The sequence below is a fragment of the Elaeis guineensis genome, chromosome 14 (genome assembly GCF_000442705.2).
Source record: "Elaeis guineensis isolate ETL-2024a chromosome 14, EG11, whole genome shotgun sequence".
NCBI classification, from domain to species: Eukaryota; Viridiplantae; Streptophyta; class Magnoliopsida; order Arecales; family Arecaceae; genus Elaeis; species Elaeis guineensis.
The window spans coordinates 48,640,758-48,708,339 of record NC_026006.2 but is presented as its reverse complement, the minus strand read 5'-3'; the positions used below and the strand labels follow the sequence as shown (position 1 = coordinate 48,708,339).

The 67,582-nt window shown below is 36.5% G+C and overlaps 1 protein-coding gene across 5 annotated transcripts; it reads left to right on the top strand.

The window, feature by feature from the left end:
• The first annotated feature begins 17,864 nt into the window (after window positions 1-17,864).
• LOC105057796 (sodium/hydrogen exchanger 1) lies at window positions 17,865-61,977 on the top strand. 5 transcript variants are annotated; one of them, XR_003802575.2, is made up of 15 exons: window positions 17,898-18,870; window positions 18,940-19,058; window positions 23,620-23,717; window positions 33,476-33,535; window positions 33,630-33,676; window positions 33,769-33,963; window positions 34,394-34,440; window positions 35,638-35,704; window positions 37,100-37,200; window positions 40,608-40,709; window positions 47,268-47,406; window positions 47,530-47,592; window positions 47,671-47,748; window positions 59,015-59,244; window positions 61,631-61,767. XR_003802575.2 is itself a non-coding variant. In XM_010940495.4 (14 exons), the coding sequence occupies exons 1-14, from the start codon at window positions 18,700-18,702 to the stop codon at window positions 61,940-61,942; spliced, it is 1,599 nt and encodes a 532-aa protein (XP_010938797.1). In that variant the 5' UTR covers window positions 17,928-18,699; the 3' UTR covers window positions 61,943-61,977. The 5 variants fall into 5 exon arrangements, 3 of the variants coding, with proteins under 3 accessions (XP_073104574.1, XP_010938797.1, XP_073104575.1); XM_010940495.4 differs by lacking the exon at window positions 59,015-59,244 and having other exon boundaries at window positions 17,928-18,870; window positions 61,631-61,977; XR_012136746.1 differs by lacking the exons at window positions 59,015-59,244; window positions 61,631-61,767 and having other exon boundaries at window positions 17,865-18,870; window positions 47,525-47,592; window positions 47,671-47,750.
• Window positions 61,978-67,582: the final 5,605 nt, after the last annotated feature.

Sequence of the window (67,582 nt, the reverse complement as noted above, 5' to 3'; positions counted from 1 at the left end):
AAGATGTTACTTCACTACTATATAGATGTTGCAGTCATTCTTGTGGAGTCCACATATGAGGAATAAAAGGAAAGGATGATTGGTGCTCCATTTGATTATATACTGCGGCTTCTTTATGTTAAGCAAAGTAAGCCTATGCTAGATGCACTACTCTCCTTCTGGGATGATAAGGAGGACCTTTGGTGCAAAAAATTAATGGTGCCTTTTATGGGCACCAATTTTATCCTCATCTTTGGTTTGAGGGCCATGGGTGATGTGTAATAGCCCGTCCAAAAAAAAAAATTTTTTTATGTGCTGGGCACATGAGGCAAAGAGGTAAACTCCCGACTGCTTCCTTCTCCATTTTCCACCTAGAAAAGGAGTCCAAGGCTCATCGGACCCTGACAAAATTCCATGAACTTGGCCTATAAAAGGCCCTCGAATTCCTCTCCTATGCATCACCTTCCACCCCTCGATCAATTGCTGGTGCAATCCATGGGATTTCTTTGAATTTTCGTCATGTATCTTCGAGAGCTATCATGAGTTTTCATCGAGAAAGAGGACCAAAGACCTCACCGGAGATAAGGTATGGCCTCTAGACCTCTTCCCTTTTCTTCTTCCTAATTTCTTTGATGACCTCGCCGGCTATGATTGTCAGATTTGTTTTGAAATGGATCTTCCCTTGTTTCTTTTTTTTTCCTCTTATTGGGCTAGCCGCCATTGCTGATTGGGGCCTCATTTTGATTGCCGAGGACTGAGCCACCCTCATTAGAACCATCATGGTTGTGGTTGTCGAAGGCTTTGGCCATAAGAGTCGATAGGGACCTAAAACTTTCGTCCTCTATTTCCATGGAAAAACAAAAGAAAAGAAGAAAATGAGAAGAAAAGAAAGAACAAGAAGAAAAAAAAAGAAAAAAAGGAAAAGGAAAAAAAAAGGAAAAAGAAAAATAAAGAAAAATAAAGAAAAGAAAAAAAAAAGAAGAGTCTCTCTATGAGTTTCTCTCTCTAAAATTTTCTCTCTCTAGACTTCTCTCTTCATGAATTTTCTCTCTCTAAGAGTATTCTAGATCAGTGAAGAGTTCAGATACTTGAATAACCCAGATCAATTGGTTAACGCTAGGAGAGGCCCTAGACTTATGATGTTTAGATGTTTATCCATAATTTTTTTACATATAATTTTTATGTTTGACCCTAATCATATAGTGATGCAATTGTTTGTATAAGGAGGCATCAAGCAAAATACCTTGATTTTGAGTTCGTAGATTGAAGAGTTCATCAAGTTCTGTATTTAGATTAATTACTGGTAGAGTAAGAATCTCTGTATATAATCACCATGATATATGCTATTTTTATCATTAGAATTGTGTTGTTGGTTTTGTATCGTTGGATTTGTATTTATAGATTTATTATATTCGAGATACTATTATTTTTTATATAATTTTTTAGTATAAGTATATTATGTATCGACCATATATGTGTATCAATGATTGATGGTATGATTATATGGATATGATATACTTATCTTGATTACACTATAAGCTGAAATTAATTTAATAAAATTAATATGTAATAATTGGATGAAAAAGATATAGTTTGAACTAGCCTCATCATGTGGAACTGCCCCTAAGATTATGTGTAGAAATTCAATTTGATAAAGATCATAAAAATTTGATCTGAAAAAGATCATGAAAATTTGGTCCAAATAAAGATTGTCGCATTATCTTGATTAGTTCGAAGTTGAAAGTTAAGAAAACTGAATATATGATAAGAAAAATAGATGACAAAATATAAAATTAATGCTAAATAAAAGATTTCACTTGTTGACATATGGTGATACATCTTTTTTGATAAGACAAATATTTGACACATATTTATATAGATATTTGCATTATTATAGATATTTGATATGAGATTTCATGCTTTATACTTATTGCTATTTTTAAATTATATTATTATACTAGTGTGGATATGTAGAAATTCTTACTAGACTGTAAAGCTCACCATCTTTTATTTTTCTTTTCTTCTTAAAATTGCAGGATGCTCATGATTGGCTATGGTTTGGATTTACGGATGAGCGGATGAATAGATAGAATGTCATTAATATCGATCGGATGATTGAAAGAATTAAATTTATAATTATGTAAGTTTTACTAATTATTATTGAATTAGACATTATGGATGGAGGTTGTAATAAATTTTTTTAGGTCTTGCATATTCTTTGAGGCATACTTTAAAGAGTATACGGTCATCACGTATCCGAATCAAGTACTAAATTTGGAGCATGACAGAGTAGTATCAGAGCTTAGGTTTAAGATCACTAAGGACTGTGACATAAACGATATCAAAATCTTGAGTTATGATCAAAAGAATGTGACAATAATATCAGCACTTAAGGATATGATCTCTAGGGACATGATAGAATGAGTGAAAAGGATTTAAAGTTTGGATTTTAGATTAGGAGGTATTATGATGAAATTTATGCATCAGTGGCATACGATGTATATCACAGAACTGATGAGTTATATCTTGAATTTCTATAAGTAAAGTTTGACCTAAGTATGTGAGATATTGATTCTAGAATAAAGTGGGATATATTGATATGTAGTGTTGAATATACTTGTTCAATTGTTATTTAGATGATTTTGAAATTCTAAACTTGATATAGGTGAAGATCGTGATAATTTTTTCTAATTTTGATCTCAAACATTTGATTATTATAATTTTGGGCTTATCGAAAAAAAATTTATTTAAAATGTGGCCTAAAAAAGAATTACATCACATGAGGAATATTTTTATAGCATCGAACCTACAAGAGGATTATGTATGAAACTTGCATATAAATGAAAGGTTTATGTCATTCTATTGATGGATTGGATTTTAGAGTGAGAGCATGACATAAAAAATATTGAAACTTAGGGTTATGATCACTACGGAATGTGATAGAGGTGATTCATAGTGTTTGAATTTTGATGGACTGCTTAGTGTCTCACTCTACAATTTGAAGGATCGACAAATTTATGAAGTTATTCAACAAATCCAAGATATTCGATAGATTAAATCAGAGTATGCAGCAAAGTGTGATGGTGTAACGAATGTGTCATGGTAAAGAATTTTAAATTCTTCTCTAAATCAAGAAGGTTATTTAGGAGCTTTAGGATAAGATAAAAGTTTGTGCCCTTAAGGTTTCGAGTTTACAACATACTACTTTGAAGGACAAAATTATTTTAAGGAAGGAGAATATAATAGTCCATCCAAAAGAAATTTTTTTCTCACGCGCTAGGCATGTGAGGCAAGGAGGCAGACTCTCAACTGCTTCCTTCTCCATTTTCCACTCAAAAAAAGAGTCCAAGGCTCGTCAGACTCTGACAAAAACCCATGAACTAGTTGAAGAAAATTTTAGGAAGCATACATGCAAGATCAACAAAAATTTTATACAGCAAAAAAAAAATATCAGATCAAGCATGCAACATTGAGATCACATCTCAATAACCAGATCTATCACATCCTTAAGATCAAGATCAATAAAATAAAATATGATGATCCAATCATCACCTTAGCATGGGTAGAAATTCACCGCAGCCCGATGATCATGGATATCAGGCTCCTTGAATAGCCGCACATGTGGCTGACCTCTACAAGTATCCATGAAAAAGTTCTAGGATGCTCCTCTTGTTTTTCTTTCTCTCTTGGTGTGGAGGTGAGATGCCCAACCAGCCTTGGGCGTGGATAAGAAGGGGACGCCCAACACCTTAGGTGTGGAGATGGATAGGACACCCAACTTTTGGGCATGAAGGAGAGAGAGAGAAGAGGGGGCATAAGGCTAGGAAGAGGAGGAGAAGGTTTTCGGTTCTCCAAGGTTAGGGTTTTGAGATCTCATCTTCAAGGATTTATATAGAACCAAAAAGACTCCTAAAAGGTTTTAGACTATGACTTATTCAATACCTTAAACTAGAAGGACTCTTGGTTTTCTGCCAAACTTGGCACGCTCACCAATTTAAGCCACTTCTCCCTCTTTTCTCATGCACAAAATCAGATGAGGTCCATGCCCCATCTCTCCTCCTCCTCATCTTCTCGCACAAGATAGGGGGTGCTAACATTTGGCGCCCCTTGACCTAATCCAAATGGGCATGTTGGTGCCCCTTGGACCTAATCCAAATGGACATTGTTAGGGAGCGATGTGCAATGGATTACGGTAGTCCCAGGAGAAGGGAAGAAAAATCTAAAAAATATACAAACACAAAACAAAACACAAAAAATTTTACATGGTTCAGAGTCTCTTGCTCTTACATTCATAGCCACACAGAATAATATTTTCACTATAAATAACACAAGAAGTTTACAAGAGATGAGAACAAAGAAGAACCTCTCTTTTTTCTTCTCTTCTAAATGTAAAATAGCACCAACAGGAAGAAGAAATCCCTCCTAAAAATTCTCCTCACATCTGGAAGTATCTTAGAATAGCACACAAGAAAAATAGGAAGAAGAAATCCCTCCTAAAAATTCTCCTCACATCTGGAAGTATCTTAGAATAGCCCTCTCTCTCTTTTTCTCTTCCTCTCTTCCTCTTTTTTTCTTTTCTCTCTTGGAAAAGTCCAACTGCTGCTGTCTGCGTTCTACCGAACACTACTACCCACAGGCCTTCTTAAAGGCCCAAATCTGCTTCAAATCAGAGTTAAGACTCCAATTAAAACTCAAATCAAGCCATAGACCTTTGGATCTTCACTGCAAGTGCCACTGACCATTAGATCGCATGCATCTGCCTCATCCATGTGTCCAAACACTCCGATCAAACCTAGAATAGTCTCTGGACCATCCGATCAAGCCCCTGAATGATTTCAATCATTGGATCATGCTAAACCACATATGAAACGTAGGAAAATGGCTCATGATCCATAGTAGACTGTGAGAAACGGAGGGGAATCGGGCGCTGGTCCACGCAGCCTCCCATGAACCGTGCTCCTCTTCTTGGTGCGATAGACTGCGTGTACACCGCGCATTGCCTAGGTAGGCCCACGCACGCCTACGCACTGGGTTGTCTGCTCATTGGGCCATGCGCGTGCCTGGGCCATGCACTGTGGCCTGGTGTTGTTCCTGCAGGCTGGGCCGTGGCCTGTTGATGGCTAGGCCCTCCTGCAGGCCTGTTTTCTTCGTTTTTTTTCTCTTTTGGGCTTGTTTATATCCAGTAATTGGGTGGATTAGGCTCCACCATCCAATAACTCTCCCACTTGGAGACTAAGACATCCAAACGTACATCCACTTGAAATAAGAAAAATAAACTTTCAAAACATAAATTAGTATTCTATGCGATGCCTCCATTCAACTAGTCTGGGAGGCCAATTGAGGCCATACACAGTCCCAATTTCTCTGCAGTGACTACTTGGTTAGCATATCTGCTAAATTCTTTGAGCCCTGTATCTTCTCCAGTGACAAGCTTCCATCTTCAAGCAATATCCTGATGAAGTGATATCTCAGCTGTATATGTTTTGTTCTCGCATAGAACATAGAATTCTTCATAAGATGAATAGCACTCTGACTATCACTGAATAGTACACTACGACTCTGCTCTCTACTCGATCTTTTCAGTAAATTTTACAACTAAATCATCTCCTTGCTGGCTTCTGTGATAGTGACATACTCTGCCTCGGTGGTAGAAAGAGCCATGATCTTTTGCAACTGTGAAACCCAGCTCACTGCTGTCTCGCCAATGGTAAAAATATATCCAGTCATGCTACTCCTGGTATCGGCATTACCACCTAAGTCTGCATCCATGAATCTCTGTAGTGTTTGACTGCCTCTCCTATAGCATAAGTAGAAGTTGGGTGGATGTCTGGCCAGGACACCACCTCCCAAGATCCTTTCAATACCATGTGATGCAGCAGGAAGAAAGAAGAAACAAAACAAAAGAAAAAACAATCAAAATACGTGGATCAGCCACAAAAGGGCTCGCCTCCACGGGGCATGCAAACTTCACTATGAAAAAAAAAATTTACAAGAGGAGACCTCACCCTCAACCCTTGTACACCCAATTCTCTCTCACTAGAAGTTTTCCTCGCAAAAGCACTCTCTCTCTTGGAAGACCCCCTGAACCCCTGAAGTGCCTAGCGACCGCTGTCTAGAAGCCTTCTGCTCCTTCTCTCTCAGCACTTTCACCTCTCTCTCTCCTCTCGAGTTCGTACGGCTCTGTACGGCGAGAAAACCCGAACCACACCTTCCACAGGCCCTTTTAAAGGGTTAAAACCTAATTAGATTAGATTTAAGAGTCCTTAATCAATCCAAATCAGGTTCTGAACCGTCGGATCAAAAAACAGATCAACCCAAGCCCTCCGATCATGACCGATCCATGGAATAGTGCCGTGGACCGCATGAAATGCGTGGGAAACGCCCACGCGGTCCACAGGCCCAGTCGTGGACCACCCGGTCCACGGTGGACCACCCGATCCACGGTGGACCGGTGCAAAAGGCCAGGTAGGCCGCTTGGGCCTGGGCCAGCCCGCTCCTGCGCACGGGCCCGCACGCGCCTGGGCTGCGCACCCGACTGGGCCACACGCCCGCCTGGGTCGCGCGCCAGGCTGGGCTGCGCGCCTGCCTGGGCCGCCTACGGGCCTGGGTCACGCATCCCGCGTGCCTGGGTCACACGTCCCACACGCCGCTGCCGCCCACCGTCGGTCGTCGGTGGTCCTCCACTGCCTCAAATCTCGTGCCGACTTCAAAAGCTTGTATCTCCTCCATCCGAGCTCCATTTTGGATGATCTTGATCTCGTTGGACTCCATTTTTTGCCACGAACCTCACTGTCGGCTCAATGTGGACTGAATCTCAAAGTGTCAAATCCTAACAATCTTCATCTCGACTCGATATTCGACCTCCTCCAAACTCTGAGAGTTTCTGGATCTCCTCGCCCCCATGCCCTGGGGCAATCGCCTGCTGATCATGGATGGGCAAACATGGGAGTCGAGCTAGGCTGCTCGATCCCATCTCCATCGTATGCTGTGCTCCTCCTGACTTGAGACCTGCTCGGGGCATCGTCCTGCGGCAATAGGAATCTCACCTTGCGACGTCGCCTCTCGTCCTCCCGAGTCTCCTGTCTCGTGCCCAATCCGCCTCCTGGAGCTCCACCTCGCTCTGGGCTCCACCTGGCTCCCGAAGCTCCACCTCGCACTGGACTCCCCGCCAGGTCATAATGTCCTCTGCTCCCCTTCTTTCCCTCCAGTACAATCCTATCGCCGCGTAACACCCTCAGGATTTCTCCACCAGCTACCGTCCTGTAGCCTCTTGAATCCAGTCTGCTAAGTGAGATAAGATTCTGCCTGAAATTGGGTATGTATCGGACCTCCCCCAATCTCCTCACGCACCGTCATGTGACCTCCAGCTGACCGTCCCAATGCCTCTGATCGCACAGCTCGATCCATCCGGCAGATATACAGTGCCCTCACTATTCTCCAAGGAGTCAAGCTACTCCTCTCTGCAACATACATGATAGGGGCATGCAGAATCTAATATCCACTGCTGGAAAGAAGTAGATACTTCATCAGATATCTCAAAGACATCTCCATCTAAATCGCTGTCGGCCATCGCTACAGCAGCCACCATCCGATTTTTGAGTTGAGGGCAATCTCTAGCTAGATGCCCCAACTCCTCACACCGGTAACACCTGATTTTGCTTAAGTACCTCCTGAACTTAGACCGCCCTCGTTGCGATCTCCTGTCGCTCCGTCTACTGCCTCGTGCTCCTCCAGAAGCCACCAAAGCTGAGCTATCGCCACCTGAGCTCGAAGCTGGGTTCTCCCTCCTGAGAACCTCGTTCTGGAGTATCGCCGCGGTAATCTCGTCCATCTTGATAGTGCTCTTCCCCACTAGAAGAGCAGTCACCAAAGACTCATACGAAGGGGGAAGCGATGCCAGCAAAACCAGCGCCCTGGTCTTCTCCTCAACATTCTTGCCAACGCTGAGGAGGTCGGTGAGGATCTTCTGAAAGTGGCTGAGATGCTCCTGCATGCTCTGTTCCTCAGTCATCCGTAGTTGGTAGAACTGCCTCCAGAGGAAAAGTATGTTGGTGAGAGACTTCGCCATGTACAACTCCTCGAGCTTCGACCACAGCACCGTCGGAGAAGTCTCGCTCAGCACATGGATCACCACCTCATCTGTCAGGTACATGCGGATGGTACTCACCGCCTCCATTTGTAGCCGTTTCTAATCCTACACCTCTATGGTGGTCGGCTTCTCATCGCACAAGAGAGCATCGATCAACCCCTGTTGGATGAGCACGTCATTCACCCTTGCCTGCCACAAGGAGAAATTGCTCTTACCATCGAACTTGTTGATCTCCATCTTGATTGTTCCTGTCTTCTCCATCTTCAGTCTTGCTTACCACCACTGCAATCTGCATCCTTGTACCATCTTGCTCTGATACCACTTGTTGGGTGGATGTCTGACCAGGACACCACCTCCCAAGATCCTTTCAGTACCACGCGATGCAGCAGGAAGAAAGAAAAAATAAAATAAAAGAAAAGACAATCAAAATATGTGGATCAGCCACAAAAGGGTTCGCCTCCACGGGGCATGCAAACTTCACTATGAAAAAGAAATTTTACAAGAGGAGACCTCACCCTCAACCCTTGTACACCCAATTCTCTCTCACTAGAAGTTTCCCTCACAAAAGCTCTCTCTCTCTCTTGGAAGACCCCCTGAACCCCTGAAGTGCCTGACGATCGCTGTCCAGAAGCCTCCTGCTCCTTCTCTCTCAGTGCTTTCGCCTCTCTCTCTCCTCTCGGGTTCGTACGACTCTGTACGGCGAGAAAATCCAAACCACACCTTTTCTGTTCGTCCACAGGCACTTTTAAAGGGTTAAAACCTAATTAGATTAGGTTTAAGAGTCCTTAATCAACCCAAATCAGGTTCTGAACCATCGGATCAAAAAATAGATCAACCCAAGCCCACCGATCGCGATCAGTCCACGGAATAGTGCCGTGGACCGCGTGAAATGCGTGGGAAACGCCCACGCGGTCCACAGGCCCAGCCGTGGACCGATGCAAAAGGCCAGGTAGGCCGCTTGGGCCTGGGCCGGCCCGCTCCCGCGCGCGGGACCGTGCGCGCCTGGGCTGCGCGCCCGGCTGGGCCGCACGCCCGCCTGGGCCGCGCACCAGGCTGGGCCGCGCGCCAGCCTGGGCCACCCGCGGGCCTGGGTCGTACGTCCCTCATGCCTGGGTCGCATGTCCCGCACGCCGCCGCCTGCGACCGCGCCACTACCGCCCGCCACCGGTTACCGGTGGTCATCCGCTGCCTCGAATCTCGTGCCGACTTCAAAAGCTCGTATCTTCTCCATCTGAGCTCCGTTTCGGATGATCTTGATCTCATTGGACTTCGTTTTTCACCGCGAACCTCACTGTGGGCTCAATGTGGGCTGAATCTCGAGGCATCAAATCCTAACAGTAGACATCTTTGGTACCTTTCAAATATTTCAAGATCTACTTGACAGCTTCCCAATATTGCTCATCCGAATTAGCCATGTACCTGCTCACAGCTCCTATTGTATGTGCAATATCGGATCTCTTGCAAACCATTGTGTATATCAAGCTACCAACCACTAAAGCATAAGAAACCCTTGTCATTCTCTTTAGCTCACCATCATCCTTGGATGATTGCTTCTTTGAAAGCTTGAAATGACTGACCAAAGGTGTCTTCACAGGCTTTGCATCTGTCATATTGAACATGTCCAGCATTTTTTCGATGTAGCTTCCTTGAATCAGCTTCAGTGTGCCTACCACTCTGTCTCTTTTAATTCTCAGCCCAAGTATCTATTTTGCTGCACCTATATCCTTCATTGCAAACTCTCTTGACATCTTTTTTTTTTATCTTTCAATCTCTCGCATGTTCCGTCTGGCTATCAGTATGTCATCAACATACAAAATAAGATAATAAAACTGCCATCGAGTATCCTGTAATAACAGCAATGATCCTCCTGATATCTTGCAAAATCATTGTTAGTCATAAATCTATCAAATTTTTTATACCATAATTTAGGGGCCTGTTTCAAACCATACAAACTTTTTCTCAACTTACACACAAGGTCTTCCTTACCAGAGACTACAAAGCCAACAGGCTACTGTGTATATATGTCCTCATCTATCTCACCATACAGGAAAGCAGTAGTAATATCTAACTATTCTAAGTATAAATTTTCAGCTGCTAGTATACTTAGAATCACTTTAATAGCAGAGAGCTTAACAATAGAAGAAAAAATTTCAGTGTCATTGATACCCTATTTCTATTACAAGCCTTTAACAACTAATCTGGCCTTGTACCTCTTGCTACCATCATGCTCTTCTTGGATCTTGTAAACCCACTTATTCGTAGAGCCTTCTTTCCTTCCAGTAGTGTGCTGAGCTCCCAAGTTTGATTCTTCTTCAAGGACTGCATCTCATGATCCTTCATTGCTAGCTTCCACTTGATCGAATATTTGCTCTCCATAGCTTCTTCATAGCATTCGGGTTTACCATCATTTGTCAACAATAAATAATGAAAAGAAGGTGAGTACCTTTCTAATAGTCTTGAGATTCTTGTGGATCTCTTTAGCTGAGGTTTCTTTGGCTCTGTTTTAAGATCTTTATTGGCTCTCTTTGCATTATCATCCTCTGTGATACCTTCCAACTCGATCTATTCTTTCTCCTCAACTGACTGTCCTGCACTATCAGGAATATCTTTGTCCTTGTAGAGGCTTTTTTCATTGAAGATCATGGCCTTGCTTCTGATGAATTTCCTATCCTGCTCATTCCAGAACTTGTAGCCGAATTCATCAGTGCCATACTCAATGAAGAAGCACTTCTATGATTTCGCATCAAGCTTGTCTCTCCTTTCAGCATTGACGATCATATAAGAGACACAACCAAAGACCTTCAGGTGAGATAAATTTACCGACTTCCCTGTCCACTCTTCCTCTAGTAGCTTGTTATCAATAGGAACTGAGGGACCTATGTTTAACAAGTAAGTAGAAGTGCTAACTGCTTCAGCCCAGAACATCTTGGGCAAACCAGCATGAATCCTTATGCTCCTGGCTTTCTCATTCAAGGTTCTTTTCATACGCTCAACTATCCCATTCTGTTGTGGCATGCTCGGGATGGTCTTCTCCATCTTGATTTCACTTGCTATGCAGAACTCTTTGAACTCGGTGTTGTTATATTCACCTCTATTATCTGATCTCAGGTACTTGATTTTCTCACCAAACTCATTCTCCACCAGACTTCCAATTTCTGAAAGTAGAAAATACATCAGATTTATTCTTCAAAAAATAAACCCATACCTTTCTGGTGAAATTATCGATGAACGTCACATAATATCGTGAGCCTCCAAGGGATGTGACTAGAAAGGGACCCCACACATCTATATGTACAAGTTTCAACTTTCTTGCCTTTGGTGTTCTGTCAATCTTGAAGAAATTGATCTTCTTCTGCTTCTCAAGAATACAATCCTCACAGAGATTAACATCAAGAGACTTTAAACCTATCAGCTTGCCCTTCTTCAACAATACTTGCATTCCTTTCTCGCTCATGTGACCCAGTCTGCAATGCCACAACTCTGAGTCTGCTTGTGTCAATGCCACTAAATCCTTGACATTACTCATCATGTAGAGGGTATCCATCTTACTTCCTTGTGCTACCATCATAATACCTTTGGTGATCTTTCAAGAGCCACCAACAAAAGTCATAATGTACTCCTCAGTATCCAACTATCCAATTGAAATCAAATTTCTCTTCAAATTTGGGATATGTCTGACATTCTTGAGCTTCCATACTGACTGATTCGGCATCTTTATGTGCACATTACCTTTCCTCACAACATTCAATGGCTCATCATCAGCAAGATAGATCTTTCTGAAATCTTCGGTGGTGTAATTCAGCATACACTCCTTTTGTGAGGTAGAATAAAATGAAGCTTTGGAGTCTAGAATCCATGACTCTATTGGACTGTCTATGCTAAGGACCAGAGCATCAGTAGTTGCCTTTGTTGCTACATTGATGGATTTCTCGTTCTATCCTTTATCCTTTCTTGTCCAGTAGTTTTTTCTAGTGTGCCATTTTTTGCTGCAGTACCAACAGCCATCACCTTTCGGTCTTGATTGGCTCCTTTGTTTAGACTTGCATATCCCATTACCTTTATTGCACTGTGTAGTCCTTTCTCTGCCTTCTTGAGTGACTAAGGTAGAGCCAAAGTTTTCTTTAGATTCTTTCTTTCTAATATCTTCATTGAGAATCAGATTCTGGACCTCTTCAAATTTTAGCTTGCTTGAGCCACAAAAATTATTCACTGCTGTCACAGTAACACTCCAACTCTCAAGCAAAGAAGATAGTAAAATTAAAACATAAACTTTATCCTCAAAACTAATATCAATAGAGCTTAATTGACTAATAATCAAATTGAATTTATTGATGTGATCAGTAATAGACGCACCTTCGAGCATCTTCAAATTGAATAGACAATGTATAAGGTATACCTTGTTGGAGGCCGAAGGCTTCTCATACATGTTAGATAGAGCCTTCATCTAATCAGTCGTCGTCTTTTCCTCTAGGATATTGAATGCGACATTCCTGGCCAATGTCAAATGGATGCTTCCCAGAGCCTGACGGTCCAGTAAATCCAAATCTGCTTGTGACATGTCTTCAGATTTTTTTTCTCCAAGAGATAGATGAAGCCTCTTCTGATACAAATAATCCTCAATCTGTATCTTTCAAAAATCAAAGTCTTTTCCATTAAACTTGTCGATCTTGATCTTTCCTTCATCTTCTGCCATCACTCTCACTCTTCTCCTCAAGCTTTGTGCTCTAATACCAGTTGTTAGGGAGCGATGCACAATGGATTAAGGTAGTCCCAGGAGAAGGGAAGGAAAACCTAAAAAATATATAAACACAAAACAAAACACAAGAGATTTTATGTGGCTTGAAGTCTCTTGCTCCTACGTCCACGGTCGCACAGAATAATATTTTCACTATAAATAACACAAAAAATTTATAAGAGATGAGAATAAAGAAGAACCTCTAATTTTTTCTTTCTTTTGGATGCAAAACAACCCCAACAAGAAGAAGAAATCTCTCTTAGAAATTCTTTTCACACCTGAAAGTACCCTAGCATAGCACATAAGAAAAGGACCTAAGCCTTCTCTCTCCCCCTCTCTTTTTCTTTTCTCTCTTGGAAAAGCCCGACTACTGTTGTCTGCATTCTACCACACATTGCTGCCCACAGGCCTTCTTAAAGGTCCAAATCTGCTTCAAATCGGAGTTAAGACTCCGATTAAAACTCAAATCAAGCCCCAGACCATTGGATCTTTGCCGCAAGTGCCACTGGCCATTAGATCGCACACATCCATCTCATCCATGCACCCAAACACTCCTAATCAAATCTGGAATAGTCTCTCGACCGTCCGATCAAGCTCTTGAATGATTTCAACCATCGGATCATGCTAAACTGCACGTGAAACGTAGGGAAACAGCTCACAGTCCATGGTGGATTGTGAGAAACAGAGGAGAATCAGGTGCCTAGTCCATGCGGCCTCCCATGAATCGCGCTCCTCTTTCTGGTGTGGTAGACCACGCGTACACTGCACGTCGCCTGGGCCGGCCCGCGTGCGCCCGCACACTGGGCCATCTACTTGCTGGGTCGTATGCATGCCTGGGCCGCATGCTGTGGCCTGGTGTTACTCTTGTAGGCTGGGCCGTGGCCTGCTGATGGCCAGGCCCTCCTGCAGGCCTGTTTCCCTCCTTTTTTTTTCTTCTTTTGAGCTTGTTTATATCCAATAATTGGGTGGATTAGGCTCCACCATCCAATAGGCATGACCCTAATCTCCTCCTTACTTAATTCAAATGGGAACCCAACTCTTGGCACCCCATCATGAATGCCTTTGACTTGATCCAATCTCCATTCGATAGGGATTCCAAATTACAAGAGAATTTGGGTTTAACCATATGCTAGTATGGTATTCCTAAATTTAATAGGACTTCATAAACTTTAATCCAATCAGGACTACATAATCCCAATTGCATAATCCTAAACTAATTTTCTTTATGTGTGATCCCATAGATTTAATTCTATCTGATAGTAAGATCTATCATGATCTCTATCACCAATATCATCAAAACACCTTTTAATAGATTGAAATACTTTCAATTTAGTCAATTGAGAATTATTGATCATTGAAATAATTCTTATTAATTCTACAATCCATTAGTGATATTTAGCAGTATGTAGTGGCAATCCAGCATAACTGAGTAAATGAATCTCTAGTTATAGTTATCGTGTGATTCAGTTCTTCTATTGTGAGTTTCGACGAGATGTAAGTTATGGATAACTCATCAAATCTCATCTTTCTCATATGTTAGATTCAATTGATTTGAATTTTTTATGAAATCTTATGAAATTTTTTTTCCATCATTCACATTTCTATAGCCATAGACTTTAGAACTCAGTATCATGATTCACATAGGACTTCTTCTTATCTGTCAAAATTGATAGATCCCATCTAGACGTACACTCTATTCCTACAATGAATCTACTGCAATCAATATAGACCTTAAGATTTTGTATGGCTTGGAGATCGAGTTATAGTATAATCAAATTACAACAACCTCAATGTGAATAACCGAAGCATCACAAGTCAAAAAACTATTCACACTACTACATCATCGAGTATGTCACTGACCGAAAAGTAAATATCCAAATGACTACTCATGTTGGTCATGCTCGGTATTTTTATTCTCTACCAACCACCTGCACTCTCACTCCAGTATCTTCATACTATAGATTTAAAATTCATCTATCCAAAAAGAAAGTGATCTGTGCACCAATCTATTCGAAATAATCACCGTCCCCGTGATGATCCAACAATCGAAAGTAATTTATGAATTAATCATAATATCATAAATCTCATATTTTCAACTCTTGAGAATATGTGATATTACTCTTATTAATTCATTGGATGATTCATAGATACATTACACAATATGAATGAAAAAATCAATCCAATTTTATTTGATTCATAAGTCAAAATTATAAATTATGTCCTTAGAAAGATTATATGTATCGATCTAATTGACTTCTAGGACATACATCTAATAGAACTCGACCTATAAATGACCCTTGAATTTCTCTCCTATGCATCACCTTCCACCCCTCGATCAATCGTCGATGAAATCCATGGGATTTTTTTGGATTTCTACTGTGTCTCCGAGAGCCATCATGAGTTTTCATTAGGAAGGAGGACCAAAGACCTCATCGGAGATAAGATATGGCCTCTAGACCTCTTTTCTTTTCTTCTTCCTAATTTCTTTGATGACCTTGCTAGCTATGATCGTCGAATTTGCTTTGAAATAGATCTTCCCATATTTCTTCTTTTTTTCCTCTCATCGAGCTGGCCGCCATTGCTGATTGGGGCCTCATTTTGGCTACCAACGATCGAGCCGCCCTCATCAGAATCATCATGGTTGTGGCCGTCGAAAGCTTTGGCCATGAGAGCCGATAGGAACCTATGACCTTCGTCTCCTATTTCCATGGAAAAACAAAAAAAAAGAAGAAAATGAGAAGAAAAGAAAGAAAGAGTTGGAGAAAAAAAAAGGGAAAAGAAAAGAAAAGGAAAAAGAAAAAAAAAGGAGAGTCTCCCTCTTCCCTCTCTCCTTTCTTTACCTTATCTCTCCATATTTTCTCTATGATTTTCTCTCTAATTTCGTTCTCTAAAATTTTCTCTCTCTAAACTTCTCTCTTCATGAATTTTCTCTCTCTAGAAGTCTTCTAGATCAGTGGAGAATCCAAATACCTAGATAACCCAGACCAATTGGCTGATGCTAGGAGAGGTCCCAGACTTATGATGTTTAAATGTTTGTCCATAATTTTTATGTTTGACCTTAATGATGTAGAGTTGCAATTGTTTGTATAAGGAGGTATCGAGTGAAATACCTTGATTTCGAGTTTGTAGATTGAAGAGTTCATTAATTTCTATATTTGAATTAATTACCAGTAGAGTAAGAATTTCTGTACATAATCACCATTATATATGCTATTTTTATCATTGAAATTGTGTTATTGATTTTGTATCGTTGGATTTGTATTTATGGATTTGTTATATTTTAGATACTATTATTTTTCGTATGATTTTTCAGCATAAGTATATTATGTGTCAACTATATATATATATCAATAATTGATGGTATGATTATATAGATATGATATACTTATCTTGATCATACTGTAAGCTGAAATTGATTTAATAAAATCAACATGTAATAATCGGATGGACAAGATATAGTTTGGACTAGCCTCGTCATGTAGAATTGCCCCCAAGCTTATGTGTAAAAATTTGATCCGATAAAGATCGTAAAAATTTGATTCGATAAAGATCAAAGAACAGCTAGTTAGAAGCTTATACCTGAGACAGTCCTCATGGACTTATGTGTGAGAATATGATCCAAGAAAGATCATAAAGAATTTGATCCGAGAAAGATCATAAGAACTTGATTTGAGAAAGATCGTGAAAATTTGATCCAAAAAAAATCTTAAAAATTTGATCTGAATAAAGATCGTCACATGATCTTGGTTAGTCCAAAGTCAAAAAGTTGAAGGTTAAGAAAATTGGATATATAATAAGAGAAATAGATGATAAAATATAAAACTAATGCTAAATAAAAAGTTTTACTTGTTGACATATGGTGATGCATCTCTTTTGATAAGACAGATATTTGACATATGTTTATATGGATGTTTGCATTATTCTGGATATTTGATATGAGATTTCATGCATTATGCTTATTGCTATTTTTAAATTATATTATTATACTAATGTGGATGTGTGAAAATTCTTACTAGACTATAAAGCTCACCATCCTCTATTTTTCTTTTCTTCTCAGAGTTGCAAGATACTCATGATTAGCTATGATTTAGATTCGTAGGTGAGCGAATAAATACATAGAGCGTCATTAATACCGATCAGATGATTGAAGGAATTGAATTTGTAATTATGCAAGTTTTATTAATTATTATTAAAATTAGATATTATGGATGTTGTAGTTGTAATAAATTATTTTAGAACTTGTATATTGTTTGAGGCTTGCCCTAAAGAGTATGCGGCTATCACGTATTCAAACTAGGTGTTGAGTTCGAGGCGTGACATGATGAGACCAAGCTGCATAGGGAGGAGAGGGCTTAGTTCAACTTATCATCCTTTTTTTGATAGTGACCATAGAAAGGCTACTAGGATGTGGCAAAGAAAAAATTGAAGTATTTTTTGAAAGTTAGGGTTGCAAGACATAGAGGATTTCACTAAATTACAGGTTCTTTATCTTTTTGTGACTATCATCTTTCCAACCATGCACTTATGTTCTTAAGGCATTATGTTCATATCTTGATGATTAGAATTGTCTAGGATCATATGGTTGTGGCCTTATAGTTTTTTTCTTTCATTCACCAATAAATTTCTGATCTAGCAGAGAGTGCAGAAAGAACATAACCAACAAAAGCTCCGCCAGGTATATGGACGAATGTACGGTCGATCTAATGGTAAGTATGTTTCTATTTACTCATCTCTTAATTGTTTAAGTTGTGTTGATGTAACATATAAATGTTATATTGATTTTTTGGAAGGCATGGGTTGTTGAGCATGTTAATAGCCTTCTCGAAAGCCATCGACCACTGCTCATATATTTTCATCTCTTGCAGAGCAGCATCCCATTCCCTCACAAAGTGGAGATAATTACTAGAGATAAAAAGAGATTAAAAAAATTTGAGATATACTTATTTATATTTAACATCAATGCATAATTTTTTTTTTTTTTATCCTAATCCAGTGACCGAGAAGTTAGAGCCCAGCAGAGAGACATTACACCCCTCACGAGGAAGGCCACGGAGGCAGGCTGCGATGGAGGAGAGGTTCGTACAATTAGGACACGAAGGAGATAAACAAATGGAAAGAAAAGTTTAACGCAGGGAAGAGATAACCTAACGGGAAGTTTAAGGTGTGAAGGAGATAAATTACACGAAGAAGATAATCTAATGGAAAGGAATTTAGGAATTAAGATGTGAAGTAGATAATCTAAACCAAACGAGATTTTGGACGCCAAGAAGATAACTTAAGTACGCGAAGTAGGTTAGGCCATGCCAACCCCTGAGGAATGGGAGAAACAGGTCGTGATTCCGGTCTCAGGGAGGAAGAAGCGCGTGTTTCCACTGTGATGGGAATCGTAAGAGGCTGTGCATTGCGGAATTGGGAACGTACGGTAGGGGACCACATATAAGGGTATGTTTGACATTTTTCGAAAGTAAACCGTGCCAAGGGACCGCGTCTCGGGATAAACGAGATAGATGCACCGGAAGTTTTATTATCGATCGAGGAACAATCGTTATGGCGTGGTCAAGGAAGGACCAGTAAGTAAATCACGCCCTTTTTTTTTTTCAAAAGCATTTGTCTCAGGTCTCAGTATCTCCGGAAGGTATCCAAGGTTGTGCACAAACAACCAAATTTGGTCTGGGATATGCGTACCGCCAGCGGACGTTCAAAGACAAGGAAAGGAAACAAACCTTCACCTCCAACCACCTACCAGTCTCCCCTTCTTTCCCCTCTGAAATCATCTCTCTCTACCTTCACTGCAAGTCATCAATGAAGAAATACCTGCACCGATTCCCATCACCATAATCCTACTTCCTGCTCTCCCACTCCCCACCACAAGCTACAACAGCCTCTGGCAGAAGCCATGGCCATCTCCCTCCTCTCCTCTATCCTTTACTCCCACTTTACCATGTCAGCTGCCTCCACCGTAGTCTCCATCACGGTGTTCATCACCCTCCTCTGCGTCTGTCTCGTGATCGGCCACCTCTTGGAGGAGAACCGCTGGGCCAACGAGTCCATCACCTCCCTTCTTCTGGTTTGCACCATCTTTATCCTTTTCTTCATTCAAGATTCATCTTTGAAACTTGGTAGCATTTTCTTGCAGGGTTTGTGTGCTGGTCTGGTCACGCTGGCTCTCCGCAAATGGAAGAGCTCGCATATCCTCGTGTTCGATGAGGAGCTCTTCTTCATTTACCTGCTCCCTCCCATCATCTTCAATGCCGGGTAAGTGGCCCTGCCCTGGTTGGAAAAGATTTTGTGGCCTTAGATGGAATCATTAATATTTGTTTCTTCTTGATTTTGGAGTTCAAATGTAACAGTTTTAGTGATGTTGAATGCATCTTTGATCTTATGCCTCTTAACCGACTGCACCATGGCGATATCGAGTATGCTTTGTTAGAAAGGCTTGTTAGTCACCAATCATGTCCATCTACAAATAAGTGTTATCTCTGTTCTCATGCTAGCATAAGTGTATGTTGCATTTTAAGTGTTAAGACAACCGTATTCTGGATCATTAGGATTGTTGAGAAGTTGCTTGAGAGAATGACTGCTAAGTAGGTAGTCATTCTGTGTTGCTGTGGTGCAGCAATGGCTGGATTATGAATGGAAGTTAGCTCAAAGGCAGCATGAGTGCAGCAATGTGCAGGATGCCTTCTTCCCATAAGCAAACTGGTTCAAGGAGGGTATGTAAAATGATCAGTATATTGGATGATACCAAAAAAACCATCGCTAGCCTTTTGAAGAATTCAAGTAGCAAGATTGGAAACTTAACTGAGCTGCAATCTGGTCGGGAGTGCCATGCGCGCGCATGCATGCGCGCATAGGGAAGATAATGACAGGTCTAGTCGGTAGCTCTTTTCAGACTCTTCCACTTAAGTCTAGGTTGGCATTAGATTTCATCAATCTTGAGCTCTGCTACTATAATAAGTGATGCCACAACAAATAGAAGGGTCTCTGGGCAAACTATATTAAGAGCTATGTGCCTTTACTCATCATCTGAAGCAACTTACAAATGGAAAAGTCCTTTGTCTCTTTTCAGTGATGGCTCTAGAAAAGAAAAAATAGTCATTTTTATAAGCTAAAGAAACTGTATATTAAGACCTAGCACCTACAGCTAATGAACCAAAGATTGGAGTATATATATGATCTCATGCCATTTAAAGTATGCACTTTTGGCAAGTGCTTGATGGTACTACTGAAGTAGACATGGACTAGAATAGAAAGAAGGTAGAGAAAAAAAGATGGGAGAAGAGAAGGAAGAGAAGAAGATGATGAAGGGGTTATTAGCACATGTTTCAGATGCCTAGAAGAGCTTTACCACAGAAAAAAGTTTTAAGAGGAGGAGACGGCATGATGAAGAAGATGGTTATGGGGAATTCTATGGATTCTAGGATTGACAAGGTCAAAGCCCATGGTAAGTGAATTTTTGGCAAGGCACATGCAAATTCCTAGAAGAAAATCATAGGATAAAGTCAGTAAAATGCATATCATGATTTAAACTTTCATCTAAAATTCATAAATTGAAACTAAAAGTTTCAATTTCTGCTGAAGGAAGTCTGAAACTAAGGCTGTAATGACTCAAAACCTTACCTAAAAAGGGATAGCCAGAAAGTTTTGTTTGGGTTCCTTGGCAATGCATAAGCACTCAAGATCTATTCAATGCACAACCAATGTGAAATTAGACACACATTCACATGGGTCCTCCATACTTCCTTTTCTTAAGCCCTGGTGCCTTTGCAAAAATTCAATCACAAATAAGACAATAGGCATGTGGTCAATCCTAAAAGAGCCAGTGTTGCAATTTCTTCTAGTCACACTTGGGCATGTGTTAGGTCCACTGTGATACCACTTTTTCATGTGCCAATTAACAACACAAGCCGGGCATGTGACAGATGGCCACACATCTTGCCTGCAATTCTCAAGTCTAGCAATGGAACTTCTAAGAAAGATTCCTTTAAGGTCACAAAATTGGTAGTGGAAAAAGAAATTTTAGAGCATCTATTAAACCCAACCAAAATTGTTTTAACCAAGATTTTCGGAACCATTACTGACGGCCGTATCGGCTGGCCGGTGGTACAGTATGATATGGTTCCTTACCATATCGGACCGACGTGAACCGACGAAGGCAAATGGAAGCGAACTGGCTGAAGAAAAAAAGAGAAAGGGAGAGAAATAGAGAGAGAGAGGGAGGAAGAAAGAAAAGGAGGGAGCGGAGGGAATCGGAGGGATCGTCGAACGGCCTCCGACTGGGCGTCATGGCTGTCGGATGGCGCAGTCCATGCGTGCGGCGCCGCGAGCATGAAACAGGGCATCGCCCCTGTTTCATGATCTTTTTTTTTCTTAAAAGCCATAAAAACATGAAGCCAGAAATCCGATTACCGACTTCACTGTTGCCTTTTTAAAAAAAAAATCCAAAGTGAAGGTGGCAAACTGATTGCCGATTTTACTATTCACCTTCGTTTTTAAAAAAGGATGATGAACAGGGGCTGTCGCCCTCGTTTCGCAGTCGTGGCTCTGTGCACCCATTTCCGCCATCCGGTGGCCACGATGGCTACCAGACAAACACCGACGGCCCTTCCGTCGACCTCCGATACGTTGCTTCCCCCTCTGAGCTCTCTCTCTCTTTCTCGCTCTTGTAAAAGTCCTATCGAACGATAACCGGGTGCAAAAGCCCTCCAACGGTAGCAATGGGCCACCGCCAGCCTTCGATTGCCAGGGTTTCCCTCCCTCTCCTCCTCTCTCTCTCTCTTTCTCACTTTTTCTCTCTTTCTCTCTCCCTCCACCGGTATAGCGATTGAACCGACCGAACCGTGCTAGTTCTCCATCAGTCTGGTATGGTACGGGGTGTACCAGTCGGTTCGGCACGGTACAGAAAACTCTGGTTTTAACACAAACAACCAACATTAATATAAAAAAAGATCAAGCTAAGGAACATCCATTAACAACATATTTCATAAATAATGTTTGTCAACAATGATGATATAACACAACATGAATTTTATTTGATAAACTAATGTCTAATAAAGAGAAACACTACTTTATTCTTAAGCCTTCTAGCACAACACATAACCTAAAACCCAAGCTACTCTTCGGCATCTAAAAGATAACAAGAAATAAAATGATGAGCTAATAGCCTGTTAAGATACCTTTACCATCTCTAATTGGATCAAGCACATAAAATAAATAGATAAAGATAGCCCTATGAGTTCATCAAGATAATAATTTGCAATCAAAATAAGAGTTCCATGTTTGTCTTATGAGTAATCAAATAATTTGAATCAGGTAACTTTTTGAATGGAAGTGCAAATGCTAGATGATAATATTAGAATTATATTATAATATAAGACTTTTGCAACTAAATAATCTTATAAAAAAAAATAATTATGCAATCCAACTCTTAGTCCTTGTAACTATGGCTACAATTAGCCTTGTGATGAGGCTTGAAACCACATTTGACCTTATGATGTATGCTAGAAATAATATTTAGTCCTGTGAAATAATATTTAGTCCTGTGATGGAGGACCGAAAGGAACTAGTTTCTAAACACATACGTTGCCAACAATCAGCTCTGTTGGCTAGACCAAAAATCATAGTCATGCAAGAGAGTAAAAACTAAAAGGAATGTAGAACCAAGGTTTTAAGTCCCAATGGGATGAGGGGCATCTTGATCATCCCATCCCATTTCTATGAGAAAATAAGACAAGGACAGGGTTGAGACTCCGAAACTCATCCATATGAGAAAGAAGAAGAAAAAGGGAAAGAAACAAACAAAAGAAAGATGAAGAAAAGGAAAAGTGAAAGGAAGGAAGAAGAAAATGAAAGAAAGAAAGGAAGGGACAAGAAAAAGAACGAAAGGAAGGAAAGAAGGAAGCAAGGAAAGAGAGAAGAAAAAAGAAAGAAAGAAGCATAGAAAAGAGTAAGAAAAAGAAAGAAAAAAAACAAAAGCAAGAAAGGAAAGGAAAAAGTTAGGAAAGAAGGAAGAAAGTAAAGAAAGAAGAACAAGAAAGAAACAAAGAAAGAAAATGGAAGGGTAAGAAGGAGAGAGACAGAGGGCACCCATGGGACTCTTGACTGGGACTACCATCGAGACGAGGTGAGACAATGGGGTGTCCCATTCCATGGAGAAATTGGGACACCCTTGTCCCATAGGATTTGAAATCTTGTGTAGAACTATTAAAAATGCTCTTGTCATTTATAAATAGCATTGAAAAGTGTCAACCCAGCTGGTGTATATTGTATCTACATCTAAAAGTGTGGGTTAACAAAGAAGACTTGTTTGGAAGTTACAAATGAGGGAGTGAATAGAATTTTCATAGCAAGGACTTTGCTCTTAGTCAGGATCCAAAAGCTAAGTAGGATTACAAAGCCAAGCAAGGCTCCTAGTCGGATGAATATAATACACCCTTGCATTGATACACAATATGCTGCTATAGGTGAGACAGCAGCTGTAGCATGTTAGTACAATACCACATTTAGCCCCTGAACCATATGGTATGCTTGATACCGGCCATTATGATATAGTAAACCTTGAAGCCAAGTTAGTGCTTCTTTATGTTATGTCTAAATGTAACCTTAGATATAGAAATGCTAATGTGGCAAGTTAGTTAATGATCCATCTTAAAAAATGAAACTCAATTTATTCTTAGAAGGTATATTTGTTCAAGTTTTTTATTCACTACATACAGTCACAACCATAATGCTGTTCCTTTCAAATGCATTCTGAGTGTCATTATTTCTCAAGCAAATAATCCTTATATCTATCTGAGGTTTTCAAATTTACAAATAGTTTCCAGGTCAAGAAAAAGCGATTCTTTCGGAACTTTTCAACGATCTTGCTATTTGGAGTGTTTGGTACTCTAATATCTTTTTGTATTATCTCAACAGGTAAGCATTATTTACATTATTTTACATAAGATTACATGATAATTTTATAAGTAGTATACACCTTTACAAACTTTGGATCCTGTCTATTTACGTTCCTGATAATTGATATAATATCGAAACCTTGATGTGTGTGTTGGGGGTGGTTGTTCGTGGAGTGGGGTTGCTCTCTCTTGGAAAAATAGAGTACTACGTGAACGAATGAGGATTTGTAATTGTTTGTCAACTTTCTTTGCATGATTTTTTTTTATTTTAGTTTTAAATAAGTTCAATTTATGTTTAAGCTGAAGAAACTAGATCCCACTTGAGCCAACATATTAAAGGGGAAGCAGAGAAAGAAACCCTCACCTCACAGCCTCAATCATTCTCTCTTTCCTCTCTCTTCTCTCCTCTTTATAGTCTTCCACTTCTCTTGTCTCCCTCCTATCTCCTTTGCCTCTATGATGTCTCCATCTCCCTTTTTATTAACCTGTCCACTCATTTCATCCTCCCCCTGCTCTTCTTCTCTCACCTCCATAGTCACTCTTCTCTCCATCCTACTCTCCATGTGCATGCATTCCTCCTTACCCTCCAGTTCCATGAAATCATCACCTCTTTCCCCTCCTCATCCCTCTCCTCCTCTCCTCTCAAGTGTCACTCGCTTGCCTGAACCTTGAGTATCGATCTAGATTGAACCCAAGTGAGATCTTAAATTTTTGGACATGTGCATGGGCATTTCATTTGCGTTTTGATGCATCATAATTGATTGAATAGTTCTAAAAGTTTTCCTACCATGCCCATCCAGAAAGTCATGATTAGCAAATGAAGGCAGCCGAGGTCCAACATCTGTGCTTGAATTTGGACAAGTGGAGTTTATGTCATTTTGGACATGGTATTTACCACCTCCTTGCAAGGATTCAATCTCCTTGAAAGCCTTATGATTACAATCAATCTATGCATACTTGTTAACTCAAGAAACATTGGATTGTTGGCAAGCTAAATAACTTTAATTATCTCAGTACATCAGGATAGCAGAAATAGTCACACCTAGAAGATAAAGGAAAGATGGTTAGTCAAATGGTCACCTTGATCACATTAAAGTAGACTAGGTGGTGGATTTAAGAAGAGGGAAGGTCCATGTAATCATACAAACATGTATTTCGCAACCTTGTCTGCAGATCAACAACAAATATAGTCTCTGTTTTCATAACAATAGCCAAAAGGAAGCATATTAGCATGCTTTCGCATCAACACATTGTAGATGTAGCATGCAGTTGTTACCATGGAAAGTTTATTTACACAAAATAAAAATATAGCAGCTCATATAATATTTTGCCTTTAATTCTAACTTTTGGCTTGATGAAGAAGAAATGTTCCCTTCCACAACCAACACCACCACCACCCCCACCCCCACCCCCTGTAGTATCATGTTCAATCTGTAAATCAGGCCATCAATTTCTCAAAATAAATAAATAGAAAATGACTGATTCGATTCAAATGGTCTGAAATAGAAATGATGTTGTTCAAAATGATGAGGCATTGTTTTAAGAAAGAAAAGTGTGGTGTAAACTCATATGGCTTTGTGTAGCTTGGTATCACTGTATCCTACTTAGATATGAATCAATGGAAGCTGATACACAATGCTGTGAGCAGGCATGATTGCATGAATGGTATAGAGGTTTGGTGGCACAATATATATTATATGTATGATACTGTGCAGACATGCGGTATGATCTATTGGTGTGATCCCTTTGATGAAATAGAATATTACAGAAATCTGAATTTTAGGATTCCACTAATCCATGTTATATTAAGAGAAGCAGCAAGTCGATCTTGTATCAACAAATCTCTTTCATGGAATATAAGAAACCAGGGGCAGCTTCAGATTTCTAGGATTCCACCAATTTTGACGTATATTAGAAGAAGCAACTGGTCTATCTCACTTTAAAAGAATGTGTATGATATGATTATTTATTATCTGTGCATACATCAAGACAAATTTTATATTCTTGACACATTACTATTTTTTCTTGTGCAGGACTTGGACTTTTCTTTTGCTTTTGCTTGCTTAGGAGATACTGACTAAGAGATTTATTTAAAATTACATCTCTTTTTTTAATTTAAAACTAAACATTTTATGAAAATCAATAGAAGTACAAAATTAAGCTCTATTGCGCACCTTCCTCATTTTTTTTCTATAGCATTTTAAAATATTTTTGAATTTTTTTTATTACAATCACTACCATAATAACAGAACTGTTTGCATGAGGATTTTCGGCCATTGGACATTTACTGTGATGCTTTACATATTTCTAAAATTAGTATAGTTGGCACATTATATTTCCTTTGGTTGTAATGTTTCCATTACTATTTAACTCCTTACAGGATAAACCTAGCAAGTCCTTGCTTGTAAGTCTGCTGGTTATAACATAGTCAAGACTATCTTCAATAGTCTGAATGCACCAATAAATTATGCTACGCATCATCACCATTCAAGTCTTTGTTCTTTCCTTAGTACGATAAACCCTAATAATTCATGATCTTAACCTAATGATTAAAATTAAATGTTACACCTTCCAATATAATTGAAAGAAATTTAGGATAATCAATATAACAGAATAGCGCAACATTCATGTTCACTTGCTTTTAATAACTACTAAACATTAATGCTAGCAATTAGATATGCTCATTATCTATTATGAGTTAGGACCTCACCTAAAAGGCTAGCCAAAAGGTTCTTGACCGTGTTTAGCACCCAATGGCCCTATATTGTGGTGTCCCCCATTCTTCATGGATCATGTGCTATTTCCACACCAGTATCATTTGTGACAACGTAGGACCCCATCTAAATAGGCTAGGCAAAGGCATTATTTGGATTCATTGGTCCCAAAGATTCAGAAATTGGTACCGATTTCTGATCGGTACGGTACGATACGATATGGTACTGGATACCATACCGTACCGAGTGTTGGTATGGTGTGGCGTGCCCATTCCATATTGACGTGCAATTTTTTTATTTTTTATTTTTTCATTCTGTTTTGATTCCAATTAATTATTTTTATTAATTTTTAAATTACTTTAGATCCAAATTAATATTTATTTATGTTATATAACAATTCTATTATCCTGAAATAAAATAAAAGAATTCTAAAATATTGCATTAAATGTATATAAAGTATAAACTACAATGAATAATGTACTAATCTCAAGATTTCTACTGATCAAATATCTCGTTGAGTGTCTATGATGCTCGTAGATATCTGGATCATCGACACATTCCAGAGAAACATCAGTCCATCTCTCTAACCAAGCAATATTGTAGTCATGAATATTCATCCCATAAGGTATCCTCTCTGGATTGTAAGACACGTCAGATCTCTCACTCAAACTCTGTCTCTGACAGGTATCCTCGGGATAATGGTATGACTATGGAAGGGTCCATCCAAATATGCTGGCAGCAAAATTCGATCCGTAAGATACTCCAAGTTGCATAGAATAATAGCCACTGAAAGATGATGTCTCGGATGCACCATATCCATATCCTTATGGATCATAAGCTGCATGCAAGTGATAGGATCCATAATACGAGGATGATCTAGATACATCCATGGATCTTACTCCACATGCAAGATCATCTGTAGCTATATCGTATGCTGGATGATCTCTAAGAGGCCGTTGTCTATCTGAAATCGTATCCTCGCAGGTTCTATCAGCTCATGCACCATGATCCCTATTTTATGTGGCATGTGTAAATTGTGACTTATCGATGAATCGAATACCATCCTGCGGTTGGGTCTCATGAACAATAGTCTCGTATCCTCCAGTTCCTCCTTGATCATTAGATCCATGACTACTATCATCACTTTCCCTAATCTCCGAATTTGAGTCAGCTAACTCTTGCACTCTTGAGATTGCTGCAATTGTCTTTCTTTTTTCTATCTTTTCGATCTCTCTTGGTGCCCCTCTATGATTGACTTTGCTGTGTCTGGGAGGATAGATGTCTTCTACTTGCTTGAGATGACCAGCCTTGTTTCAATATTTTTTGCTCAAACATCTGGGAGGATGTCTCGAATATGGAGTCACATGATAAATGACTCCTCTGTGGCCCCTTAAGTTGTGGCTGATCAATTGAAACCTTATATGAAATATTTGTATCTACCCATTGTCCTAGATTCACCTTAATCTCTCTAGCTACCATACTGACTGATCGTTGAGGGAATCTCGGCTCATCAAGCTCTGGCTCCTGCTGCTGGTCTGTAAGCCATCTGATCAATGGATCGTCATCCTCATCAGCATAATCACCTAACGTCGAATCTGTGTACTTCAGCTGTACATCCTTCTGGATGTATTTTAGTCTCAACCTCAGATTATAGTGAACATATACCAGATCGTTGAGGTGCTTTTGTGTCAGATGATTTCTTTGTTTGCTATGGATAAGGATGAAACTCGATCAATTATGCTTACAGCCATTAGAGGAGATCATCTGAGAAAGAATGCGGATAGCCATACCTTTCAAATTTTCTACGGACTATTCGAAATGAATCCACTATTCAACTGCAAAAATATTAAGCAAAATTATGTTAGATTTCATAATATTAGTAGGCATGTAATGTCCACAAAGTCTTCTCATTATTGATATATAATTTATCTGGATTTATCTTCTTTTTGCTTACGCCAGTTGATGAGACTCCAAAGCTATTTGTCTCCTCTTTAAACTGTTTCATCTATAAAAAAAATATATTTGTTAAATTAATAAATATATTATTGATTACATACTGAATTTAGTTAAATGCTTACACCTTAGTAAACCTAACATGTATCTTGCAGACACATAGATGCAATTTTTGGATAAGAAACCATCTTATATGTCATATTACGGAGAGCAGTGAGAAGCTCATTATCCATATCTATCTCAGATATGGTGTACAGAAACTTCAGATTCAAATTGTACGCTGTAAATAAGTTTTATAAATGATTAAGTAGACTTATACAAGTACAAGAGAAGAAAAATTTTCAGAGAATTCTTGAATTCATACTTATCGGCTAGACGCAAATTCTTACTCATCTGATAGTCCCAGCGATGCTCAATGATGTTGATGCATTCTTGAGCATATTTCGGATCTGTCTCATTGATCTATTTCTTTGTTCTCTCCATCATGTGATATAAGAAGCCCATCTGGGGGTATCTTTCGTTGTCCATGGTGCGAAGCATCTCATATAATAGTTTGATAGTCTTCACTATCTTATCAGCCCGTTGTTAGAATAATTGGCTTGTCACCAAGTTCTCCATATGATTTTCCTCAGATTGACCCTCACATATCTGCTCTTCTGTCATTTGGCATTGACAAACATCTGATGTGAGACTGCTTTCTTCTCTAGAAGGATTTTAAGTACTATGTAGTTTGTAGCAGACCGTGTGACATTCAATCTCAAGATCATCTCTTAATATATGTCTACATCAATGATAGAATCCATGTATGATTGTAGATGAATCTAGTAATAGTCTGGGCTGAGTCCACTGCCTACTGCATTTTACGAATTTTTCCAATATCCATCTACATGAGGTCAATGCAATGTGTAGCACATGGGATCCAGTAAATATGCAGTCGTCGCTCCATTAACAACTCTTTAGCGGCCTTATATTATGGCCCATTATCTGTGATGACCTGCACGATATTCTATTCTCCTACTGAATCAATCATCTCCTCTATCAATCCAAGGATGTACGCGGCGCCGTGCACCTTATCTGAAGCATCAATTGATTTGTGAAAAATATTTTTGCTTCATAATATGTCAAGAAATTGATGATGTTCTATCTGGTAGGATCGGTCCAACCATCACACATCACTGTCAGTCCGTGTGTGAGCTATTTATTCTTGTAAGAAGAAATTCATCTTTGCAGCTCTTTTTTGTTACTATCAATAAGCTGACTATAGATGTCCCTAGGTGCTGGAGGATCTATACTCGAGTCAATAGCCTGTATAGCTAAAATGGCAGATCGATAATAAGTATTGCTTACTACATTCGCTAGAATGTGATTGAAATGAAATCATGATCTAATAGCTCATCACATATCTTTCTTCTTATCATTCTTCAATGTATTGTTAATCCTTTATTGTTTTGAATCTTTATTGAAAAAAGTCTGTGGATCCAAATCATGAATGGTGGCTCCTGCTGGAATATCTCTAGAGGACCTCCTACTACCAAAAGCTCTAACATAGATGAAATAATGTGCCTGCCTTTACTAACGGTCTCCCTGACTGAGGTTTTCCTTTTGAACTCGGATTCTCTATCGATTGTAGAGTTGAACCCCAATTTATAGCATGATGGTCCAAATCGTTCTCTATATCTGATCATCTCCTCTAGTCAATACTAATCATCCAGACTTGTTTGAATGGCGCCTCAATCTGTGCCTCTTTGTCATCTAGAGCGGAGACCTTCGATTTTTTGGAGTGGAAGGTGGCTCTACGGCTCGACGGTCCATCTTTACCCTCTTCTGTTTTGCCTTCTCCATCTTTTAGAATCAACGAAGTATTTCTTCATCAGCTGTCGGATCTTCTGTGGGCATTTCTGATACAGCCACATCGAGATAACCACCAGCCAAATGCTACTTCAATCTAGTCATCCTTCCTCCTTTGAACTCTGTATTGCGCCATTTACATTTTCAATGGTGCTGAGCCGAGAGCATCTCATCATGCTCCCAACCAATGCTCTGTATTCTTTTTCTAACTTATTTATGCAAGTTTAACAAAATACCTCATAATAATTATGTAAAAATATTATAATTTTTCATTATAAAAAAAAATTAATTTTTAAACTTCAAAAAATATATCCGATTAATATATTTCATACTTCTAATTTTTCATAATTTTTATTTATATATATTTTTTAATTTTTAATAATAATTTTAAATCTCATAAATTTAGAAAAATATGTTATGTGCTTCAAATAATACTTCTAAATTAGCTAAAATATATTACTAATTTTATATTTTTTTAAAATTGATTATATATTTTTTATTATTTAAGTAATTAAAAATATTTTTAAATTTTAAAAATTGTAAAAAAATATTTGAGTTTAGATCCAAGTAAAAACATATCTTGGGTGCTACACATATTTTTCTAAGCCTATTAACATGCATTAGATGCTATTTATTTTTTATTTTATTCGAAATTAAGCCTAGGCTACTATGCACATCATGCATCAAAATCTTTATAATCGGACATAAAATTTATACTAAAAGTAGCTTAAATCGTCCTAAATAATATTCTGATTTTACAATTTTTTGAATTTTATTTTTCTAATTTTTATTGCAAAAATATATTTTTTATTTTAAAAAATATAATTAATAAAAATTAATGATTTTAACATCATCGTGTAGATTCTAAAGATGTACAATATATAATGAAATCATACCAAAATTATAAATTTTGGCATGATTTTCTCTTATTTTTCTACTTCTTGCCATTTTTCGGCCAAAAAAAGGCGAAAAAAGTATTTAGCGAGAGAATGGTGGATTATCTTGCTTCCGATCGAAATATATTGACTCCTTAAAAAATTGTGAAAAATTTTCGGAGTGTGGGATGTTTTTCTCTGGGCTTTACGTTCGTTGTCGGAGTCACAGAGAAGAGAACTTTGTGACTCTGAGTCTCTGCCTTTCATTCGAAAGGTAGAGGATTCCCTTACCCCACAGCCCCCACCCACCTACCCTCCCACATGACCCACCCACCCCCATCCGGTACGGCTCGGTTTGGGCTTGAACTGAGCCAAACCAAAGCATACTACCCAATTTCGGGCAGTTCCAGCTTGAACCATACCGAACCGACCGGTTCAGTACAGTTCGGGCCATTTTCTAAAATTTTGATTTGAACCAGGCCGTCTCCTCGTCGATATGGTTCGATACGAGGTGTATTGATCGATTCGAACTGGTACAGAATACCATGATTGGTCCTATATAAGTACTTAAGATCTATATAATACATAGCCAATATAAGACCGTCTGTATGGATCCTCACATACTTCTCTCATTTAAGACTTGGCATTCTCACTAGGCTAAGGGATCAAATCTAGTCAGATCCAATCACAGATACTATGATCGGCCAGTGGTCAACCTCAAAAAGATATGTAATGTGGTGTTCTTTAGTCCATACAAGCCATGGGCTGGATCCACTCTAAAATCATTTTCAACCATTTAGGACCTCACCCAAAAGGTTAGTTAGAAGGTTTCCGGCCATGATCAACCCTAAATAGGGGCATCCTAGCAGCACAAGGGGCATCCCAGCCATTCCGTCCCCTTTTTGTGAGAAAACGGGATCCTGACGGGATAGGGACTCTAAAACCCATTCATGTAGGGAGAGAAGAAGAAAAAGGAAAGAAAAAAGGGAAGATGAAGAAGGAGAAGTTGAAAGGAAGGAAGAAGAAGAAGAAAAATGAAAGAAAGAAGGGGAGGAAGAAGAAAAAAAAATGAAGAAATAAGAAAAAGAAAGAAAAACGAAAGAAAAAAAAGAAGGCAGAAGAAAAGGAAAGAAAAGAAAGAAGAAAAGAAAAGAAAAACAGAAAGGAAAGAAAAAAGAAGGGGAGAGAGACGGAGGATATCTATCAGGACAGCTGTTGGGATGGGACGGGACGGAATAGTGGAGCATCCCCTTTTATGGAGATACCAGGACACCTCTAACCCTTGGGATTTAAAACCTTGGATGAAAGCAATAGAATTTAGACTTAATCTCTTACAAGAGTGGCAGGCATAGTTTGTGTGTCATCCTGTTTAGGCTTATAGGCTAAGACAATTTTATGATGCAGATTCATGGATAAGGCATGTAATCATTATGGATACTTGATCCTTTGGGTTGCTAATCTGGTCAGGGTTGCAAAGCATCTTCAATTGTTGCAAACCCAAAGCAGATCCAGTGTAGCCTACTAGTGATACAATTCCTATTCTCAGTAGGAATTTGAAGCCAACAATGACTCTTGTCCCCCCACCTCACCGTCCTTCTTCAGGGATTAAGAAAAGCAGTTGGTCTTCATTAACCAGATCCATCCTTATGGAATTGTTCCATTGCTTTCAAAAATACCAATATAAAATTTTATATGCATGTGGATGTTGAAGGCCTCGAGGCAATAATATGAAATGATTGTTATATTTTAGGGAATATACATGTGTCATCTGAAGTCATTAGCTTAACACAATGAAGATAGGTGTTTAGTTACCACACATTCACCTATTATAAATGCTAAGGTTATACGGTATTTAGGACTTGTGCATTATAGTGAAACATGAGTGTGGATGAGACCATTAGAGTGCATGACACATTGGTCTCTTCATGAGTTGCATGGCTCCACCAGTGTGTTTATGATATTTCCCCAATTGGCAAATAACTGTATGCAGTGAATATATAACACGTATACAGTTGTGGTATACACAACTTGACTCCATATTATAGTTTATGATCTGTAGAATATAACAATGATTTGAAGCAATGGCAAATACTATAATTCCTTGATATTGGATGGGATATTGATAGGAGATTAGTTCATTTTTCTTGTTAGTTTGTTTCTTCTACGGAGATATGCTTGTTTGTGTTATGTGGATCGACCATATAATATCTGAATCAGCATTCTTTTTCCAACAGTCCTGTGATATTCTTTATGTTATAGATTCTGATACCCTTTTTTTCTTTTTGGTCATGCATAATTATTCTTGTCAATGTAAGATGCCTCAATTGTGATTCAGGTAGACCTATTTTACCCTTTATGAAGGTTAATGGTACTTTTTGTTCCATTAGGTTCATTCTTTCTGTTGAAGGAAATAGGTATAACATCCTTGAAGATTCAAGACGTCCTAGGTATGTTGCTATAATATGTTATCAAGTTGGATATATAATTTTTCTTTTTTTTCTTTCTTTCTTTGTTGTAACACTTCATTCATATCATTTGTAGCTATTGGGGCTATATTTTCAGCCACAGATTCAGTGTGCACATTACAAGTATGTCTATTATTACAGAAGCAACCAGTTTTTCAGAACTTACATATGCTGAACACTTCCATGGTTGACTTTTCTTCTTTTTTCATTCAAAGGTTCTCAATCAAGAAGAAACACCCCTACTTTATAGTCTCGTTTTTGGGGAGGGAGTTGTTAATGATGCTGCTTCTATTGTTCTTTTTTATGCGGTTCAGTCACTCAACTTCAACAATATTGATGCTTTGACAGCCTTAAAACTGCTCGGAACCTTTCTTTACCTTTTCTCCACAAGCACTGCTCTTGGTATAGCTGTAAGTTTCTAGATCAATTTTTTGTTAAGAATAATGACTGTGATCACTCCATGAATCACACGCTAATCAGGCCAATTAACAAATCACCTGAGGCCATCACAAACTGCACCAAGATTAGGTGGCTCAGTAAATTTCTTGTCATCTCGGTCCTTACCTGCCAATTGCTTTTTGAATCAGTTATCAAAATGTTGAAATTTATAATCAAATAAATATCATCTTTCTGCACTGTTTCATGTATAACATTTCCATCACAAGTTCTTATGTTCTACATCTTATATAATGTCATCTAACTCCCCTTAGACACTTATTTCTTTTGGATATTGACACTCATTGTTGCCAGAAAAGCAGTTCTTCCTTTCTGTATGGTTCCTTCTATTAACATCTGTATGGTGCCAATGATTCATATTAATTTTCTTTTGCAACATTTCAGGTGGGACTTGTAAGTGCCTATATCATAAAAAAATTATATTTTGGGAGGTTAGCCAAACAACTTGACTTATTTTTGTTAAAACTTTGTCTTATCACATATATATGCTGCTAAGACATGAGTGCTATTAACAGAAAACATTCTTTATATAAACATATGAGGGTTAAATTTAAGAATTGTTTTGTCACTTATCTCAGGATTGTAATAATTGTTTTGCAGGTACTGTGTCAAATGAAAGTACTATAGCTCTTAGTTCTTGAATTTGTTGTGATGGAACTTCTCATAAGACATGATATGAGTTTTCTTTTGTTCTTTTTTTTTTTTTGAATTATTATGTTGAAATGCAATCTACATTTTGAAATTTCATACTTGATAGACTGTACTGAACTAAAGGTTTAAAAGGCATCCTTGATTTTCACTTCAGAAACTGTAAATGCAATGACACTTGAAGCGACCCAAATTTAAGTTTACAAGTATGTCCTTTCCTAGCCTTAGGCCAGAATTTGTTGTTGTTATATTTTTCATTTGAAAGTAGCCAAATGCATAAAGATTGGTATGAGAATTTACCTAAAAGAAAATAAAATGTTATCAAAAAACTGTGTAAATATGGTGGTTTTATGGAAATAATTAATAAATTAATCAATAATAGTTAAGTTCAGTTCTTCCAACTGCTCGCATTATGACTAGCCATCATACTTCAAATAAGTGGTTCACTATTCCAATAAATTGGTGAGCATAATTATTATGCAATTCATAGTTAACTTATGAACTAAATGAAAATAATACCAAATAGCTTAAATTCTGAATTCTGATATATGGTTCCTTAACAACATATTCTGTTAAGTTATATATAACATTAATAATTTGTGTTATGGATGGTAATAACTAACAAGCAGTATATTTTGAATCATGCATCTATAACTTGGGTCTTAGATAAAATTATGAAATTACTTGTCTTATAATGGTGAACTCATAATGATTTGATAAAATTACTTGTCTCTGCTGATCATGGTCCAATATCATCCAAAAGCACATGAAAAATGTATGAACACCAACTAATTTTTTTTTTCTAGCTTTTCATCTCTGTTTGTAATGTTAAAAAACAAGAATAGAATAATGTTTCATTCAATGTTATCAATAATTTGTTCTGATCTGGGGAGCATAGTTCATTATTGGTCCATCTTATTCATTAAATATTTGGGACCTTTGGGTGTTCCTTCAAAATAACATATTATAATGTTTTGCAGACATTCTACCAATCGTGAAGTTGCAATTATGTTGCTTATGGCTTATTTGTCTTACATGTTAGCAGAGGTATATGTGGGTTATTCTTTTCTATTGACAACTCATTTTTGAAGTTTTCTGTTTGCTAGTTACATCCACCTTGATATTCATCCTCTTCTAATACTGAAACCCTAGTCTTCCCATCTATTAGATAATGAGTTATTATTTAGTTCTTTTCTTTTAATGACAAATGCATATGTGTGTGATAGTTAGATATACTCCTCTTTGTTTTTTCCTTCCTGTCATTTAAACATCAAAATGGCATACCCTTTTAAATGCATTTAATACATGTCAAAGGAAGACTCTTTTGGCATTCATAATACTAAATTATAAAGAGGATGGCACATTCGTTTTCCTCTTAAGAGGAGCATAATCTCTCTCTCTCTCTCTCTCGATCACTTGCTCTCTCCCCCCTCTCCCTCTCTCCCCTCCCTTTCTCTGTTTGTGGGGGGTACACACACATATACATATTTGTGCACATTTACAATAATGGATGTATCATGTATGTCTGTACGAGCGTTTGTATTGCATGCATGTGGGAGCGCAAGATTCCTTGCAAGGCACAGTTGCATGGTTATGGCATGGTGCCAAAATGTGTTCTTTTGTCATCCAAATTGATAATGCATGTGGATCATAGTTGGATTGGTTGGAATGATTTCTAAGCATTGATCAGATAAATTTGTTTTTTTTATTGAAAATTTTATTTTGTAACAATGATGCATAGGTAAGAAATCTGTAAACATTTGAACTTTTCCTTCATTAGTTTTGTTTTCAGGTAATTCAAATGATTCAAAATTTGTTGGCTGATTTGGGAGGCTTGCTGTGCATTTTCACATCATGGCATAGCAATTTTAGTCATACCTTAGAAACAATAATAACTCCATATACAGATTCTTCTATGCATATATGCATGTATACAAAGTGACATATATACAATCCAACTGCTAGGATTTGAGCTGATATTCTATCAACAGAAAATATGTAGTATGCTAGGTTATTGAAATTGAGAATTTGCAGCACCAATCATGATGGGCCACATTTTAAAATACTTAAAAACCAAAAGACAAATGATCTGGTGGTTTCTCAAGGGGTCAAAACTTGAGTCTTGAGTGATGTGTGACAAAATGAGATTGTTTGAATTAATATATGATGTCTCTTTATTTAAACCATTGATATATGATTTTTATATTGACCACAGTCCATTTCGCTAAACTTAGCCTCACTTTGGCTAATTATTTTGTGTCTAGTTGATGTCTAGATAAGAAAACTCTAAAATATGACCTCTTATTTATTTTCTTCTTTATGTTTTTATTAAGAATTAGAAGAATATCTCCAAAGTGGGCCTTAGTTTATTCATATGTATGTACATACATATCATGTAACCTTCATTTTTACTTGTATGTTACATATTTATTTGCGTGACAGCTCTTTTCTCTTAGTGGGATACTCACTATCTTCTTTTGTGGCATCATCATGTCACATTATACATGGCATAATATTACGGAACGCTCACGAGTAACCACCAGGTAAAAGTGCTTCCTTTTTTCTGAATCTTTTGTCCTTACGTTAATATTAGCTATACTGCTACTTTCATTCTACATTTTATGTAAAAAATGTCAAAATTTTATGATGAATTATGATCAGCCATAAATCAGTTTATATAGAGTATATGCCTTGCCATATAAGTCTAAGAGTATGATAAGACAATCTAAAGGAGTTGAAATGTAGATTTTAACTTCAGCTGAAATATTATCATCTTGAAGTTTGCTGTTTTTCATCTTCCTTTCACATTTTAAGTCTGAAAAATTCAAGAAATTCATCTCTCCACACTTACATGTAAGCAGGGGGGTAATTGGTGGGTCTCAATGTTTATGATTAGATCAATTAGATATGGGCCTTTAGCCTGGCAAGGATGTCAAGATTTAAATGGGGAGAGTATGTGAGAGCTTGTGTAGGAGTGTGTATAGTCCCATATCAACTATGCACTGGGAAGATCTTGGATACTTATATAAGGCCAATAAATCCAAATAACACCTTTGAGCCAGCTTTTTTTGGATGAGGTCCTGAGCCATTATATTTCCCTTGAACTAAAAAGTTGAAAAGATCTTCCACAAAGCTCCTTTGGACCCTAGATCTCTTCTTCGAGATTCTTTTTCAAGTTCAAATTCTAAAGGTCTAGAGCAATTACTAGAAGGAATTGAAGAGGGTCGTAACTAATATGGGTTGGAATTCTACTTCTAAAGGGGAAAACATCCAAGTTTGTCATACGTTGCTATTCGAGGCATAACCTATGAATAATGCATCTTCACTTGTTAGCTCCATCTTTGTTCTTTTAGGCTTATATATTGCTGCCTTAGCCAGGCACCCCGACACTTACATGTAATCTAATTTAGGATTCCTATTCTTCCAAAACTCAAATAGAGTTCTCTTCACATTGAAAGGAACCCTGTTAATATAATACGCAGATAAGAGTGCCCCCCACAACAATAAAATAGAATTGATTAACATGACATTTATCAAGTTCATCAAAATTATTCTTCTTCTTAGCTACTATATTAGATTGAGGATGATCTAAGGGTCAATTTCAAAGAGGATGATGTGGTAGTGAAATTGCACACATTTTGGGGTCCCAAAATAGGGTGCCAAAATTGGCTGTGTTGAAAGAAACCTTAACTACTTGCCTAATTTTGGCTTCCAACAAATAAAGCTTGGGTGATCAGGTTATGTTGACATTTTGCAGAAATAAAGTAGGTGGGCAGAAGTGTCTATGGTCAAAACTTGGGATCAAATGGTGTTTGTTTGACCAGGGTCAATGATAGTCAAACTGGCTGGATGGTAAGAATTGATTTGACCCAAATTTCTGAATTTGGTACTTGAACTCTTGAAGTTGGCATTCAAGGTGATAGAATTTGGTCTAGAAGAGATGATAAAGGTAGAGGATGGTGTTTGAAGGGGTATAGCTGATGCTTGACCTAGGCTTGACTAAGGTTTGACCAAAGGTTTGATGTTTTGTAGTTTTTGTGGTTTTGACTAGGTGGGTTTGGGAAATCTTGATCTACAATATATTTTGATCTCAGTGAGAGCTTCTAGTGTGCAAAAATTCATGAGAGGATGGCTTGGAGTGCCTACAATATACACATGCATACTTTATTTCTATATTCATGGTAGAACATCCAAATTGACGAATATCATATTTCGTCATGATCTACCATGTATGATGTGCCAAAAGACAAATCAAATGTTTTGAACACTCATTACCAGCTAGGATTCTAGTGATTTATGTACATAAACTCTTCAAACAATTGAACTTGTAGATCTTATGCATTTACAAATACATAGAACATGATAAATGCTATGGACAGTCTCTTGAATGAATGGTTATGGATCTTGGCACAAAAACACCTGCATACAAGGACATGCACCCACCCTAATTTTAGAAGCCTACTGAACTAAAAGAGCTCAGTAGACCATGTTCTGATGAAGAGCTTTAGTTATGTTTAAAAAGAGTCTTGAGTGTCAGGTTGCTGTTGTGTTATTGTAGCTGGCATTGTTCATGGGTGACACTAGCAATGAACTGTTCCAGTACTGTCACAGTGACTTGTTAGGGACTTTTGTTATATTTATGTTTTATTGATGGCCAGGGTTTGTTTTTAATTGAAGAGTCAGGATTTATTTTTTAGGGTTTTAGTCTATATAGAGGTTGTAATCCTCTCTTTCAATGGATGGTAGTTGAGAATATTTGACTGACAAAGGAAAAGAAGCTAAGGTTCCGTTACTTTTGCTTCCTATTTTTCCTTTCTCTTTATTTCGTCTTCTTTCGTCTGGTTCTTCTATCATTACTCTATTGCTCTCTACTTTATCTCTATTATTCCATCTTCTTACTGTTTTATTTTCTCTGGCTAATAACTATGTATATCTGAATATATCTGGATTTATTGTTGATCTGTTTCACCTACTTCGATCCCTTGAGACTTCTAGAACTTGAAGTACACCTGTTAATTATTAACTCTAGAAATCCCCTTTAGCCTTTTATCCACTCTTTATTTTCTCAACATTTACTGACATTCTGTGCATGATTGCAGAAACCTGCACAAATAACACAGTCCAGATTACAAATTTCTTGGGAAAACATTTTGCAAACATTTTCACTATTCATAAAACTGAGTTTTTCGCATAAGAGGTCCACTGTCACACATATGTAGCCCCAATCTATAGTGTCCTATGTTATGTCCACACTGTTAAGCCTGATACATTGTTGATCCATTCCCCAAAGCTTGAGATTTTGGAGTCAAATTGATTAGGTAACAAAGTATCAGAGCTCAGGTTTGCTAGAGGGAACTAGTTTAAATCCCCTCCATGCTAGCTATTTATTTAATTATCCCCTAACATCTAAAGATTTTGTGGTCCATTGGTTACTTAACACATGCACACATGAATCTGATGCATATACATGCACATGCACTCACACACACTCATACATGCATGCACATGCACTATTTTGCATGTTCATTCTCGTCCTTTTTCTCAACATAAATATGACATGCTTATTTACCTTGTTGCTGACCAAAACCTGACAAATGCATTCTCAATAAAATGTTAGCTCTCTTGCTGTTATATTAACCTCGTTAGCATAAAATATATATACAGAGCTTAGCAATTCACTCATCTTCGCAGGTCTAAAGCTACTAGAAACATACCAATCACACTGAAAAAAAGGGTATACAATAGTTCTGCTAACAGGATAATTTAAGCTTTCTCTTAATATGCTTCAATATGCCATTTTCTTTTCTTGCCTAGGATATAAGTTTTTCTTTCTTTTTTTTTTTTAATAATTACATCAATTGATTTTTGAAATATATAACTTCTAAATGTTTTAAGTTGCACGATACAATAATTGTGCTTTGATTTCTTTCATTTGATATATGAATTTCAGGCATGCATTTGCAACTATGTCATTTATTTCAGAAACTTTTATATTCCTCTATGTTGGCATGGATGCCCTGGATATTGACAAGTGGAAAAGAAGTGATGGCAAGTAAGAAAGCTTCCCATAATGTATATCACTTTATTGGATGTAGATGATGGTATTTTAATGAGTTTCATGCATCTAATGATGTTCTTTAGTATGAAAAAGAGCCACCATGTTTTTCAGTATGTATATCGCAATGGTTTTTTTAATAAAGAAAAGATTTTAACCAATAATCTGAAATATTCACAAGTTTTGCAAGAAAAGGCAAAGGAAAGGCAAATTAATCTATGGTAGTATTTTATGCTTGTTGGTGAATCTAATGCATAGCATCAAGTACCTACACCCCTGAGTCTAACAACCTTTGGCACCTTGTATCACTTGGTGCTAGATCCAATTGTTTATAAGATCCAAAATTATTTGTATGGTGTAAAATGCAATTGACAATGATTGTATAAGTTCGTGCTAGTAACATTGATTTTAAATGGTAAACTAAAAGGAATCAATATATGTTATTAAAAAATTTGTTGGAAGTTGAAATAATCAATTTTGACCTTGATATGATTTGCACAGCATGTGCTTCATTTTGCCTATTTGATGCTTATATTGCTTTCAAGCAAGGTTTTAAATTCCATGGGATAGGACTGTCCTAATTTTTCCATGTAATGGGATGTGCCATCATCTCACCTCATCACGACACTTAGGATGGGGATGTTCCAGGATGCACTGATGAGGATGCTAAGACAATGGTGGGATTGTCCTGTCCCAACACATGGAATGGCACCCCACTCTAGCATCTCATGGAACATTCCATTGGGATTTGAAAACATGCTTTCAAGAATGTTTGCAAGGAAAGTATAGTTTTCATAATCATGGTTTTTTGATATATAGAGTTTGATATAGAGATTCTCTACTGTTTACTTTCATTGACAACTTATGGTGCAATGCATGAAGTGGCAAGAGTTGTATCAGTTAACAAACTTCTCAAAAATCGAATAAAAACATCATCTTTAACTCATTTTCAACAAGATCCATTTTGTTATGAAGTATAAGGCCAAAAATAATGCTGTTATAACTTATTGTTGCATAAGAAAGTGGCCGTTCAACATAGTGACATGGAAAATTGCCAGCTATAGGTTTAAGGAAACCCTAAACCAAATAAAAAAGGTTTCATTTACTATTTCCTTTTCCGTTCTTTTTTCGTTCTCAGGAAAGAGCAAGCTCTATTTGTCTTGCAATATGCTAGCAACCATTAATGACATAATGCTCATGAAAATATAATTTAGCAAGCTTTCGTTGGCATGATCTTAAAGATTCCAAAATATATACTGGAAAAATGATAACTAACTTTGTGGAACATATCTAAGATTTACAATGTAACAACCTAGGACCTCACCTAAAAGGGCTAGCTAGTAGTATTTGGATTCCTTGGACCTATATTACGTATCCAAGACAAGGTTTGTTGTATCATACCAAACTAGGTAGCATGGGGCATATATACAAGTTTGGTACTAGTATGTGGTAGAGGGAGAGTACCAACACTTGGTAATGCCAAATTGGCTCCGCATCGACATATTAATAGATCGGTGTTGGTATAGGCCTGGTATCGAGATGGCAAAGCAAATCTTGATCTAAGACCTTTTCAGTGTACAACTAAGTGAGACTACATACATGCCTGCATGGGTCCTCATATATTTGACCAATTAAACTTGGGCATTCTCTCTATGCTAAGGTTTGAAATCCAATCACAGACACCATCATTAGCCTATGGTTAATCCTAAAAGGACCCATGCTACCATGCCTTCTAGGCCACATGGGTTGTGGGCAGGGACTGGTTTAATACCATTTGTAATGACACAGGACCTCACCCTAAATGACTAGCTAGAAGTTTTATTAGGATTCTTTGGCCTTTTATATGTATACAAGATATTTCTAATGCACAACCAATGTGCATTAAATAGATGCTTGCTCAGGTCCTCAAATACTTCACCATGTGAGCCTTGGTATCCTTATCATGCTGAGGATCCAACCTGATCACGAAAAGTCTCAAACACTATGACCAACTTGCAATCAGTCTTAAGAGGGTTAGTGCTGCGATGACCCCAATCACACATAGGCCATGGCCCGGATTAGCTTTGACACCATTTATAATGACCTAGAATCTTAACAATAAAAAGCTAGTGAGAAGGTATTATTTCAATTCATTGGTCCTATAAAATATCTAGGATCTACTTAGGGCATAATTAATATGGGACTAAACACATGCTCACACTGCTACTCACATACTCCATTTAAGTTCTAGCATCCACTCCAAACTAAGTATCCAATTCCTATCGAACATAATCACAAATACTATGATTGGGCTATTGCCAACACTAAAAGAGATCGTGGTGTAATGTTCTCTAACATATATTGGATCGTGGCTATGTTTGCTTTGATACCATTATAACAACCCAGGACCTTATCCAAGATCTTCCCAATATGTGACCAAATATCATACTGAACACATGCCTGCGGTGATCTTTGCAAGGCCTGCCAAACCATGCCAAACCAATCAGTTCAGGGCATACTGAACCAAAGTAGTTAGGGATCGGCATGGGTCCGACTGTTCAAATAGTTTAGTTATCAAACCAACCATTCAACGTCCCCCACCCTCTCCTTGGCTATTCAAATGATTTGTAACCTTCTCACGACTGACCCCCTCCACCCTCACAACTGATTCCGCATCTCCCCCTCATGACTCGATCCCCCCAGCGGCTTGGATCCGGTAAGCTCATCCCTCCCTCTCCTCCCTCCCTCTCTCTCGACGTCAGGTTAGGGTTTCTCTCTCCTCCCCATTCCTCCCTCCCTCCCTCTCCCTCTTCCTCCTCCCCATGTTGTCTCCTTGACAATGGTGTCTTCATTCCAACTAGTCTCCCCTCTCTTTTTCTTTTCATTTTCAAATTTTGAATGGAAGTGGAAAGCCATATTCCAACTTCAGTTCAAAATTTGAAAAAAAAAAAGAAGCTCAAAACGGGCCAAAATAGCATAATATCAATATCATACCGTACCATAGTGCTAGGCAATCAGTATGGTCCTAGTACTGGTACAACCAACATTGGGTTTTTGCATATAAAGTTCTAAATATTTGCATAATTATGGAATCAAATCACATTTTTGGTATTTCATTTAGTTGCAAATGTATAGAATTGTGTTATCGATCAGAGAAACCACTTGATTTGTTTAGTATAGAGCACATACCTTGTGGCATCTTGTCAAAGATGGTATGGTATTCCTTGATGTCCCTAAAAATTTACCCACATGTCATGCAATTTATAAGAGGTAAGTTAGAACTCTATTATTCTCTACCCTCACTCGCTCTAGAATTTCCTAGGAAAGTTTACATTAACTATTGGGTATATTATTAACTTAAGACCTTGATTGTTCGTCTTTTTCTCCATTTCAAATGCGATAAGAATTAGGTTTACTTGATTGTTGAGGATACTCACTTGAAACTAAAATGTTATGGACTTTTTGGCAGAGCACTTTCTCGATTATTGGAAAGTAATTAGCATTGTAGTCCAATGATGTACTTCTTAACTAAGGACCGCTGTACCGGTACCGAACATCGTACCGGTGGCGAACCGGTACCATACGGTATCGGTACCATACCGTACCGACACACGGTATGCTTCGGCATACCGGTTCGGTACCGGTATATTTTTTTGTTTTGTTTTTTTTTTGTGGGTGTTCAAGTTATTAATTCATAAATACAACCTCAAAAAATATATTATGTGCTTCAAATAATATTTTTGAATTAACTGTAATATAACACTAATTTTACATTTTTTTATTTGATAATATTTTTTACTATTTAAATATTTACAAAAATATTTTTAATTCCAAAAATTTTAAAAAAATCTCTAGTTAGATTCAAATATTTCAATTGCTTGAATCATTCTAAACATTATTCTCAATTTTAAAAAAAAACTTTGATTTTTTATTTTTATTTATTTTTTAATAATTTTTGTATAAATAAATATATATTAAAAAATATATAATTAATTAAAATCAATGAACGTCATACTCTAATTTTTTTTATAAATATCTGCAAGTATAACAAAACACGATAATTTAATGATAATAAAAAAAATTATATATAAATTTAAAATAATTTCAATAATAATTTTAAAACTTATAAATTTAAAATAAATATGTTATATGCTTCAAATAATATTTTTTGAATTAACTAAAATATAACACTATTTTTATATTTTTTATTTTATAATATTTTTTTATTATTTAAATAATTATAAAAATATTTTTTAATTTTAAATATTTCAAAAAAAATTGAGTTTAGATTTAAGTAGCTTGTGTCATTCTAAACATGATTCTAAAACTCTAATTTTTTATTTTTTTAAATTTATTTTTTTAATAATTTTTTTATAAATAAATATATATAAATATTTAAAAAATATATAATTAATAAAAATTAATAATTTTAGTGTCATCATGTAGATTTTTTAAAGATCTATCACATATAATTAAATCATACCAAAATCACAAAATTTTGGCATGATTTCCTCTTATTTTCATACTTCCTTGTTCTTATCCTATTTTTAACAACAAAAATAAAAAAAAAATAAAATATTTACTAAAAGAATAACGCATTACCTTATTTCTGGCCAAAAATCAGCGTTTCTTCGAACTAGTGCTGCAATTTGATGGAATTTTTTTTTCTTATTTTTTGGCGTCTCGACGGCTTCGTTGAAAGCCTTGGGAGTTCTCTGAGAGCTCTTAAGCTTCTCAAAGAACCTAATCACCTGGATTGCCACTAAAAGATAGCCCAGGCCCCACTCCCCCCCACTTTTCCCATGTGAGGCTGTCGGTACGGTTCGGTTCACGTCGAACCGGACCGTACCGGTCCATACCGTCCGATTTTGGGCGGTATGGACCCGAACCATATCAAACCGGGCGGTTCGGTGCTGTTCGGAGGGGTTTTCAGGAAAAAAACCCCCGAACCAGATCGGCTGGCCGTCAGTCCGGTTCGGTACACCCCGTATTCGGCCCGGTACGGCGAACCCTGTTCTTAACAGTCCATGCACTGCAAATAAGTGCTTGATAGCATTCATTGCAGCATATTTGTTACTGGCCTAACAAACTGACAAAAGACATGGTGATACTCCAACTTCATGAAAATGATGATGAGTCCTTTACTGACAACATGAACACCAAACAGGGTATTGTGAAAATTAACTTATCAAGTCAAGTGAGATAATACATTAAGCATTATGGAAGCAAAAACAATAAAGCAAGAAGGTTAGATACTTTTACTGATAGATGGGTAAAGGAAATTAGTTGGCCTCACACCTTCTCTACATGATAAGCAATTGGCTTTGTGCCTTTGATTTCTCTAAGATCTTGGTTGAAGAATCCAGGCCTTGCACCGATATCTCCTCCCAAACTGGGGACTCACATCAAAGGTTCTGACACAGCCTCTCACCACATACATGAACTAAGAAAGAATTCAAAAACCTATATTGTTGAGAATTCTTAACACATGGACATTTGTAGGTGTTTATATGGTACCTAAATCCATAAAACTTTATTTGACTTGTGCACAACCTAGGACTCTAAACTACAAGGAAAGAAAGCCTAAAAGTAAGCGGATTCAAGCTAATTGATAGTTACGCACTATTCGAAGCATCCAAAGGTGGATTATCACTGTAGAATTATATCTGATGGCAGAAATTTCTTGTTAAATCCTATTTTTAGCTCTGACTAAAATTAAGCCAAAATTATACCATATTAATGCTGATTTAATACTGATGCAGATGTCAAATTGACCTGTTAGGTAATGTCTGATGCTAGAAAGTTGCCTCAGGATTACTCCCTCAATTCTTCAAAATTGTTCTGTCATGGGGCTGATGGGGGATATTTTCGGCATATTTGTACTAGCAGTTGGCTTGTCAGATCAATGTGAAGCCTAAACCTGGTGCAGGATACATCTCTAAAATTGATATGCCTCTGGCCTGCATAATTCCAGCAGGACAGAATATATATACTCAACGTATATGGCCCCATAATATTTCATCTGTCATTGTGAGCATCTAAGTCAAATGTGTTAATTATGTTCAGACCATTTCTAGATTCTAGAGGAAGATTTTCTTTAGATGCCTTCAGATTTAGTAAAAGTATACTCTGGCCGCAAGCTGTAGATCAGTAGGAAGCGCAAGTTTGCTTGTATGAGTAGCTTGTTGGTCTTAGAATTCATATCTGATCTATTTTAGATTGAAGTGTCCAATTAGCAATGTTTTCTTGCTTTTTCATTGTGCTTTGATTTAATATAAATAAGTAGCCCATTGTTATTGCAGGAAGCAAAATACTTCCAGCTTTTCATATATTAATTTGTAATTTTGGTTTTGACTTCTTCTACGATTTCTATTCTTTTCATATGTTCTCCAGCTGTTTTTTCATCTCAGTTCTGCATTTTCTCTTTGCGGGAGCTTTTAAACACTTAATGTGGGATATTTATCTGCTACTATCCTATTTCAGAACACTTCAGATTCTTTGTTGCATGAAAGCAATTTTTGTTCATATTCAAACCTTAACAAATATTTCTCACTTCCTTCATATTCTTTGATTTAGTTTAGGAACAACGGTTGCAACTAGTGGGACAATCTTGTTTCTCGTAATGGCTGGAAGAGCAGTGTTTGTCTTTCCTCTCGCAAATGTTGCAAATTGTTTTAGAAATGAACCTGATGCAAAGATTGATCTTCGAAAACAGGTGTGCATACATGTAATTATATATAATACGTTTCTGGGCATAGGACACTGTTGACATGCTTACAGTTAAAAAAGTAAGGCATTTTTTACATGCTTGCCCTTCTAATGCTGACTATTAGTTCAGTTTGTAATTTGGTGGGCTGGCCTAATGAGAGGTGCAGTTACTATTGCTTTATCATATAACCAGGTAGGTGGTGCAATTACGATTGTAAAGTTCATTGATAATTTCTGGTGTATCATCTTACACTGTCCTTTATGCTTGCAGTTTGCAACAGGGTCATCATCGAAACAGGGTGCATTTTTTGTCACTAATTCAATCATTGTGGTACTCTTCAGTACTGTGGTATGTCAGTTAACTTATTAAAAAAAAAAATCTTCTCTTATATCTGCTTATATGCATTATCATTGTCATTAGTAATATTAAAAATTTTAAAAGACCTTTTTTGTATTTTCAAATTTATCAATTATGCTTCATGTAAGTTAATGTTTTGAATGAATAAGCATGCCATCATGTTGGCTAGCACCTTCACAAGCAGAAGGACCAAAGACGATGAGAAAGTAGCTCAACAAGTGAAACAAAATTAATAATACAATTAAATAATTTACCAAAACCTTTCCAACAAAGGGATTCAATTTGGATCCCAAGTAAAGATAAAACATGGGTAACATGTGGAAAACAGGAGATTAATAACCACAGGAAATGACCAGGTTGCAAGATTAGATATACAGGAAAAAGGTGGGAAAAAATTAAAAAAATATTTACATAGTAATCCTACAAATTGTGCATTCCCCATATGGATTTTTACTTTTTATTTCATTTTATTGAGAAAGTGACCTCGAGTATCTCACTTTTTTCCCTGAACCAATCTATAATTGCACCATATGAACAGCATTTGCGCAAGCGGAAAGTAGTGCTTGTGAAGGTCTAAGAAAGTAACAGCACATTTAAGATCTCCACAATATCTTTCCTTTATGTTACTTATTGGCATTTAGTTAAGGAGTAGGATCAAGAGCTAGTGATTTTTCGGGTGCAAGCTAGCAAATATCTTAAAAACATTTGAAGCAAGGAAACAATTATGCAATGGGTGCGAGTTACAAGTTTCTGAGGAATTTCTGAAGTAGGTAGATTACCCTAGATAGAAGTCTTCTGCTACTAAATGTTGGCAAGAACCTATTGAAAAACGTAGGCGATTTCATGCATGTATTTCAAAAATTTTTGAAATAAAATACAGCAGAAAACAACTAGATTAATCATATTAATCTAACATACATATGATCTAATTATCAAATCAACCTACTCTAGGATCTTAAGGCATGATACATTGCATATAAAATCTAAAAAGAGCAGAGGATAAAATTTGCATGCATGGATGTAAGCAGTAGATCAGATCTACTTCTAATCTGAGTTCAGAACTCGATACCTGAGCACGGATCGACGATCGCCGCTGCTGAGAGACGTGGTAAAGATGATCCTTACTGGTTGCTCGCAGCCGCACACACGTCTGGCCTCTATGGAAAGTCCACTCGAAGTCCCGATCTGATCGGTCTTCTTGGGAATGCTAGTTCACGCAAAGACCTTCTTCTTGACTGATTTAGATTCTTTCTTCAAATCTCTGGAATCTTTTCAAAGGTTGAAGATGGACTTTTGAAGGAGATGAGGATCTGAAAAAATATGGAGAAGAGACTCTTCTCTTTTTCTTTTTCTCTCTTTCCAAACCCATAGGAAGAAACCCTAGAAGACTAGGTTTTGAGCACACCCAAGGAGAAAAGGACCTTTATTTTTTCATGCCAAGAACTCACACCCAAAACCTCCCAACATGAAGAGCACTCTCTCTTCTTTCTTACACGCACAAAGGAGAATAAAATCTCCCTTTTATTTGGCGTGAAAGGGGTTAGGGTGAAGAGTCCTAGAGATCATGGACTCTTAATGTGTTGTCGCCCATTCTTTCACAAAATCTAATGCCAAAACAATGTTGCACGCCCCAACTAATAATTTGTCATGGTAAATCAGTTCTCCAACTGATTTCCCATGGTAAAGAATTTTTCTTTTTGGTCGCACAAGAGAAAGGAATAAAATAAATGGGCGGCAGGGTTTTGTAGATAATGTCAAACATTATCTATATAGTATCCAATTCAAATCACATTTAAACCTTCCATATAAAACTAGATGTTATCCATATTTGGATGTGAGATAGGAAGGGCGGAAGGCTCTTTGGCGTGATGAAATCCATGCAAAACAATTTTGTGCGTGATGAAGAATGGCATCCAAAGTAGGAGGCGCAAGGGAGAAGAGTCCAATACAATATGGACTCTTAATTTTCTTATTTGAATCCAAACCAAATCACATCTGGTTTAGCCCAAATAAAATAGATGAAATTCAATTTAATTAGGTTTATAATTTTTTAATCAAATTTTAATCAAATTAGGAATTGATTAAACCGAAGTCCTGATCAAATCAGGGATAAGTCTCCCTTAGCGATTAGGTCATCTCATAACCTAATCGGATCAAATCTAATTGAATCTAATTCAATTAGATTTCATTTAATCCTTTTTCCTCAATCAAATTGAGCTAATCAGCAATCCAATTATTAATTAATCCTCTATTAGTTCACTAACATTTGGTGAATAAATTTATTGTAATTTTTGCATAAGGTTAACCATTAATCGAATTGACGATTAAGTCCTTGAACGATTCTCAATCGTTGATCAGCCTCATGATCAGTTAGAAATTTTTTTTGAGTGTGACCCCATAGGTTCGAATCTAAGCCAGTAGCATAGGAATAGATTTCTGAACTAATCGATATAACCATCTAGCAATGAGACCCGACGTCCGGATAGGTCGAATGATGGCGAAGCAACATTCAAGAACCTACTGGCGTATGGTTACCGTATAATTCATCCTTTTGATCCTAATGCTCAAAGAGATCTAGGATTTAACTGTCAATCCTAGAGAAGTCATCCACATTGTATTTCAATCTTTCAAATCCATCACATGGATTATCCAGACTTAGGTTTTGTTAAATTGAAATACATTGATGCATATCTCCTACTAATTCAGAGGGATCAGTTCCATCTTGACTCACACACCGACTTGACAAGTACTTGATTGCACCCAGAAATTTTTCATCATTGAATTATAAATTCAGATTGTTTGGCACCAAAGTACAATGAGTTGCTTGCAAGTCACTGTGGTGATGTCAGATCGGAGGGATATTTATACCCATATCTTTCACGAGCTACCCTTGACAGCAGAGTGCTCTGTAGTTGGTCATATTCAGTGATGATATACTCGTACATCTCACTTGTATGTCATACCAGTGTCTCCACACCATTTGGTTATGAGGATAACTGACGTATATAGCACACAACAACCTACACTTGATATCACTATCATCATAGTAATAATGTATCGTTTGGTTGTAAACCAGTTTAAGGACTACACGATAAATCCTTCTTTATCGATCAAGGTAATCCTAAAGACTTCATTACAATATAGGAGTTCGTTAGAAAATGTAACTTTGTGATGAAAAAGATCAAACAACTTTTATTATTGATCAATTCATATACATTTATAATTAGCATAATCGTCAAACGATTGGTTTCAAGACACAATTCCTAACAACTCTTACTTGGACTAAAGCCAATCAGTATAGTATCATATACCCATCTTCGATTTATCATCTCAGAACTCCTAAATACCAAGACTTTAGTAAATGAGTTGGTCAGGTTCTCCTTTCTGTCGATCTTCTAAAGTTCGACGTCACCTGGATCCATGATTTTTGAATAAGACAAAAATGATGCAAAATGCTTGATAAGCTAATGGGACTTTGGCTCCTTAGCATGAGCTATGGCTCTGGTGCTGTACAATACAGTAGAACCATCATCAGAGAGTGCCACTCCTAGCTTGCCAGTGAACCTGTACAATCACATTGCTTTCTTGCAAGCATCGGATGCTATAATGCATCTGCCTCGCAAATTGAATTGGCTATATTTTTTTGCTTGGAACTTTTTCAGCGGATTGCTCCATTATTCAGGGTAAAGATGCATTCCGACACGTTCTTACTATTGTTATATCCAACTAAAAACTAGAGTCACTCTACAAGTTTTAAGTCAGATTCTCAATAACTGAGTCATCAGTCCTCAATATTTCTCAAATACTTAAGGATGACTTTTCAGTAATTTTTATCTGGATCTTGCAGGTATCTACTCATTATCCTAGTGAGTATACCATATTCGATCTTGTACATGGTGTATATGATAGAATAAATTCTACTCTTAAACACTCTATGTATGTGGATTGGGATAACCTAAGCAGCCTCTTAGATCAATCTTTATAGATCTTCATCCTTAGGATGCGGGATGCCTTTCCCAAGTCTTTTGTGGAGAACAATGATAACAGTGAAACCTTTATTTTCTGTAATGTAAAGAATATCATTCCTGATTAAGAGAATTTTATTCACATACAAAATAAGAAATATAGTCACAGAACTATTAATCCATTTGTATTTGTAGGGTTCTTCTTTGTTTTCAACGAAATCATGCGTTTTGATCACTTATCAAAATGCATGTTCCAACTTTGAAATATTATAACATTGTCACAGGAGAAAATGTCTCATTGTGGTCAATACCATCATGTTGACAATATCCTTAAGCAACCAGACGGGCATTATCGATCTCCACCTTCTCGTCTGCGTCTTCTGATCTTATTGAAGATCCACTTACACCCTATGGACTTTACCCCTTTGAGTGGATCAACGAGTATCTATACACCATTAACCATTATAGACTTCATTTCGGACTTTATGGCTCTAAGCCACTAATCGGAGTCGGACCTTTGCATGACATTCATGTAGGTGATCAGATCCTTGTTGTTCTCATCGAGTTCAACAGAATCACATCCTGAAACTAGAAACTGAAGTATCTATCCGATGGACGTGGTACTCTACCGAATCTCCTTAATGGTGCTTCTACAACGGATTTCGATTTTGATCTAATCCAATCCGGTTCTATGGGTTCACTGGATTGTGTCGATTCTTCTACCTGTCGAGCTTCATAAGTTCTACATTAAAAGCATCAATTTCTTCACCAAGATACTCCTTTTCTAAAAAGAATGTTGAACAACTTTTATTTTTTAGCAAGATATAAGTAATATCTCCAAGATTCTTTGGGGTTACCCTACAAAATAATACATATAGGATCTGGATCCAAGCTAATCAATTTGCAAATGCTTGACATAAAACAAACACTCCCAAACCCTAAGGTAAGAGAGTATCGGCTTATGCCTAGTCCATATCTCATATGGAGTCCTTGTGACTGATTAGTTTGGAATTCAGTTGAAAACATGACAAGTAGTCTCAAGAGCATAACCTTAAAAAGAGATTAGCAGACTTGTAAATCCCATCATGGATCGAACTATGTCTAACAAAGTCGATTCCAATAAGAGAGAATCTTATTCTCTTCTAGATGTGTCAAAAACTCATAAAAAAATATTCTTCTCGGTCTGACCGAAGAATTTCAATGCTCTTCCTATTTATTTGTCTACCTTATTAAGTAATTATTTGAATATTTCAAATAATCTAAATTTATGACAAACATGTTCGTAAATTTAATACATCAGTATGTATCAGACTCAGAACATCATTGGCTCGTTCACCTTTTCAGCAAAAGATGACTTGGTCATCTTACTAAGGAGATAGGATTGACAGGTTGATAATGATTTACAATCATTGACTTCGAGAATTATCTCCTGTTGATCCTATTCTTGTTTATATGACCGAGCCCAAAATATCAAAGGTAGGCATTTGTGACATTATTTACTCTAAAGAGTTTATTTGTTGTGTACAGTACACTAACAGGTTGTGACTATTCGTAAATATCATTTTTTTAGTTGTCCACACATGATTTTGACATCATCTATAATGATATCACAAAAATCATATATGTTGACAATGTAAATCTATTCTTAACCAGAAGGCCTATGGAAATTACATTCGTCAAAATGGACAATGGTGACAATCATTGAAAATGACATTATTAGAATCGAAAACTTGCTTGAGAATTCCTAAAGCCAGAACTAAAATATGACTTTTCGCTCTAACATTCAGAAATCTTTTGCTGTTTCTAATCTTTCTACTAATCTGAAGTCATTGCAATGATTTGTATGGACTTTCGATATCCAATACCCAGGTAGTAGTTTTACAATTAGAGAAATCACAATGTGTTATCATATAAGTACTTTGTCCTGCAATCTTTTGCTGATTTCTCTTTCTTGGCCTGTTCGGATCAAGGGACTCTGCCAGATTAGGTTAACCTTAGACTCTTTTATCAGTTCGGACTCTTCAGTCTAAGCACGACTCTTTTGTACCTTCTTTTTTTTTTTCTTAAAGAATTATTGCCCCACTGAAGACACATCTTCAGAGGTGAAAGAGAACTCTTTTAATATTTGAAGAATTTTCTTTCACTGAGCATCATCGAATTTATAATTAAATTCGTGTTCTTCGCTATTCTCAAAAATACCACACGGTAATATGATCATTTGGCCACTCTGATAAGTGCTTTTGATCATATCATGTGTGTTAGATGCAGAAACATCAGGTGTTGGATCTATAATCGTATATAGGATCCATTCATGCTCTAAAACTATTTGCAACTTCCGATACCATCTATCGAAGTTGGGTCCTATTAAATAACTCACTGTCAAACAGTAAATGGAGCAACAGACATCTAGCCATAACTGAAAGAAAAATACAAGACCTCTATGTTTATGAATTGATTAAGTCTAAAGATTTGGACTTTAGTCTAAAGGTTCTTCCACTATTTTATATAAATTTGTAGCCTCTACCTTCAATTCGAGAAATTATCTTAATTCCTTAGCGGATATTAGAATCCACACAAACTGCATACAGGCCCGAGTATAGTTCGATCAACCCATATACATCTATGGATAGGTCCTCAACCAATTGTTTCTTCAAATAATTTTTAGTAATTAATTTCGTCTCAGATTTTATTTCAGTAGGCAATGGGCCTCTACTGAAAGCCTCAGTTAGGTCAAACCATTAACATGAACCTACTCAGTGATTCTAACTAATAAATAATCAGGTCCGAGTATGGCTCAGCCAATCCAACCATTTATCAGATAGTACAGCAGAGTCATCATATGATGAATGATAATTTCATCATTCAGAGAAATACCAGATGGATAGCATCTGCAATGTCAATCAGAAATAATGGATCATTACCATTCACCTTAATGGGAGGCTATGATCTAGTTAGCACCATAACCAGCTCATTTTATGGACATAATAATTTAAAAGATTTAATTTATGAATTAAGAGAAAAGAGAATAGATTAACCAGTAGATCACAATCCTCCCACTGACTTCATCAAGTCATCGAATCAGATTAGGATCATGCTGATTGAAATGGCACCTAGATCAGTCGCACTAATCAACCTTAATGGCATGGATTAACTCAAATCACTTAACGATCTAATCAAAACATAATTCACCAAATCGGTCAGATAAGTGAGATCGGTGGGAGGGTCTACTGAGCTTGTCTTGACACTATCGAAATGGTCAGATAAGCCGCTCCCAATTAAAAACCACCAATTGAAATACTAAACTTACCTTAGACACTAATTGGTTAATTAGTTTCAATTTGACCAGCCTAATGATTCGGGTTCAACCACTGAGCCACAATCAAGGTCCATTTGGTCTTAATTAAAGACATGGATTTGATCATCTACAACTATAGTATTGATTTTAGAGAAATCCTTATTTAATTTAATTCAATATTTGATTAGATTTAATCAATTTCTCTATTTAGTCCATTAACTCTTTGATTCTAACCTTAGATCTAATCTAATTAAGAGGACTTGATTTGAGCTAATCCATACCCTCATGTTTTATGCAATGTCATTAGATCTTAAATCATAATTTTAGATCTAATCGATTCTACACTTAATTCTCAATTAAGTTTTAGCATCAACATGGGTTTAGGTTAAATTTTGAATAATTTCAACTTTTCATTTTATAAATAATTTATAATAAATTTTATGCAAAGATTTTCTGTTTTGAAACTGGATTGACTCAATCAATATTGAGCCGCCTACATAAGGAGACTGGGTCAACTCAGATCAAAACTGAGTTGGCTCAGTAATTGTGCGAGCACGTTTCAAAAGTTTCAGATCTGAAAAATCTTGCATAATGCTAAAATAAAATCAATCATAAACACCTTTTTAGATCATATTTAAATTTTTTTATGATTCGAAATTTTATTTTCTCATAATTAAAATAATTTTAATCATATAGATTAGATATTTTACTTTTTCATACAACTTTGTATGACATACAACAAATTTAAGATTTCAAGATCTAGGATTTTGCAGAAAAATAAGTTCTTCCTTTCGTGTTCTTTTTCATGAGATCTAATCATATGGCACTCCTACATGCCATAAGAGCACCCCATCGAATGAGAAGAGAGGGCCTTTAAACTCTTCTTGCTCCTATGACCGATCAATCCAATCCAAATACTTGCTAATCGGATCATCTAATCTAATCACATATCATATATACTTGAATTTAGATCTAATCTAAAATACATCAGATCTGATCACAACCTTAGATCATATCTAAATCAGATCATAAACATCACATGCAACACAAAAAATCAAATTTTATCAAAGATCAGCACAAACTAGGACAATCTGTTCACTCTAAGGGATAAACCCTACAGCAAGATAATTTTATTTCAGTTTATACGATCTACCATTAATTAAATTTAGATATAAGATATCGCATATCAGATCTAAATTAAATTAATTTTCAGATCTAATATGCATATATAATATGTCATAATGAACATAGGTTTTGATACCACTGTTAGAAAACGTAGACGATTTCATGCATGTATTTTAAACATTTTTGAAATAAAACACAGCAGAAGATAACTAGATTAATCATATTAACCTAACATGCATATGATCTAATCATCAAATCAATCTACTCTAAGATCTATAACATGATATGTTGTATATAAAATCTGAAAAGAATAAATGATAAAATTTGCATGCATGGATATGAGCAGTAGATCAGATCTACTTCTAATTTGAGTTCAGAACTCGATATCTGAGTGCGGATCGACGATCATCACTGTTGAGAGACGTGGTAAAGATGATCCTTGCTGGTTGCTCGCAGCCGCACACGTATCCGACCTCTACGAAAAGTTCACTCGAAGCTCCGATCTGATCGATCTTCTTGAAAATGCTAGTTCGTGCGAAAACCTTCTTCTTGGCTAATCTAGATCCTTTTTTTCAATCTCTGGAACCTTTCCAGAGGTTGAAGATAGACTTCTGAAGGAGATGAGGATCTGAAAAAATATGGAGAAGAAACTCTCTTCTCTTTTTCTTTTTCTCTCTTTTCAAACCCATAGGAAGAATCCTTAGAAGACTAGGTTTTGCGCACACTTAAGGAGAAAAGGACCTTCCTTTATTTTCCCACACCAAGAACTCACACCCAAAACCTCCCAACGTGAAGAGCACTCTCTTTTCTTTCTTACATGCACAAAGGAGAATAAAATCTCCCTTTTATTTGGCATGAAAGGGGTTAGGGTGAAGAGTCCTAGAGATCATGGACTCTTGATGTGTTATCGCCCTTTCTTTCACAAAATCCAATGCCAAAACAATGTTGCACACCCCAACTAATAATTTTTCATGGTAAATTAGTTCTCCAACTAATTTCCTACAGTAAAGAATTTTTCTTTTTGGTCGCACAAAAGAAAGGAACAAAATAAGTGGGTGGCAGGGTTTTGTAGATAATGTCAAACATTATCTATATGGTATCCAATTCAAATCACATTTGAACCTTCCATATAAAATCAGATGTTATCCATATTTGGACGTGAGATAGGGAGGGGGAAGGCTCTTTGGCGTGAAGAAATTTCACGCAAAACAATTTTGTGCGTGATGAAAAATGGCATCCAAAGTAAGAGGCACAAGGGAGAAGAGTCCAATGCAATATGCACTCTTAATTTCCTTATTTGAATTCAAACCAAATCACATCTGGTTTAGCCCAAATAAAATAAATGAAATCCAATCTAATTAGCTTCATAATTTCTTAATCAAATCCCAATCAAATTAGAAATTGATTGAACCAAAGTCCTGATCAAATCAAAGATAATTCTCCCTTAGCGATTAGGTCATCTCATAACTTAATCGGATCAAACCTAATTGAATTTAATTCAATAAATTTTATTTAATCCTCTTTGCTCAATCAAATTGAGCTAATCAGCAATCTAATTACTAATTAATCCTCCATTAATTCACTAACACTTGGTAAATAAATTTATTGCAACTTTTGCATAAGGTTAACCATCAATCAAATTGACAATTAAGCCCTTGAATGATTCTCAATCGTTGATCAACCTCATGATCAGTCAGAAATTTCTTTTGAGTGTAACTCCATAGGTTCAAACCTAAATCGATAGCACAGGAACAGATTTCTGAACCAATTAATGTAACCATCTAGCAATGGGACCCGACGTCCGAATAGGTCGAATGATTGCGAAGCAACATTCAAGAACCTACTGGCATATGATTATCGTATAATTCATCTCTTTGATCCTAATGCTCAAGAAGATCTAGGATTTAACTGTCAATCCTAGATAAGTTATCCACATTGTATTTCAGTCTTTCAAATCCATCACATGGATTATCCGGACTTAGATTTTGTTAAATTGAAATACATTGATGCATATCTCCTGCTAATTTAGAGGGGTCAATTCCATCTTGACTCATACACCGACTTGATAAGTACTTGACTGCATCCAGAAATCTTCTGTCACTGAATTATAAATTCAGATTGTCCGGCACCAAAGTACAGTGAATTGCTTGCAAGTTACTATGGTGATCTTAGGTCAGAGGGACATTTATATCCATATCCTTCGCAAGCCACTCTTGACAGCAGAGTGCTCCGCAGTTGGTCACGTTCAGTGACGATGTACTTCTACATCTCACCTGCATGCTATACCAGTATCTCTATACCATTTGGTTACGAGGACAACCAACGTATATGGCACATAACGACCTACACTGGATATCGCTATCGTCCTAGTAATAGCGTATCGTTTGGTCGCGAACCAGTTTAAGGACTACGCGATAAATCCATCTTTATCGATCAAAGTAATTCTAAAGACTTCATCACAACATAGGAGTTCGTTAGAAGATTTAACCTTGTGATGAAAAAAGTCAAATAACTTTTATTATTAATCAATTCATATACATTTATAATTAGCACAATCGTTAAACGATTGGCTTTAGGACAAAATTCCCAATAGAACCTTGGCAAGCAAGGTTATGAAATCATCTTGGCAATACTAGGTGACCAAGTGGATATCCGAGGAAAAATGAAAAGTCATAAAAGTAATAAAGTTTTATGATTTCATAATATGGTCATATGGTTCATAGCAAGCACATCAAAGAACATATTGATAAGTAGTAAGGTTATCAACTACATAATCATGCAATAATGAATGACTAATCACTTTCGTTTTGCTTAATATTTTCCTATTTAGTGATTTCAAGCTTCTTAGAAACATAACGTGTTTGTATATTAGTAAATTGATGAACAAAGCATCTGCCCAAGACAAAGGTGGCCAAGTGACCACCTTGCACCAAGCTAGGCACTTGGGTGGCTGCATCATTGAAGGTTTGGAAAGCTCTTGGTGCCTAAGCGCTTGGGTTGTCCAAGCATCTGTGTATCAAGGTGCCAAGGCTGCTGCTTGTGACAACCTTGCAAGGGACCTACATGATGATGAGGAAGAAGGTTTGATACATGAAACCAAAGGTAATAAAACAATAAATAATTTATAGAAGGGAGGCAAGAATGATTATATATATCAGTGTCTCTGCACACCTTTTGTTTATATAACTTGATGCTGGAAAGCATCTTGACAAGAAAATAGTTTATTATGTGATGTCAGTAGGTCAATACAAGAAAATAATAATAATAATCTACAATAGGATTGCAAGTAAGAGACTTTTAAAAAAGAGAGAGAGAGAAGGACTCGATTTATTTTCCCTAAGTAAAAAATGCATGAATATGCCGGCATATTGAGAAGTGTTAGAAACTTTAAGAAATCATTGAGAAGCTAGATTAGATGCATAATAAAAATATGGAAATCACTAAAGATGAGTTACCTGATCCTACACGCTATAGTCATTCACCAAATTTTGGTTTACTTTTCCCCTTTTTTCCAATTTTATCAAGAGAGTCAACTTGTATCTCACTTTTGGGTGCTTTTTTAATTTTGAATACCTCATGAAAGATGAAATGTATTAAAGCTAATTAATCAAAAATATATTTCATCTGGAAAAATTAAGACTAGCATGATTCTTATTACCCATTGAGCCACTTAAAAAGCTGAAGATACATATTGGCAAGCAACTATGTGGAATAAATCTAGGTTTTACTCTTAAGCAATGATACTTTTTTTAACTGTGGATTATGCAGTTTATATGTGGAGCAAGGCATGGTCCGTTGATATTTGACATTTTACAACCCAATCTAAAGTCACGCAACTTTTCATAAGAAATCTGCTTGTCATGAGACAATAAAAGCTTAGTTAGCAAGTAGGAAATTTATCATACTAACTATGCAACAGGGTTTTGTCTCGGTGTCAGAACACATATTAGTAGCTTATCAATATGGATCAGGTTGGTATAGTACAATGGTATTTGTATGAAGCCCCTGTATTACTCCTTATAAGTTTTCGAAGAATTATTCTCAAATACTTTTTATGATTTTAAGAATTAATGTCATTAGGTAATAAACAAGTTATTTTATTACTCTTTTGTCTATTAGTTGTTCAAAAAAAATAATCAATTTATGATTGTAGGCATTTCCCATTGTTCCAAAATGTCTTTCATATAGTAAGTAAATCTTATTATGTGCTTTATTTTTGTATTTCCTTCTATACAATCTTTAGCTTGCAAAGCTACTTTGATGTCTTTATATGATTTTGGATGTTAGACAGTAAAGAACACCCAAGAAAACAAGTTGAACATGCTAGAATATGAATGTTGAAAAGGATGTGGGGTAGAAAGATGGAATCAGAAATGAATGTGTTAGAAGTGTTGTAGGGATTTGCAGCAATTAAGGACAAACTAATGGAAAATTGATTGGGATGGTATTGCAATGTAGGGCAAAGATTTTAGGCCGGATCGGGGGGAGGGGGGCGGGGGTGGAGGGGCAAGATGGGTACTTCAATATTTTTGATGATTGAAGAAAAAGAGAATAAAGCCTAAAATAACATTGATGAACTTGTGAGAAAGGATATAGAAAAGCTTGTAATAAATTAAAGGCAGTGTTAAACAGAAATGCTTGGTGAAAAAGGATTTATATGTATCATGTTTCAAAGTTACTTCTATATCGTCAAATGATTCAAAATGTTGGGCACAAAAAGATCTAAGAAACTAATTTAATTGTAGAAGAAATGAAAATATTGAGATGGATGTGCAATAAAACTAAGAAAGGTAAGGTGGGAAATTAATAGAAGATTTGTAGGTGTTGTACAAAATAAGAAAAAAAAAAAGTAGGGAATCAATTAAGATGTTATGAGGATGTACAAAAACAACTGCAGGGCTCCATGAAGGAGAAGCATTTTTAATCTTTCCTGAAGGCTGTGAGAATAAGAGAAAAGATTTTGGAATGTATATATACAGAAGTTGAATAAAAAGGCTGGAAAAAAGCCTGAAATAATATCTAAGGCTGCATGACATAAGAATAGTTGGTAAATCAGGATTCATAAAGCCGAACAGAAATGCTTGACCATCAAGCTTTATCCCAATTATTTAAGTTTTGGCTTAAATTAGGACATCTGATATTATTTTATGCTTTTCCATATTTCTTCTCAAGCTTCTATCTCCATTACTATATGTCTTCCCTTCCTATCAAAGTTATCATGAATACATTAGATATCCTTTGGTAGTTCTTTATCCTTTTTGTTTTAAAAGTGAAGGTATGGCTTAGCACTTGCTTATCTCGTCTCTCACTTGTAAAAATTGTGATCATCTATGCTCTCTGAAATTAATATCATGCACATGGAAACATGCACAAATGTTACTCAAACTAGGTAAAATGTGTGTTTTATGCTTTATGCATCAGATGAGTTGAATGCTTTTAGTTTTTATGTAATCTTGCTTTAGCTCATTTGAAGTTGCATTATGAATAGGTTTTTGGAACGGTAACGAAGCCTATAATTCAAGCATTGCTGTCACAGAACTCAAAATCACCGAATAGTGAGGATAATGCTGTGTCTAACCTAGACGACATCCATCTCTTATTTCTAGAAAATAGAAGAGCAAATGAGGATGGCAACAACACAAGAAGTAGCCTAGGCATGTTACTGATGAATCCTACCTCTACCATTCACCAATTTTGGAGAAAGTTTGATGATAAATATATGAGACCTGTATTTGGTGGACGTGGTTTTATGCCATATGTTCCTGGTTCACCATCTAGTGCTACAGAAGATAATGTATAACTCACATCAATGGATATGTTGCATTATAGATTGTACATCACAATAGCAAGTATGATAAGCTACACATACACCAAAATTGTGTGCTTGTTTAACAAATTGAAAATAAACGATTAGCATTTGTAGGGGAATTAGCATTCCTATGAAGTCTCTATTCTATAACATTAGTTTGTTTACTATTAGAAGCAAATATAATATAAAATATGCATCACCAAATATTACTTCATATATTTTGTATCTGCAATTGCGGAACTGTAGATCTCTTAAGCGTACAAAAAGATCAACATGTTAGTGTAGTAAGGTGATATCAAGAGAGAGTTTAACCACAATATGGATTAATGGTCTTACATCCATACACCAAACACAAGAAGAACAAATATCCAAAAATAAGATGGTGGAACTTAAAGGAGAAAATATTATATCTTTTAGGGATAAATTGCTAAAAAAATTGGAATTTAAGGAGTGAACTAAATAAAATACAAGACCCAATAATCAATTATGTTAAGAGAATAACTAAATATGTCCTAGGAGAGTCAAAAGGGAAAGATGTAGAAGTACAGGAATTTAGTAATGGAATAATAAGCTATAAGAGGCATTTAGAATAAAATTTGCCTTTTCTTTAACCAATGGCATAAAACAAATAATGATGATGATTTTATAAGATAAAGAACACTATGCAAAAATACTAGTAAGGCAAATTTGTAATATATTATATTATTATATAACAGATTTGGCTCGAACTAAGATAAAATGAATGTATAAAATAACTAAAACTTGAGAGAGAAAATCTAGAGATATTGATCAAGATAAATGAATTAAAGTGAGAATAATAGGATATTAATGAAAGATTTGGAAGTTAAAGAAAGATGAAGATATTATTTTAGAAAAAGTTAAATGATGATTTTGCTAAAATAATCTTCATTGAAGAAATAAGCCTAGAGAGGAGTCAAGGTTCTATTCATACAATTAATAAAAGTGAAATAGAGATAACTTTGAAAAAAAAATGCAAAAAAGTAAGACATTAAGGTTAGACGAAATACTTAATGAGTTTTGGAAAGTCATGGTACATATTGGATTAAATTAGCTTTTAATTAACTTATTTAAATAAAATCTTAAAAACTAGGAAAATATAGATAACTGAAGAAGTATTATAGTGCCTATATATAAAAATAGGGATCATGCACAAAAGTATTTTAATAATTAGAGAATTAGGCTTATATCACTCTATGAAATTATGGAAAAACATAATTGAACAAGATCAAGAAAATAACAAACATTTCAAATAACTAATTTGGATTTATCTTGAAAGATCAGCAATTATGTTTTTTTTTAAATATCTAGACAATTGATAAAAGAATATAGAAAAAAGCTATGTATGGTTTATTGAATTAGAGAAGCTTATGGAAAGGTATCCGATGCAATAAATTGGTGGACTCTAAGAAGGAAGGCTAGAAATAAACAGTGTATCAAAATAAAGTTTGCCATGGTACAGATATATTTTTGGTTATTATACGCTTTGCATCAAGAATCAGCATTAAGCCCATGTTTTCTTACACTAGTTATGGATTGGCATTAAGCTCATCTCTTTCTGCACTACTTATAAGAGTATTTTAGGCAAGCTAAAACTTTTCTACGTATATTTTAACCATAAAGTGAAAGCTTTCATGCGAAAGAAATATTAGCATCTTTATATATAGTTGATAGGATTTGATCTATTTTTTATTAATAAATATTTATGTACAATTGATCTCAACATTTAACAATAATAATTAAATACTATTCCTGCTTATATAATTGTTGAATCACATATACGTATATATCATTCGAGAAATAATGACCTAAGAACAAGCAATCTAGCCTTCACTCGTATGTGGCTCATTTATTTCTTAAGCTCAAAAACTCAGCTTATTTATGGATCCTTAATTCCTTACTAATCGGGCAAGAAATGTCCAACCAAATTATGAGTCAAACACAATTCCCTCATGAATAACTCATTTGATATTTCTCCTAACGGTATGGCAATACTTCAAAAGGCAAAATTGAGAAAGATCTATTCTCCAATGAAGCTGAGGCAGCACTAATTGTCATACGAAATTACACTTTCCATGCCATGGTTCCAATTCTGCCTGGACGTTTGCAGGAAAACATAGGCGCAAGGGAAGTAATGGAGATACGAAAATAGGACTAGAATGTTATTAGGTATATATCAAAAACTTGTGACAGAATGTTATTAACTCCAAATGTGTCAAATTGCAGAAGAATAAAAAACAATGGTCCAACAGAAGTCATTTCTCCACTTGTTAGCAGTTTGATTAAACATTTTAACCTAAATAATAATATCCATTCATGTCACAATTTTTTAAGTCTTTCGAAGGAATTAAAGAACAAATTATTAATAAAAGTTGTAGTTTAGCCAAAATAGTTTATACTTTTTCATGTAGAACTCCGTATACTGTAAATAACAGATATTATATCCATGAGTACCAACATAATTACAACTATAAGGAATAGAATTGTGTATTTACCTTTTGTTTCACCTCAAACTATTGTATGGTATTGATGTTTAAATTTTTAAATTTAAAAATTTAAAAATAGAAACATATTCTTATTTTTCATTTTTTTAAAAAATGATAATGATGCCAAAAGTAACCTGAGTTTTTTTGTTTTTTAATACATAAATTCTGAAGTATCAAAACTGAAAAAAAAAAAAAAAAAAAAAGAGAGAGAGAGAGAGAGAGAGAGGAAAAAGGGACCTACGTAGCATGTCCTCTCTTCTTACATTTCTACCCTTCTATCATCTAGTTGAATTGGAATGGCAAAAGTTCAGCCACAAGAGAATGTTTGGCTGTAAAGAAATATTCTAGACAAAAAAGACTTCACTTTTAAGAAAGATATAACATTGGGAAAAATAAACCACTATAATACGATATTTAGGTAGGTTCAGAATTATTTCTTGGAAAAAAAAAACTAGGATCCGTGATAGAACATTTTGTCTCAAGGAGTAGCGGCATTAAAAAACCACCAAACCGCGCATCTTTATGAACTCTAGGCACTAACAATTTTCAAATTGTTATTTTGTCTCTGAAAAATAAAAAGATTCTTATGAATTGTAAAAGGTTGATTACAGACGCTTTGTAATTGTATTTGAATCGAGCCTTCGTTGTGCATGGTCATCTTAGGAAAACAGCAATGTTGCTACTCCACTAGGTAAAATGCCATCTCTAACTCGAGCTTTTTCAGGTCAAAGTGATATAGCATCATTCATTTTAAACTACAATAGAGTGCAATGCAAAAATTACAAGAAAAACAAATAAAAAAGTGGAAAAATAATGTTAGTGCCCAAAAATGTGTGCTTGGAAAGGGCCATATACCATGGCACCTATCCTTCCCCCACTAAATTGTGCTCAACTTGTTTTGTCTGGGCTACCTGTCTGCTTTCTTATTAATTGAGCATTTCTAATAACTAGGATCTCAAAGAAGTAGGAGAAGAAGAAATTAGATTATATTGTCAAAATTACTATAATATAATAAGTTATATAACCAATATATTAATCAAAAAAGCATGGCAAAATTTTGGATTATGTATCTATTGCTGTGAGGCTCAAAATCTCAGACGGAAAGATTAGATGGAGTCATGCTGGAATGGCCGTAGCGATCAAATCCAAATTTTTTTTGAAAAAATCTGCAAAACAAGTCAAAAATTGATGGAGATCCTCCGATCTTTGACTCTCCGATGCTTAAGTCAGTTTGAGCCTCGAAAACAGGATGTAAAAAAAAAGTAGAATAGAGAGTAGGAGGGTTGGTGTGAAACTAGAGAATTTGGACTGGATGGGAACTAGAGTTCTCGTTGGTAAAGTTTTCCACCGACAGAGTCTTATTCTAATTTTTGAGCTCTAGTATGAGTTTGGAACTTGGAAGTCAGAACTTACTTGGAGGATCTCTTGGCTCTCTATTTATAGAGGAGTTGATGAGGTCTTTATGAAGTTTGTTAGGCCATTAAAGGAGTTTGTTAGGTCGTTGGTGGCTAGCTGTAAGTGACCTAGAGCATAACTGTATATATTAGTTGAAAATGAGGTCATACTTAGTTGTTTGTGTCAGCTTAGGATGAGTTGTAGCATGGTTGTATGTGAGATCATGGCCAGCTGTGGCTTACTTGTAGAAATCATGGTGGACTTTCACAAGATGACTATAGCCGTTAATGTAATAGTTGATTTCGGTAAAAGACCGAGGTGAGATCAAATATCATATGAGACTCCGGATGTCTCGGATATATGGAATACTTTGCTTCAGGTTGTTATTTATATAAGCTGAGATGAGTCAGGTTAGTATTTATATAAGCTGAGATGAGTTAGGTCATTCAACCTCCAGTTCAGATTGGATTTATGATAGAAAACCTCCAGTTCAGGTCGGCTTTGAGCTCAGCCTCTGGTTCAGATCGGCTTTATGATGAGCTCAGCCTCTGGCTCAGGTCGATTTTCTTATAAGCTCCACAGTCAGCATTCTTATCAATGCGAAAACTAAGTTCCGAGGATATTAGCTAAGGTGGAATAACCCCCATAATACTTGCCTCTCACTTTTGAATTCGAAAAAGTTGCTTTGGACGAAAGAAGTAGTTCAAGAAAAAAATTTTTGAGCCTCGTATTTCTATCTTTTGGATAAATTTCCATGACTTTTTCAAAGTAAAAGGACTTTATCTGATTTAGCCTTGAGTAGATTGGATTTTTTATTAAAACTTTAAGATATTCTCGATCTGGAGATTGATTTTTAATAGAACTTCAAAATAACCTCGATCCTGAGATCGATATTTTATAAAGCTTCAAGATAATCTCGATCCTAAGATTGATATTTTATAGAGCTTCAAGATAATCTTGATCTATAGATCGGTATTTCATAGAGCTGCAAGATAATCTCAACCCTGAGGTCGATTTTTTATAGAGCTTCAAGATAACCTCGATCCCAAGGTCAGTATTTTATAGAGCTAAAGATAATCTCGATCCTAAGGTCCGTAGTTTATAGAACTGAAGATAATCGCGATCCTAAGGTTGGTATTTTATAGAGTTTCAAGATAATCTCAATCTTGATGTCAGTATTTTATAGAGCTGAAGATAATCTTGACCTTAAGGTCGATATTTTATAGAGCTTTAAGATAACCTCGATCCTGAGATGGGTATTTTATAGAGCTGAAGATAATCTCAATCCTAAGATCGATATTTGTTAGAGTTGAAGATAACATTGATCCTAAGGTCGGTTTTTACAGAGCTAAAGATAACCTCGACTCTAAGATCGATATTTTATAGAACTTCAAGATAACCTCGATCCTGAGATCAGTATTTTATAGAGATAAAGATAACCTCGACCTTCAAGTCAGTATTTTATAGAGCTTCAAGAAAATCTCGATTCTAAGGTCGGTATTTTATAGAGCTGAAGATAACTTTGATCTTGAGATCGGTATTTTATAGAGCTGAAGATAACCTCAATCCTAAGATCGATATTTTATAGAGCTGAAGATAACATCCACTCCAAGATCGGTATTTTATAGAACTGAAGATAACCTCGACCTCAAGATCGATATTTTATAGAGCTTCAAGATAACTTCGACCCTGAGATCGATATTTTATAGAGCTGAAAGATAATCTCGATCTA

Coding starts and splice junctions, on each gene's coding strand:
- LOC105057796 (XM_010940495.4), top strand. CDS start 18,700: ATGGCCATCTCCCTCCTCTCCTCTATCCTTTACTCCCACTTTACCATG. Junction 47,407..47,529: donor AGATTGATCTTCGAAAACAG/GTGTGCATACAT, acceptor CTATTAGTTCAG/TTTGTAATTTGGTGGGCTGG. Junction 47,749..61,630: donor TGGTACTCTTCAGTACTGTG/GTATGTCAGTTA, acceptor CATTATGAATAG/GTTTTTGGAACGGTAACGAA.